The 53,173-nt window shown below is 42.1% G+C and overlaps 3 protein-coding genes across 3 annotated transcripts; 1 reads left to right on the top strand and 2 right to left on the bottom strand.

The window, feature by feature from the left end:
• Positions 1–8,004: 8,004 nt before the first annotated feature.
• tmem120a (transmembrane protein 120A) lies at positions 8,005–26,090 on the bottom strand. Its single transcript, XM_034221792.1, is given in 13 exon segments — positions 8,005–8,399; positions 9,264–9,332; positions 9,521–9,559; positions 9,561–9,586; positions 9,917–10,009; positions 11,061–11,122; positions 11,281–11,346; positions 13,419–13,508; positions 14,839–14,934; positions 15,014–15,073; positions 18,079–18,210; positions 25,026–25,144; positions 25,943–26,090. Coding segments are annotated over 13 exon segments (1,047 nt in total). The 5' UTR covers positions 26,021–26,090; the 3' UTR covers positions 8,005–8,282.
• Positions 26,091–31,689: 5,599 nt separating this feature from the next.
• On the bottom strand, positions 31,690–37,866 carry styxl1 (serine/threonine/tyrosine interacting-like 1). Its single transcript, XM_034221788.1, has 8 exons — positions 37,650–37,866; positions 35,432–35,493; positions 34,400–34,499; positions 33,590–33,723; positions 32,774–32,907; positions 32,599–32,696; positions 32,323–32,435; positions 31,690–31,873 (listed from the first exon to the last, which is right to left on the bottom strand). Exons 1-8 carry the CDS (start codon positions 37,744–37,746, stop codon positions 31,748–31,750), a joined length of 864 nt encoding a protein of 287 aa, XP_034077679.1. The 5' UTR covers positions 37,747–37,866; the 3' UTR covers positions 31,690–31,747.
• A 1,325-nt stretch (positions 37,867–39,191) lies between these two features.
• LOC117549699 (hepatocyte cell adhesion molecule-like) lies at positions 39,192–52,377 on the top strand. The gene is made up of 7 exons (XM_034221784.1): positions 39,192–39,288; positions 46,734–47,075; positions 48,200–48,481; positions 49,527–49,620; positions 50,736–50,815; positions 50,936–51,009; positions 51,817–52,377. The coding sequence occupies exons 1-7, from the start codon at positions 39,210–39,212 to the stop codon at positions 51,949–51,951; spliced, it is 1,086 nt and encodes a 361-aa protein (XP_034077675.1). The 5' UTR covers positions 39,192–39,209; the 3' UTR covers positions 51,952–52,377.
• Positions 52,378–53,173: the final 796 nt, after the last annotated feature.

Raw genomic sequence — 53,173 nt, 5'->3', positions numbered from 1 at the left:
CTCTATCACTCACTCACAAACACACAACACACACACACAAACACACCAAACATTATCACACACAACCACACACACACACACACTCTCTCTCTCTCACTCACTCTCACACACTCACACACACACATGCACACACCAACACACACACACAACAACACACACACACACACACACTCTCTCTCTCTCTCACTCACACACACTCTCTCTCTCACTCACACACACACACCACACACCACACACACACACACACACACACACACACACACACACACACACACACACACACATTTCCTCCCCCTTCATGCTCTCATTTCACTCGTGGATGTAATCATGTTCCTCTCTTATTAAAAATGCAGATTTCATTTGGCACTCAGCTCATACTTCAGAGGTGAAGGAGTGTGTGTCATGGGATGCCATTTCCTAACGAGGAGCTGCAGGAGAACAGAGAAGTTTCTTCTTCATTATGAGACGTATTTTGTTCAATCATTTCCTTTAATCATCTGCATTTATTTCACTTCCTCTCCGCTGGTTGACTCCCAGTCTCCCTGCAGACTTTACATTTCACTTCTACAAGCCAATGGAAATCAGTTAGCAGCTGAACAGAAGTGCATAGTATGAACGCGAAATCCTGATTTTCTAACGTCTAGAACAGGGGTGGCCAACCCGCGGCTCTCGAGCCGCATGCGGCTCTTTGCCTAGTTTCATGCGGCTCTTCAGTTCATATCGAATTTTATATGTGTGAGTTTGGGGGAGAGACACTGACTCCTGACTAGTGTTGCACGGTGTACCGATACTTGAAAGGTACCACGATACCCTGCCGTTAAAAACGTTACGATTCCTCCGTTTCATTAGTATCGGTACTTTAAGAATGACGGGGGAAAGTACTCCGGTGAGAAAGCGCCGTTTTAATAAGAGCCGTGTGTGTTCAGCGCTCTGCTTCCACTCCCTGCACTGCAGCCGTGCCTGCAGTCCCGCCCCTCTCAAGCACGCTCTAAGTCCCTCCCCTCTCAAGCACGCTCTAAGTGCCTCCCCTCTCTCGTGCACGCGCTAGCTGCCAGAGCATGTGAGAAAACGAGAAGCATGGCTGCAAGTGGGAGTGCAACTGCCGCTGCGCCTCGGCTTGTTGACAAAAAAGACGCCAGAAGCGAAATTTGGAAGTATTTTAGCTATATCTCTGACAGTGAGGGCAAGCCTACGGACACCACGAGGCCTGTCTGTAAGACATTTATTAATTTGATTTAATACGAATTCTTGTCATTTATTTTATTTATTGTTCTCATTGTTTAAAAGTTTGTGTTATGGTTATGGTTCTGGTGTGAAATAAAGCACAATAATTACATTTAAGACCGTTTCCCTTTTTTTAAGAAAAGTATCGAAAAAGAATCGGAATCGCAATTCTTGACTTGGTATCGAAACCAAAATGTTGGTATCGTGACAACACTACTCCTGACAGTTAAACCTGATATTTAGTAGGTCTGTTAAGTATTGAATGCTGATAATTCTGACGTAATTTGGCCGGTCAAAGTTGTTTGGGCTCGGATAAAATCGCTCCGTTACTTTCGTCCCGTGTTATGTATGTTGTGTATGTGTGGTGTCAGTATGAGAGGATGACAGCGCGTATAATTTTGATGTGGCCCAAGAGCCAATCACAATAATACCTGCGATGCAGTGAACCAATCACCTTTGAGGGGGGGAAAACCTATCGTTGATTAAACATTATCCAGTGTTTCCCCTACCATTGTCTTGGAGGGGCGCTGCGCCCCGCCAACGGAGCCCCGCGCCCCCCCCCTGAAATTCAAGGTGTTTAAAAAATATATATATATAATTTTATTTTTAAATATATATATATATAGCACCAAATTGGAAATAATCTATAACTACTGTCACTTTTCACATTGAACATGTGCTCTTTTATTAAATAAACTAAACGCTTTCATTTTAAGTTGTGAGTTTAGTGTTTTTGACCCTAAGAAACACTGATGCATTAATCAATAACAATAATCCACAGCTCCTCTCTCTGCTCAAGAGGATTTAAAAAATATATATCCCAATGCCACAAAAATGCATCAGTGACGTGGTTGAAATCTTGTCTCCAGAAAACAAAAAACGGAAACAAGCGGTATCAGTGACTGTGTGTTTGATGTGGCTCTTTGCAGTAACATAGAAAAAATGTGGCTCTTAACCTCTGACTGGTTGGCCACCCCTGGTCTAGAATATCATTTTTAACGTCTTGTGTAAATAGTATGTTTGGAATGAAAGGTCACTTCTCTAATTAGATAAGAAGTTCTTTATTGTTTGCGTTGCAGCGGCTTCAAAAACAAGGCATTGAGTAGAAATAAGTAGAAATCAAAAGAGTAGAAATAAACCATTTTTAAATTTAAACATCTGAAAATAGAATTAAAACAACATATACAAGTTAAACACAACAGGTTCAATAGTCAAATGTTTTGGCGCTGGACAGTTAGTCAAAGGAAATAACATAAACAAATCATTTCAACGAAAACACATTTGGGCTTTGGAGGAGTGTGTCATTGACTACGAAGCGGCTGCTGATTAACAAACTGCCATTTCAATAATACCACGGTTATTTCCATACTCGACACAAGCGTTAGTATGTTCCCTTCAGAAGCAAAAGCACCAGAGTGTGACAGAACGCTGAACTCCAACATGGCATACAGAGAATAATGTCCTCCGTGTTTCAGACTCAGCTTCGCTTTGATTTCCTCCAGATAACGAGCACATATTCCAGTTTCAGAGCAAGCCTCTCTCTCCTCTCTTTTAATCAGCCGCTCCCAGATGGACGCTGCTCTTCTCTCTCATTTTCACTCTCAGAAATAAAGCTTCTGTATTTAGACCCTCTCATCCAGAGACCCCCCCCCCCAGGCAGGAGGAGGTGAGGCCTGATAAGAGCTCTTTATCTGGGCCATGGAGGGTTAACTTGACCCTCCTGTCTTGGTCGTTCTCCCTCCTTTACTTCAGTGTTTCTGTTTTAAACTGCTCTCACATTAACACAAACACATCACCACATTATTTAGAACTTTTTATTTATTCTACAAATATATAACATGTACACAAAAACCCCACCGCCTCAGTTTACAGTCCACTCAAATCTACTCGTTCTTGCTCAAACATACATTAACCCTTTCCTTCTAAGTCTCGGCAAATTATACATAAATACAGACATTCATTTGAATTCTCTGACCTCATCACCACATTTGATTGAACCCGTATGTTCTCTTCCCATTCACTTTTATCCTCCCAGTTTGACTGTTTATAATATAATCACCTCACATCTTGTAAGGCAGCTGTATTCCTACTTATTACCACAAGATGCTCTTGTTTTTTTAAATGTATGGTCAAAAGACCTCATTGACACAAAATCAAACATTTCTGAGTTAAAAACGGATAAAGAAGTTGAAAGATTTTACAAAATGTAGGGTGAGTTGCCCTAATGTGGGACACGCCCTAATGTGGGACACCTAAACTCAAATGGGTGTAGGTCTTCCGCAAACAAATGAAAGTCAATGAAATTACGGGATAACACAAGCTGTGATGTCATGCGATCAAAATCACATGACTTCTCAAATGTCCAATCACAGGATTATTGTAATATATACAGTTCTGTTTCATAAGAGTGTTGAGAGCTGTATCCATAAATCTCTTAATTTTGCCCTCAAAGTGCACCAGACTGATGCATTTAACTTCAATTGAAAGAAAAACATCTTCTGTTGTAACAACAATAACATTATAAATAGTAACATAGCTGAACATGGTATTGCACATTTAGCTTTGAGTGTTACTGACCTGAGATGTTTTTATTACATGAATGAAGGTGACGGAGGCTTTTTAACAGACTTTTCAGTGTCCCACATTTTGCACAGAACTGTCCCACATTAGGAAAAGCAGATTGTCTGAGACAACTTGGCACTAAGAGTACTGATATGTCTACCATTTCTTTTATGAGTGTAATATCTGCATTTTCTCTTTTGGTTTGATTAGGACACATCCTGGGGATTTCAGAATGGTACTGGATTTTGATTTATTGTATCGGCTTCATATCGCAATATATTCCAGAAGTCTGAAATGCAAAAAATGTCCCACATTAGGGCAATTCACCCTACCCCAGAAGACCCTAACCCTAAGACCACCATATATTTGAATACAATCCAAAACCTAATGAAATCGATCATTATTCCTGTCTCTTAGATAAATGTAGAATATACGAGTAAACATGTTATTTTTCTGGCACTAAAATAAACCTTTTATCCAGACATTAAAACATTTTTGAAACGGGTCACATTGGACCCAGGCTGACTCCCTTTGAAGCTGCAAACGATGTCCCAAACTAGTGGTTCAGAACATGAATGACTGCAGTGAATACACAAAGCATACACACTCAATTCCAGAATCAACATCGTTGTGGATGTGTGTGTGTGTGTGTGTGTGTGTGTGTGTGTGTGTGTGTGTGTGTGTGTGTGTGTGTGTGTGTGTGTGTGCTCTCTGATGGATGAACATAATTACCCATTCACTCACTATAGTGGTCAGTTTTGATCGGAGGTGTTTCAAAGTTCACTCAGACAGAAATGAAAGTGGTGATCAGCAGCTTTACATGTTCAAATGTTGTTTGTTTACATTGTCGTGTTTTAATTGTTTGTCTGTTGTCGTCACTGTGACAGGGTTACAGCTCAAACACCCCGTTGTATTTTCTCGTAAAATGCCATCTGAGATCCCAGGATGAGTTTTTATTACATGTGCCAAGTGCTAGGACTGTTTTAGGTTCTAACGCTGTTATGTGCGCTGCTCCTCTAGCTTGGAACACTCTGCAAAACATATTGAAACTGAGCATTTGGGTTCCTGCATCATTTTAAAGCTCGGATAGATGACATGTTATTTGATACCTGTCATTGTGAATAGGTTGTAATTTGTACCCCTGTAATTATGTTGTATGATGTCCTTTTTGCTTTCTGTTTTGATGTGTAACCAACTTGCTGCAGGTCTCCCTTGAAAAAGAGATCGTTGATCTCAATGGGATTTGACCTGGTTAAATAAAGGCTACAAACAATAACGGCTTTATTGTTGTGTTTTTTTACATGACATCATAAGGCCTCGACCTGATCGATGTAAAGCTCAGTCCCTCTGATGGAGGAAGGTGGTGAGGAAGGTGGCGAGTCGGTCAGATTTGACCCGAACACAACAGGAAAGTGAAGGTTTGACATCCTCCTCTCTTTACTTCCTCACCCTAAACTCCCCATGGTGTCCTTGGGCTCGACTTCTCCCCCTTTCACTCCACGCTTTAATGAGACAGATGAAAGAGGTGCAGGCTGGGAGAAAACCCTCCTCCTCTTCATCCTGCTCTTCTTCTTCTCTCTCTCGTCCCTCGCCCTGCAGCACTAACACATCCAGGGATTTTGATCGTAATAAATTGGGCGTGAGGCCGGTTTCCATTTCTCAGGTATTATTCCCTCTGATCTTTTGTGCAGAAACTCCTCTTCCTCTCTCTTTGTGCTCCTCTTCCTCTCTCTTTGTGCTCCTCTTCCTCTCTCTTTGTGCTCCGCCACCGGCTCTGCTGTAGAAGTTGAAATGTTTAAATCATGACGCTGTGCTGAAGTCTCTCTCAAACCTCACAAGTTACAGAGACGCTTCATGAAGCTTTAAAATATATCCACAAGAAAGCATCGATCATTAATATATGAGCACGTCATGCACCTCGGATATTAAAATGAGATCAATGAAATATAAAAAACTAAGGGGACACTTTTCTTAGTTTCATTAAATCTTTAAATGCTTCTGACATTTATATTCTGGATTTAAAGTCATGCATCTCTTTGGTAGAACTAGGAGGGTAGTTCATTACTGTGTGCACAGAGGTACTGACCAATTCTTACTTTATCCTGCATGCATATGATCGGGTTTTTATATACAGTCTATGGTTTGAACCAAAAATGTGCAAAATGTTCAAATATACTGCGAGATGACATTACCGTAAGCAGGATGCATTGTGGGTCATTTTGGAGTCATTGACGTTTCTTCCAAGTATATATTTATATTTGTTGGGGTTATATAATATATCCTTAACTTGCAAAACTAGTGATGATTTTTGACAAACATGTAAACATTGAATGGATGAATTATTCTCCTTGCACGTAAAGCAGGTTCCAGATCAGCTATTAAAGCTCACTGCTGCCCCCGTGTGGTTATTCAAAGCGATGCAGTAATGTACCACAACCTTTATGTTTCCTAAGATAAACTTAAACACGATACTTTATTACTGATTATCATTTGTATCTGATTATTTGGACTAAAGCTATCAGATCAATAAAGTTAGTGACTTAGAATCAACAAATAGCAAGAGATGGAAATAATCATTCATCAAATTTGTACTTGAGTAAAAGTAGAAGTACTCAGATCTTGTAGTTGAGTAAAAGTAGAAGTACTCAGATCTTGTACTCGAGTAAAAATAGAAGTACTCAGATCTTGTACTTGAGTAAAAGTAGAAGTACTCAGATCTTGTAGTTGAGTAAAAGTAGAAGTACTCAGATCTTGTACTTGAGTAAAAGTAGAAGTACTCAGATCTTGTAGTTGAGTAAAAGTAGAAGTACTCAGATCTTGTACTTGAGTAAAAGTAGAAGTACTCAGATCTTGTAGTTGAGTAAAAGTAGAAGTACTCAGATCTTGTAGTTGAGTAACAGTAGAAGTACTCAGATCTTGTACTCGAGTAAAAGTAGAAGTACTCAGATCTTGTACTTGAGTAAAAGTAGAAGTACTCAGATCTTGATCTTGAGTAAAAGTAGAAGTACTCAGATCTTGTACTTGAGTAAAAGTAGAAGTACTCAGATCTTGTGCTTGAGTAAAAGTAGAAGTACTCAGATCTTGTACTTGAGTAAAAGTAGAAGTACTCAGATCTTGTAGTTGAGTAAAAGTAGAAGTACTCAGATCTTGTAGTTGAGTAACAGTAGAAGTACTCAGATCTTGTACTCGAGTAAAAGTAGAAGTACTCAGATCTTGTACTTGAGTAAAAGTAGAAGTACTCAGATCTTGATCTTGAGTAAAAGTAGAAGTACTCAGATCTTGAGTAAAAGTAGAAGTACTCAGATCTTGTACTTGAGTAAAAGTAGAAGTACTCAGATCTTGTACTTGAGTAAAAGTAGAAGTACTCAGATCTTGTACTTGAGTAAAAGTAGAAGTACTCTGATCTTGTACTTGAGTAAAAGTAGAAGTACTCAGGTCTTGTACTTGAGTAAAAGTAGAAGTACACAGATCTTGTACTTGAGTAAAAGTAGAAGTACTCAGATCTTGTACTTGAGTAAAAGTAGAAGTACTCAGATCTTGTACTTGAGTAAAAGTAGAAGTACTCAGATCTTGTACTTGAGTAAAAGTAGAAGTACTCAGATCTTGTTCTTGAGTAAAAGTAGAAGTACACAGATCTTGTACTTGAGTAAAAGTAGAAAGTACTCAGATCTTGTACTTGAGTAAAAGTAGAAGTACTCAGATCTTGTACTTGAGTAAAAGTAGAAGTACTCAGATCTTGTTCTTGAGTAAAAGTAGAAGTACACAGATCTTGTACTTGAGTAAAAGTAGAAGTACTCAGATCTTGTACTTGAGTAAAAGTAGAAGTACTCAGATCTTGTACTTGAGTAAAAGTAGAAGTACACAGATCTTGTACTTGAGTAAAAGTAGAAGTACTCAGATCTTGTACTTCAGTAAAAGTAGAAGTACTCAGGTCTTGTACTTGAGTAAAAGTAGAAGTACTCAGGTCTTGTACTTGAGTAAAAGTAGAAGTACTCAGGTCTTGTACTTGAGTAAAAGTAGAAGTACCAGAGTGTAGGAATACTCTGTTACAGTAAAAGTCCTGCATTCAAAATGTTCCTCAAGTGAAAGTAAAAAGTATTCTCATCAAAATATAGTGAAAGTAGCGACAGTAAAAGTAGTCGTTGTGCAGATTGATCCATTTCAGAATAATATATATGATATGTTTGATGTCTTAAAAAGAAAGGGAAACATTCAAACTGAAGTACCTCTGGGCTTTGGAGAAGTGTTTATGAAATACAGAGCGGCTGCAGAGTAACAAACTGTGATTTCCCGAAATAAATATGACTCAGTTATTTCAACATTCAGCAACATTTCCTCTTCAGAGAGGCACCGTTAGCAGAGGGCAGAAACTCTGGAGAAGCAGAACATGTGAAGGGTTCAAAGGGACAACAATCAGAACACAGGTAAACGCTCTAAAGAGCATTTTAGAGCGGGTTTCTTTGAACATTTTCACGAACACTTTGATGCTTCTGTGTCTAAAGGCTCTTGGGTTTGTTGTCCTGGTTGTTCCTGTATTTCTGGTAGACGACTCCCAGCGTGGTGAGGAAGTTCCCCATGAAGAGCACCAGGTAGGAGCAGCCGCACATCGCCACCTGGGAGAGACGGGACATACTCCGTTAACAGAAGGACAATCCCTGTGAGAAGCTGTTGTAGGAGCCAATTACTGGACATCAAATACACACTGTTTTCACACATACATGTACATATATCTAATATGCTGTCCTGCTTGTGAAGTCCTGCTGTCACCGCCAGCATCTGATTAATAACAGAAAAGCTAAAAGCATTTTTTATGATTTCTTAAACAGATTGATAGACGTCTATCCTCAGTGAACAGCTGTTGTTCTTCAGGGTAGAATCCTGAAGTCACATGTAAAACCTTTTAAGACCTTTTCTAAGACGCTTTCCATACATTTTAAGACCTGATCTCCACTTTGAGTTCTAACCGGTTACCTTGGCGACACACTTCACCTCACATTGACTATATACAGTATTGATTGTCCTTCCTCCTGATCTTCCAACCATTTGGACGCAGACTTGCATTTCCCCATAACGATGTTGCTTAGCAACCGGCGTAAACGGACCTTCGAACTATCAAGCAGTGAGCGTGCGATGTCCTGTTCAGATGACGTCAAACCCAACGGGATGCCATCAATAAACTACACAGAATCACACTACACACCTACGCCATGATGACATTCAGGCAGACTGTAGAATACAACCTCTTTGGACCATTTATATACTTATTGAACACAAGATACAAAATGTAACACCTTGGAAAATGCCGTTTAATACTTTTTAATAGCCTTCATTTTTGCTGAATTGATTTATCAACTTTTAATACTTTTAAAGACCCCGCGGACCCCCTGCACTTCATATATTATCAGGAAGGAGAGACTTGACTGACAGGAAGTGCTGCAACATGTTCTGTTACATTTCACAATAAAGTGAGGACAGACCTGCCACTCTTTGCACTCTGGGAGCTGGAACATCGTGTACAGAGTGATGCTGTTGTAGAGCTGCCAGAACTGAGAGGAGGAGGAGGAGGAGGAGGAGGAGGAGGAGGAGGAGGAGGAGGAGGAGGAGGAGGAGGAGGAGGAGGAGGAGGAGGAGGAGGAGGAGGAGGAGGAGGTAGTGTGTTTAATAAAATACACTGATAAATATCTATATTCTGAATTTAAATCGAATTCATGCGATGTGAGGAAGGTTTACTCACGTGACCGAAGAACAGGAAAGGAAGCAGGAAGGTCAGACCCTCTCCACATCCAGGACTGGAACCCCTCTGAGAGGAGAGAGGAGACAAGGAGAGGAGACAGGAGAGGAGGAGAGGAGACAAGGAGAGGAGAGAGGGAGAGAAGAAGAGGACAAAGAGAGAAGAACAGGACAAAGAGAGGAGACAAGGAGAGGAGAGAGGAGACAAGGAGAGGAGAGAAAACAAGGAGAGTTTTAGAAAGTCACAGAACTGAGATGAATCTGTCATTAGAGGATACTCGATATTTACATTATAACAATGTAAATGAAGAGCCACCATTTTGGCTCACTAGCTCGCTAGAAAGAAAGCCTCGTATTATGTGTTGTACTTCTTTAGGTGTAAAAGAGGAGAGAAACTGACCCACGGTGACGTCCATGTTGTGCTTCTCTCCCAGAGCTCTCAGTCTGTACAGGCAGCCGCTCTGATAGTAATACTGCAGGAACTGAACGAAGCCTACTTTGCAAACAGAAGACAGAACAGAGGAAAGTTCAGGACCAGGAAACAGAGGAACGCTCAGGACCAGGAAACAGAGGAACGCTCAGGACCAGAGAACAGAGGAACGTTCAGGACCAGAGAACAGAGGAATGCTTAGGGACCAGGAAACAGAGGAACGCTCAGGACCAGAGAACAGAGGAACGCTCAGGACCAGAGAACAGAGGAACGCTCAGGACCAGAGAACAGAGGAACGCTCAGGACCAGAGAACATAGGAACGTTCAGGACCAGAGAACAGAGGAACGCTCAGGACCAGAGAACAGAGGAACGCTCAGGACCACAGAACAGAGGAAAGTTCAGGACCAGGAAACAGAGGAACGCTCAGGACCAGAGAACAGAGGAACGCTCAGGACCAGAGAACAGAGGAACGCTCAGGACCAGAGAACAGAGGAACGCTCAGGACCAGAGAACAGAGGAACGCTTAGGACCAGAGAACAGAGGAACGCTCAGGACCAGAGAACAGAGAAACGCTCAGGACCAGAGAACAGAGGAACGCTCAGGACCAGAGAACAGAGGAACGTTCAGGACCAGAGAACAGAGAAACGCTCAGGACCAGAGAACAGAGGAACGTTCAGGACCAGAGAACAGAGGAACGCTCAGGACCAGAGAACAGAGAAACGCTCAGGACCAGAGAACAGAGGAACGCTCAGGACCAGAGAACAGAGGAACGCTCAGGACCAGAGAACAGAGGAACGCTCAGGACCAGAGAACAGAGGAACGCTCAGGACCAGAGAACAGAGGAACGCTTAGGGACCAGGAAACAGAGGAATGCTTAGGGACTAGGAAACAGAGGAATGCTTAGGGACCAGGAAACAGAGGAATGCTTTTCTCTTTTCAATGGAAAGTGGCTCTTGGAAATGTTCATAAGGTCTGGAGCACATTATAGTTTGAGCTCCATAGAAAACATAAAGCTTTGATTTCATTTTGAGGCGTTTAAAAAATATCCATGAGCCTGAACTAAATACTATGTGTTTATTTATGAATGTTTACATTGAGTTAGTGATCTCTTACTTTGGTAGAGACAGTATGTGAGGAACTGGTTCCTGAACATCTGGTAGAGAGCGCCTTCAGGCCTGAGCACAGAACACAACAAAGTACATTTATGATTTACAAAAACAATTGTAATGGTTATAAAAAACAGTCAGTACCAGTACCAGTACCATTGACTGCCAATTTCACATTAATGTCACTTTAATATTTTGCACATGTGAAGTTCCAGTGTGTGACCCACCATGTGAGCATGACTCCAGACAGGAAGGTGGACACGTAGTGATGGAACACCCACCATCCTTTGATCCTGAGACATGGAGCACACATTTAGGACACACACACCGAGGACACACACTGAGGATACACACACTGAGGACACACACACCGAGGACACACACTGAGGATACACACATTGAGGATACACGCACACCGAGTACACACAATGAGGATACACTGAGGATACACACACTGAGGACACACACTGAGGACACACACACTGAGGACACACACACACACACACCGAGGACACACACACCGAGGACACACACTGAGGATACACACATTGAGGATACACGCACACCGAGTACACACAATGAGGATACACTGAGGATACACACACTGAGGACACACACTGAGGACACACACACTGAGGACACACACACTGAGGACACACACACACACACACCGAGGACACACACACTGAGGATACACACACTGAGGACACACACACCGAGGATACACACACTGAGGACACATACACTGAGGACACATACACTGAGGACACACACACCGAGGACACACACTGAGGATACACACACACACCGAGGGGACACACTGAGGACACACACACACACCGAGGATACACACACTGAGGACACACACAATGAGGACACACAATGAGGACACACACACTGAGGATAAACACTTAGGACACACACTGAGGACACACACTGAGGATACACACTGAGGATACACACTCAGGACACACACACACACTAAGGAAACACACTCAGGACACACACACTCAGGACACACACACTCAGGACACACACACTCAGGACATACACACTCAGGACACACACTCAGGATACACACACTAAGGAAACACACTCAGGACACACACACACACACTCAGGACACACACACTCAGGATACACACATTCAGGACACACACACACTCAGGAGGACACACACTCAGGAGGACACACACTGCTATAAGGCTGAAACATGGGATAAAAGGTTGGAGATCTGCTCCTCAACATCGACGGTTCCATCATCTCCCTATCTCCTCAGGTCCGCTACCTTGGAGTTGTCTTGGATTCAACCCGCTCATTTCAAAGTCTGTTTCAAAATCAGCCTTCTTCCACCTCAGAAACATTTCAAGACTCCGGCCATCACTGTCCGACTCTGTTGCAGAGAAGCTGATTCACTGTTTCATTACCTCCCGCCTGGACTATTGTAACGGACTCCTGTCCGGGGTTCCCAGCAGAACCCTGGACCGGCTCCAGTACATCCAGAACTCAGCTGCCAGGGTCCTCACACGCACCGAGCCCTGGCAGCACATCACCCCCACTCCCTTCAACCTCCACTGGCTCCCGGTCAAGTCCCGCATCACCTACAAACTCCTCCTCCTCACCTCCAAGCCCCTCCACGCCCTCTCCCCTCAGTCCCTCACAGATCTCCTCCACCCCCCGTCCCGCACCCTTCCATCCTCAGACTCCGGCCTGCTCTCCATTCTACCTTCCCGCCTCTGCACCTTCGGGGACCGTGCCTTCAGTGTCGCTGCCCCCCCCCCCTGGAACGCCCCTTCTCTCAACATCTTCACATCAACCCTGAAAACTCATCTGTTCAACAAAGCCTTCCAACAATAACTCACTCCCCCCCACTTCGACTTCTGCCCCGTTTTATGTTTATGTCTTGTCCTTATGTTTCTTTGTAAAGCGACCTTGAGGTTATGAAAGGCGCTATATAAAATTCAAGTTATTATTATTATAAAACGTATAATAATATGAAACGTTTATGGCACCATTCAAATACACTTTCAAGTTAGAATGAAATAAACAAAGAACCTGCAAGTAAACACAAAATAAAACCGTTTGCAGCGTGTTTTTCCAGATGTTAATACAAGTTAAAACTATGAGACGTCAAATGTAAGAGTTGCAGGATGTTTTATATTCGTTCATGTGTCCTTAAAGAACTGTGTTGTTGTTATTATGATAAAGACAGTAGAATAAACGTACACAAATATAAAGAGATGCCAGATTTGATCCAAAAGCTGTTTTCCGTCTGCAGTCCCTGAGCAGGAACAAACAATACAACATTTCCAATCAAACCCACGACTGAAACAGGTGAGAGTCCAGAAGTGTGAATACTGAATACCTGGACCCGTTGTTGATGAGGACGCTCTCTCTGATGGTCAGCGTGCAGTAATACCACACCAACAGGAAGTTAAACAGCGCGTCCAACGCTCTGAAAACAACAACAAATAAACACAGGGTGTCTGCAGGAACCCTGAAGTCACATGGAAGACCTTTGAAGAACTTTTCTAAGACCCTTTCCAGACACTTTAGACCTCATCGCCACTTTGAGTTCTAACCGGTTACCTTGGCGACACACCTCACATTGACTATATACAGTATTGATTGTCCTTCCTCCTTATCTTCTGATATTGAAGCTTAAGCCGGTGACGAGTGATTATTATTATTTTAAGTGAAAAAGTCTGATTTATTTTACAAAAAGAATTGAAAAAGTCATTTTTTTTTTTTTAAAGTCAGATTTTTTGAGGAAAAAGTCTGAATTTTGAAGATTTTGAGAACAAACTCAGTATTGTGTACATGACAGGATGTATGATTACCTAGAAGAACACTAGAAGCCTGTACTACGAAGACGGATTTTCGCTTAGCGGCTAACTTCAGGGAAAACTCCGGCTTTCCGGTCCTACGACGCTGGTTCTCTTTTTAGCAGGCTAGATCTCCATGGTAACTTATGCTGTGCGGCTAACCTGCCCCGGAGCAGGTTAGGTTGCAGGCTAAGAGATCAACTCAGTGAAAGCACTGCCTGCTGACCAATCAGAGCTCAGTGTGCGGAGTTTAAAGCGATCAAGTCATATTACAGGAGAAAGGAAATACAGAAAAGCTGCCGTTGCAGGAAAGACGGCCGGCAAAAATCACCCTACCCCTTTCATGTGAACGCGCACCTAACTAGATAGGACACGGCTGGCTTGAGCGATCCACTTGATAACCCGAGTCGTAGGACCGCTTAGCGAGAGCGCGTATGTTTTGGATTAGGCCAACCGGCTAACTCAAACATATCCAGGTTATGGTTGAACCAGCTTCGTCGTACAGGCCTCAGGACTGTTTTAGGCATATGATAGCTATGTGATTAACATGATGATTCAGCCTCTATGGAGAGAGACATATGACAAGCATGCTCATTTCTGACGTAAATCTGAAGTAAACATTGAATACTGCTTTCTATTCCTCCATCTTGTGACTGTGGAACTCCCTCTCTTGGATATCAGCATGTGAAGGACACTGTTCAGGAACTAGTTGATGCTCTGTATGTGATGACTACTTCCATTCTGGAGAGGATCACAGATACATGGATCCTGAGATTGAAGCTCAAGCTGGTGACGAGTGATTCTTAACATTTTTAAGTATTCAGAAAAATACAGCATTTTAGAGATTTTTTGAAAAAGTCAGAATTTTGAGATTTTAATAAATACATGGATCCTGATGTTGAAGCTCAAGCCGGAGACCAGTGAGATTTCTCTAACATATACATCGATAATAAAAGTTACCTGTAGCTGAAGAGGAAGCGGCAGGTGAAGGAGAAGACGAAGAGGATCACCGTCAGAACTAGCTTGAACTTCTCATATTCGTCTTTGTAGGCAAACCTGAGACACGAGGACATCATGAGAGGGAGGTTTCTGACTTTAAAGACATTTTGAGAGTTAGAAATGAATCAGGACTTACTTTGACTGTTTGTTCAGGAGCGTCACGTTGACGTTTCCTAAAACCAGATTGAGGTACAACCTAAAAATATAAATAAAAACATGTCAAACTTTTACATTTTGAGGAGATTCAGATAAAACGACCCAGATCCGTTATTTACTACTCCAGTGTGTGAAGCTGACCATTGAGCGGCCCGACCAAGTAAGGTGGCAGAGGCAGAACGTCCAAATACAACCCGGTGTGGGCATTTATTACTCATTGTGGTACAGCCTCAATATTACTGTCTCACGTGAACACAGTCAGCAGCCACAAGGATCTCCCACACCCCCAGACTAACAGGAAAACAGAACCTAAATACACACAGGACTAATCAAACCAACAAGACACAGGTGAGGAGGGAGGAGACAACACAGGGCACCAGGTGAACACAATCACCAGCAACAGACAAGACGGGAGGGGGAACACTTTTCAAACTAAAACAGGAAACAGAGACAGACAAACTAAAACATAGACAGATCGTTACAAATATATGCATAAATTACATATATTCACATGCTTCCTGTGCAAGGTTTTAGCAGACCGAACCCAACTATCCATTCACCACCACCAGGGTCAAACTAAGCCCCTCTCCTTCAGACCGAACCCAACTATCCATTCACCACCACCAGGGTCAAGCTAAGCCCCTCTCCTTCAGACCGAACCCAACTATCCATTCACCACCACCAGGGTCAAGCTAAGCCCCTCTCCTTCAGACCGAACCCAACTATCCATTCACCACCACCAGGGTCAAGCTAAGCCCCTCCCCTTCAGACCGAACCCAACTATGCATTCACCACCACCACCAGGGTCCAGCTAAGCCCCTCCTCTTCAGACCGAACCCAACTATCCATTCACCATCACCACCAGGGTCAAGCTAAGCCCCTCCCCTTCAGACCGAACCCAACCATCCATTCACCACCACCAGGGTCAAGCTAAGCCCCTCCCCTTCAGACCGAACCCAACCATCCATTCACCACCACCAGGGTCAAGCTAAGCCCCTCCCCTTCAGACCGAACCCAACCATCCATTCACCACCACCAGGATCAAGCTAAGCCCCTCCCCTTCAGACCGACCCCAACTATCCATTCACCACCACCAGGGTCAAGCTAAGCCCCTCCCCTTCAGACCGAACCCAACTATCCATTCACCACCACCAGGGTCAAGCTAAGCCCCTCCCCTTCAGACCGACCCCAACTATCCATTCACCACCACCAGGGTCAAGCTAAGCCCCTCCCCTTCAGACCGACCCCAACCATCCATTCACCACCACCAGGGTCAAGCTAAGCCCCTCCCCTTCAGACCGAACCCAACTATGCATTCACCACCACCACCAGGGTCCAGCTAAGCCCCTCCTCTTCAGACCGAACCCAACTATCCATTCACCACCACCACCAGGGTCAAGCTAAGCCCCTCCCCTTCAGACCGAACCCAACCGTCCCATTCACCACCACCAGGGTCAAGCTAAGCCCCTCCCCTTCAGACCGACCCCAACCATCCATTCACCACCACCAGGGTCAAGCTAAGCCCCTCCCCTTCAGACCGAACCCAACCATCCATTCACCACCACCAGGGTCAAGCTAAGCCCCTCCCCTTCAGACCGAACCCAACCATCCATTCACCACCACCAGGGTCAAGCTAAGCCCCCTCCCCTTCAGACCGACCCCAACTATCCATTCACCACCACCAGGGTCAAGCTAAGCCCCTCCCCTTCAGACCGACCCCAACTACCCATTCACCACCACCAGGGTCAAGCTAAGCCCCTCCCCTTCAGACCGAACCCAACTATCCATTCACCACCACCAGGGTCAAGCTAAGCCCCTCCCCTTCAGACCGACCCCAACCATCCATTCACCACCACCAGGGTCAAGCTAAGCCCCTCCCCTTCAGACCGAACCCAACCGTCCATTCACCACCACCAGGGTCAAGCTAAGCCCCTCCCCTTCAGACCGACCCCAACCATCCATTCACCACCTCCAGGGTCAAGCTAAGCCCCTCCCCTTCAGACCGAACCCAACCATCCATTCACCACCACCAGGGTCAAGCTAAGCCCCTCCCCTTCAGACCGAACCCAACCATCCATTCACCACCACCAGGGTCAAGCTAAGCCCCTCCCCTTCAGACCGACCCCCAACTATCCATTCACCACCACCAGGGTCAAGCTAAGCCCCTCCCCTTCAGACCGACCCCAACTATCCATTCACCACCACCAGGGTCAAGCTAAGCCCCTCCCCTTCAGACCGAACCCAACTATCCATTCACCACCACCAGGGTCAAGCTAAGCCCCTCCCCTTCCGACCGACCCCAACTATCCATTCACCACCACCAGGGTCAAGCTAAGCCCCTCCCCTTCAGACCGACCCCAACTATCCATTCACCACCACCAGGGTCAAGCTAAGCCCCTCCCCTTCAGACCGACCCCAACTATCCATTCACCACCACCAGGGTCCAAGCTAAGCCCCTCCCCTTCAGACCGACCCAACTATCATACCACCACCAGGGTCAAGCTAAGCCCTCCCTTCAGACCGACCCCAACTATCCATTCACCACCACCAGGGTCAAGCTAAGCCCCTCCCCTTCAGACCGACCCCAACTATCCATTCACCACCACCAGGGTCAAGCTAAGCCCCTCCCCTTCAGACCGACCCCAACCATCCATTCACCACCACCAGGGTCAAGCCCCCGGGGGAATTCATCGGATCGGTTCTCCCCTCCCGAATGATACTCCTGAAAAATATAAAGTGGCACTAAAGGAAAATACTCAAATAAAGTACAAGTACCTTAAACTTGCCCTTTAGTAAAGTACTTGAGTAAATCTACTTAGTTGGTCTCTTCTGTTTTTGTTTGTCTCTTTATGTATTTTTCTTCGTTTTTTGTTTTATTCTCTGTTAAAGCATCTTAGAGTTTTTATAAAAGCGCTATATAAGTGTCATGTATTATTATTATTATTATTGTATTCCGCCAGCCTCAGAATGACTCAGCTCTATATTGACATTGTCCATGTTTGCTAGTCGTGTAAACACCCAGAGGGTTATTGAAGAGGTTCTGACCCGTTCTTCTGCGGCAGGAACGCCTCCATCTCAGAGAAAGCTTCGCCTCGCTCTCTGATCAAACTCTGGACCTCAGAGATGGAGTCCACGTCCTCTGGGTTCAGTTTGGGCGTCGGGTGGTTGTCTTTGCATCTAAAGAGATAAATAAACATTATAATAAGATGTACTTTATTGATCCCAGCAGCAAGTTAAACAAGTACTGCTCATAATTAGAAAATAAAAAACAGTGGAAAGCAAACAATAAAAAACACATAATTTTTATTTTAAAATTATCGATAATATCTGACAGAATATCTGTTGTTATGTCTTTGTTTGCTTTGATAATATAACATATAACATAAACACTGCAGTCTTAAAGCTCACCTATTTTTAGGCAATAGCACAGGTCTCAGATATATACAAATATATAAAAAACATGTCTATGAAGTGTTTTGCTCCAAACACCAAACAGATCATTCTAGCCATGCCTCATATCCCTCTATTTCACTTCCTGTTTCTAAAGAGCTGATTTGGGTATAAAGCTTTAAAGAGGAGGAGTCTGAGCTCATGCGGGACCCGGCAGCTACTGTCTAAACTAAATGCTGCCGTGATGAAAACGCCATATCATGGATTATCAAGGATTCTCTCTGAAACAGTCTGGAGCTCAAAGGCTTTCTCTCTTGCCGGTTATACCACAAGGTGAGTTCCTTTTTACTTCCTGCTTCTTCACACACATGCTCTCCAGTACAGGTTAGCTCTGAGTGTTGTTGGACGAACGCACTTATTGTAAGTCGCTTTGGATAAAAGCGTCAGCTAAATGCAATGTAATGTAATGTAATGTTAGCATGCTAATGTAACACCGACCATATTACGTCCAAAACAGTCGGGCATTGTTTCTGATAGCAACGTTTCTGATTGGGCCGTGGGTCCACATTTCAGATATTATGTCATATCGGACGCAAATGTGGATCAGCTCCGTTGTTCCCCGTTTTTAGAGATTTGGGTACGGAGGAAAAGAGAGAGGGTTTTATTTCCTGGCGCTGCGTGAGTTCCCCGACACACCGGGGACACATGTTGATGTATGAAAGACATCAACAAGTGCATTTTGCATGATAGGTCCCCTTTAAGGAAAGATTTTAAGACTGTGCACATATTCATATATATTTGTATTAGAAAAAGGGAAACTTGAGAGCATATATTGTAGGGCTGCTCGAAAAAAAATCATAATCTCGATTATTTGGGTCAATAATTGTAATTGCGATTCTTAAATGCGATTATTCATTGATTTTGAAAACATCCATTTATTGGAGAATTTTTTTTGAACAGTATGTTTTGAACAGTTGATTCCCCTCAACTTTAAGTTTAATTCAACTGAAAAACCGCTACAAAAAAGTAATAATAAAAAAATTATCGTTTTATTTCGATTACGTTGTTTTCGTAATCGTTGCCAGCCATAGTCGTAATTGCGATTAAAATACCATTAATTGAGCAGCCCTAATATATTGTAGTACGGTTGCTCCTCCCTCTTGTCTTTGTTTCATTTAATTTAAGTTTTTGTAAATACGTACTACAGCTTCAGTTTCTTTAATAAGTCATATGTGTTTGCAGAATAATCACGAGAGCTTATTGTTTGTTTGTAGCCTTTATTGAACCAGGTGAAGCCCCTTGAGATCAAAAGATCTCTTCTTCAAGGTGACCTGCAGGACATTAGTTACACATGTAACATAAAAACAACAGAACAACAATAAGGATGACATACAACATAATGTGCAGGGTACAGTTTACAAACTCTATTTACAGAGACAGGTACCATGAGTATCAAACAGCATGTCGCTCAGCTGAGTTTTAAATGATGCAGGGGAACCAAAGTGCTCAGTTTCAAACATGTTTGCAGACTGTTCCAATTTAGTGGAGCTGCACAACTAAAAGCTTTCTTCCCTAAGACAGTCCTAGCACTTGGCACATTTAATAAAACAACATCATGAGATCTCAGGCAATAAGTACTTTCAATTCGTGGAGAGATCAGAGAGCAGATATAAAAAGGTAGTTTACCCAACATGGCTTTGTAAATGAACGTGTACCAATGACTGAGCCTCCGTACAGTTAGTGAAGGCAGACCTGCCTTGGCATACAGGGTACAGTGATGAGTAAGTGCTTTACAGTTAGTAACACATCTCAGGGCACTGTGATAGGCGGCATCTAACTTTTCCAGGCAATGGGCAGGTGCATTCATATAGATCAAATCACCATAGTCCAGCACAGGTCAAAAGGTCACAGAGCCTTTTCCTGGCTTCAAAAGAGAAACAGGACTTGTTCCTGAAAAAGAAACCTAGCCTAACCCTCAGCTTTTTAAGCAGGTTATTGACATGAAGTTTAAAAGTAAGACAATCATCAAGCCAGATACCAAGGTATTTGTAACAGGTAACCACTTCAAATACATGTCCTTGCATAGTAACAATATCCAAAACAGGCTCTGGTATCTTTTTAGCTTTAGAAAAGAGCATTACCTTGGTTTTATCAACATTTAAAATAAGCTTAAGTTCAGAGAGCTGAGTCTGAATAATGTTAAAAACAGCCTGTAATTTAACACCAGCCTCCTGAATGGAGGGACCTGCACAGAACATCACGGTATCATCCGCATAAAAATGTAAAGTAGCTTCATCCACATTTTCACCTAAACTGTTGATATATATGGAGAATAAAAGTGGACCTAAAACAGAACCTTGAGGAACACCATTAGCAATGTTTAACCACTCAGAAGACAGCCCATCAAAGTGAACACATTGGGACCTTTCAGAGCGGTAGTTCACAAACCAACCCACTGCATGGCTGGATATGCCGATACTGAGTAGCCTCTGCTTTAAGATGTGATGATCGACGGTATCAAACGCTTTGGATAGGTCAACAAATAGAGCTGCACAGCTCTGCTTATTATCTAAAATACTCTCCACATCATTCACCACTTTCATTGTCGCAGTGATGGTGCTGTGTTGCTTTCTGAAGCCTGACTGATGTTTAGACAGGATGTCATTTTTACATAAAAACTCCTTTACCTGTTCACTCACTAGGCGTTCGAGCACCTGAGCCAGAACTGACAACTTAGAGATTGGCCTATAGTTATTTAAAATAGTTGCCTCCCCTCCTTTTAGCAAAGGCAGGACATACGCTGACTTCCATACTTTTGGAATTGCATTAGTGCTGAGGGAGAGGTTAAAAAGAGTAGTGAGAGGAGGAGCAATACAATCTGCAGCTATCTTTAAAAAGAAAGGTTCTACGTTGTCCGGGCCAGCCGGTTTCTTAGGATCTAGCTTAGATAAGGCTTCATGAACAACATTGACAGTAAAAGGAGTAAAACTGAAAGGGTTTTCCAGACCACATTGTTCAGAGTCACGGATTGTGGTGTTCACTGAAGCAGAATTAGTCACAGAATCAAACATAGAACCGCAGGACACAAAATGCTCATTAAAGCAATTTAGCATAGTAGCCCTGTCCGATATAGAGCCAGATGCTGTGGTAAGGCACGGAGGTAGCTCATTACGGATCTCACCGGTGGATATCGATTTTATTGCTTTCCAAAATTTCCTAGGATTATTTAGGTTTTCTGTGGTAACTGACAAATAGTGCTTCGACTTTGCACTTTTGAAGTGAAGCTATTTCTGAGCTGCCTAAAACGCAGCCACTCTACCTCTGAGCCTGATTTCCTAGCCTTTGCCCAGACCTTGTTTCTCTCATGAAGGAGACTAGACAGCTCAGCAGAAAACCAAGGATTGTCTCGTCCCTTTACTCTAAATTTACGCATTGATGTCTATCAATGATCTCCATAAAACCAAGATAAAAATAAGACCATGCGGTTTCCACATCAGCACACAGATCGATTTTACCCCAATCAAACCCAAACAGATCATGCACAAAACCCTGCTCAACAAAATGTTTTTTGTCTCTCTTAATGATAATGCAAGGTTTAACCTTTTGGACCTTAGTGTCCCTAATTGTGGCGACAACACAGTGATCACTCAGATCATTTGCAAATACTCCCACAGATGAATATTTATGAGGAACATTAGTTAAAATGAGATCAATTAGGGAGGATTTATTAGGGGACTTGTTAGGGCGAGTAGGACTGTCAACAATCTGAGTAACATTCAAAGAGATACAAAGGTTTTTAAAATCCTCTGACACTGCAGTTAACCAGTCCCAGTTAAAATCTCCAAGTAGCACTATTTCCTTGTAGTCTAGTTGGGATAAAAGATTTGCTAGTGAAGACAAGGAGTCTTTGACAGCTGAGGGGGGTCTGTAGCAGCCCACGACCATGACCTGTTGACCCTTTGCCACTTCTATATTTATGGCTACAAATTCATATTGCTTACTGATCGATTTGGAAACTAATGTGGTTACACTGAACTTATTGTTAACATAAATGGCAACGCCGCCACCTTTATTAGGCCGGTCGGTACGATACACATTAAAACCATTTAAGGCAATGTCAGAGGCCAAAATAGATTTGTTTAGCCATGTTTCTGATAAAACAATGACGTCAGCGTCAGTCGAGCCCAGATACGGACAAAATCTAGTTTACCTAACAGACTGCGCACATTCAAGTGGATGAAACCCAACCCAGACCTAGCTTTAAAATCAGCAGGAGTAGCGATCTGACTACTACTGGGCGGACCAGGGTTAGGTTGTACATTTCCTGACAGTAATAACAACAACAAAAACAGGCATCTTTTCCTCTTAAGCGACACACATACATTGTCATCTAATTTAGAAACACCGGAAAAGTCTGCGAGAGTGTGATTAGAGCTTAAGAAGCAGTCCTGAAGAACCATCATCGCAGGAAAATAAAAAAGACAAACATATTTTGTCGAGCAGATTGACTGTGACAAGGCAACCGGTAATTGTTTGAGCAACACATCCGAACCTTTGCAGGGGATGCCCACTGCGGGTGGCAGAACAGACCTGAATCCAGTAGACTCCTCAGAATGACTAGAGATCTTCTCATAGTCCAAAACAGTTAACAGGCACAGCAGAATCCCGATATGGGCCATTTCCCCAGACCAGCACACAGTATCCGCGATGTTCCTGGAGCAAGATCAGCACAGCAGCAAAGGACAGGCGAAAACAGCAGTGTGGAAGTGCTCCGGTCCCTCCGTGGTATCCCCGGGGTGAAAGCAGGCCTCTGCGACAGCAGAACCAGGACAGGTGGAAAGCAGGCCCCAGCGGTGGTAAAATCCTCCTCCGCACAGCAGCACACGCCCGGTGGAAGCAGGCCAAGCCCGAAGCGTGGATCCACTCCGTCTCTCCGCGACGACTCCGGGGCAAAAACCTCTCCAGTACAGCCGCACTCCACAGGTGGGAGCAGGCCTCCGCAGATCGCAGATCGCAGGCAGCAAACAGGTGGAGCCGCTCCGTCTCCTCGCGACGAGCAGGCCCCCGCAAATCGCAGATCGCACGCAGCAACAGGCGGAGCAGCTCCGTCTCTTCGCGACGTCTCCGGAGGAAAAACACCCCAGCACAGCCGCACTCAACAGGTGGGAGTAGGCCTCCACAGTTCGCAGACAACTAAAACCACTACTTGTATAAGCAGGGACGGCCAAAAGTTTGTAAGCAGGAGAGCCAGATGCTGCTAGATGCTAACAGATGCTAACAGATGCCAACAGATGCCAGATGCCAACAGGCAAGTGCGAGCCTGTAGAAATTGCGACTGCCTCCAATGACAGCGTAGGTGTGAGTGACGGTAAGCATTTCAGATTGTTGCCGCGCAGTAGATCGCCCTCAATAAAATGATGATGTTTTGTTATTAATTAAACAAGCCAAAATGTTATACAACACACTTGTTGAGCTACTGAGAGGAAATAAATTAGCATCATTAGCACCGGTTTTTATTTTTCCCTGCATTGGTTACTTTAGGTTTTCATACTTTAAAACACATTTAATGATTATCCTTTTATCTTGAATAATTTTGAGTTGGGTTTTAAAATAAATAAATAATATATATTAGAGCTCCTGCATTGGTTACTTTAGCTTCTCATACTTTGCGTTATATAATAATAGTGAGTATAATAAATTATACTCACTTACTTTAACTTTAGATGCATGTAACAGAGTATTTCAACAATGTATAAGTACTTTAACTGAAGTAAAGTCTTGAATACTTCCTTCATATATCTGTCCATGCTTTTATCTTCAGTAGACTTGACTACTGTAATGGTGTCTTCACAGGTCTCACAAAAACATCCATCAGAACGCTGCAGCTCGAGTCCTCACTGACACTAAGAGAGTGGATCCAGGTCTGAAGTCTTTACACTGGCTTCCTGTCTGCCAAATAATTGATTTTAAAATACTATTGCTGGTTTTAAAGCACTAAATGGTTTAGGACCAAATTATATTAACGATCTCCTGCATAAATATGAGCCATCCAGGAGTCTCAGGTCTTCAGGGACGGGTCTGCTCTCTGCTACTAGAGTCAGAACCAAACATGGAGAAGCAGCGTTTAGTTTTTATGCTCCGACCTTCTGGAACTAACTGCCTGAATCCTGCAGGTCAGCTGCAGCTGTTGATACTTTTAAATCCAGATTAAAAGCGTATCTTTTTGACGCTGCATTTGGATGAGTGGTTCAGGTTCAAACTGCAGTTTGGCTTTTTATCCATGTATTTTATAACTGTTGAGTCGATTTGATTATCTTTGCTTTTTATAATGTGCTTCCACGGTATTTGTTCTTAAATGTCTTTCACTTCATTTTGTAAAGCACTTTGGGTTGCCGTGTGCTGAAAGGTGCTGTGTAAATAAACTTGCCTTGCCTATCTACATGTATAGAGACTTTTTATTTTGTATCTTATTATATATGTTGCATTGTTGGAGGAGCTCAGGTCAGAAGAATTGCATTGCCATTTCTACCCTGCAGCTTTGAGCATATGATGATAAAACCTTTGAATCTTGAATCTCCAGAGTTCTTCCTCTAACCACTCACTCCTGCAGAGACACTCTCAGCTCTCTGAGTTTCTTCCTCTGGCGGCTGATGGCTCCGGAGCAGCTGCCCTGCAGCCGGGTCACCTCCTCCAGCTTCTGCTTGTACAGCCGGTGGGTGTCCTGGAGGGGAGGGAATACATACAGGTTTATTAAGTGTTATGCAGTGTGAAATATGATGCTTTAGATACTTTCAGGGGCTTTTATTTTGAAAAGGATGCATTGTCCTGGGCCTTGCTAGAAGTGTTAAGCATGTCAAACGTTTTATTTTGTTAACAAATCTGCAAGGCAGGGATGCAAGTGAATTATTCACATAAAAAAGGGACAATCATCCAACGGGCAAAACATACCAGAATGGCACTTAACAACTTATTCCTCTCTTTTACTTTCTGTGTTTGATTTATGTTTAAAATAGCTGTTTTTTCATTATTTAATGTTTTCTCCTGGGTGTATTGTTTTTTTTTTTATTGGAAAGCATTTTGTAACTGTGGTTGTAATGATTATTTATGTAAAAAGTTTAGTGTTTTTATTATTGTTATAGGTGTGAAGTAACTAAGTAGATGTACTCAAGTACACTTTTGAGACACTACAATGTATTTGTTATGCTACTGAGTACTTCTACTAAAGTACAAGATCTGAGTACTTCTACTTTTACTCAACTACAAGATCTGAGTACTTCTAATCCAGTGCCAGCGGTGCTCCCTCAAAACAATGTCGTGTTGTGACAACGTGACAAAGGTTCCGGTGGCAGTTGTCCATCACGGTGGTCCGAACTTTAATCTAACCTTAACTTTTTTAAAGTTAAACTACCTTTAACTCCTAAAGGGCGGATCCCACTTACCCAAGTCTGACTCTTAGCATTAGCATTACCCGCACTAAGGGGTGTGTATCTAATACCGGACATGCGTTGTTTTTATTTACCTGGATCTGTTGGTAGTTCTTCTCTAAATCGTCCCATTCTCGAAGACATTCAGTGAAACCTGACGGAGAAAACAACATGTTTTAATCCGACATTAAAGAACCTCCTGACGCTGAGAGCAACTGTTGCTGCTGTCAGATAAAAAACCAGCGAACAAGAACTACTTCCTGTTGCACTGCCTTCACAATAAAAGCATCGATTACTAATGTCGAGTAGTCAAGTCTTTTTATTCTAACTCAAGTAATGCAGATGCAGACTTTAAAGGTCCCATGCCATGGCCATTTCTACTGATCATAATTCCATTGTTGAGGTCTACTAGAATAGATTTCCATTGTTCAATGTTCCAAACTCACATTGGTTTCTCACAGAGCCGGCCCGACCCATTAAGCGACATCAACGGCCGCTTGGGCTCCGCAGCTACTAGGGGCCCGCTAGCAACAACAACAACAACAAAAATGATTTTTATTAAATAATCTCAGTACACCGTCACCGTGATAAGTATGTTTAATTAATTGTGTTAATATGCCGAGATTGCCTACTCTCAAAGTCATGTATTATATTATTGAGGCAATAATATAATACATTAACCGTGCTTTACCTCATCATGACACTAGAGAGGACGGCAGGATTGTAATTTCCCGTGTTCGGTGAATGCAACTGAGGCAAGACACCAGACCAACCAGAGAGTTGCATGGAAATAAACATCCGTCTCATTGGCTGACAGGTACCTATCCTGTGAGCTGTGACAATGTTTAAACTAAACTGTCAGTCGGAGTTTTTGAAGATGGACATAAGAAAACGTTTTCTCACACAACAACCCCAGAGCCACCACTTGAGCCAGGTGAACAAGGTATGTAAATGTCGGTAAACTTCCAAGTTATGCGAACATGTAAGCAAAGCATAAATTACAGCTACGTTGACGTTACTTTGAATCGCGGGGTAAGCTAAACCGTTAGCAAGTAGCTATAGCTAGCCAGATATATTAAATAAACAATTTGTCATACAATCTAAATGTAATGTTTTTTAGCGTTACCTGGTGATTTAAAAGAAAGCTCTCTGGGAAATGTTGACTTACTGTTCGACATGAAGCTAGAAGCTACCTTACAGTACACAGTTGATCCGGAGTCCTGTCAGTTAAAGTGTTTCATAGTTAGCTTAGCTAAGCATCAACCTTGCACTGACATATATGGATGTTATGTGACAGTATTTCTGAGAAAAAGTCAGCTGAAACGGTGGCATAGTTGCCACTGCTTTACGTGTCGACAGCATGTTTGAACTTATTTGCAGCAGTACATGTGGCTGTTTGGCCACTGACGTTGCCATAACAACACCTGCATTTAAATGTGCAACCTCTTTTTGTGACAGATTTTTGCATGAAATTATAATTATTGTGAACATTATGAGATGGACAGCCAGAGAGAATAAATGAAAAACAGTTATGAAATACTAAATGACAAAACAAGAATACAGTTTAAAAGGGGAGTGATTTGTAAAATATCCATAAAGAAAAATCTGTTTACAGTTCTGTTTCATCTGGGTGTTGAGAGATGTATCCATAGATCTCTTAATGTTGCTCTCAAAGTGCACCAGATTGATGCTTTTAACTTCAATATTTAAAAAAAAATCTTCCCGGAGGACCCCCTTAGAGGAGGTGAGGACCCCGAGAGGTTAGGTCCACTGTGTTTACATGCTTATTATACAATATGTGTGCTTACACTAACATCATAAGACAAAAGTTGGTTCTGTGTTGTGTGTAGTGAGAACGCGCTAGAGTGAGGGGGCCCCCCAAGCCAAAGCTCGCTTAGGGCCCCCAAAAGTCTAGGGCCGGCCCTGGTTTCTCATATTCACTCTGTCCTACACGCCTTGTTGGAGCTCCTGACCCCCCCCCCCCCCCCTCCCTGTGCTGATTGGTCAGCTCGCTCACTCTGTTCTGATGAGTCCACCACCGTTACAGCGGAACATCAGTGATTATTTGTTACAGTGGCGTTTGTTAACAGCCAGGAAATGACACCAGTAATGACAAACAGATGAGAATGCTGCGTGGGGTCTGGGTGCCGTGTTGGCGGGACGTTGCGGGGCTCGCTGCTCCGCCCTTTGAGGCTTGAGGAGGAGCGGACAGTGTGAGCTGGCTTACTGGGGTCGTTTCCTGGTTGCACCTTTAAATCCCTAATATAGAGCTATATACATTTATATATTATTTGTTTTGCTATTCAGACAATTAAGAATATAAGGAAGCCCCATATTTAGCTCGAATGCTGAGTTTTCCGTAACAGCAGCAAACAGTATAGTCTACGGTTAAAACAAAGCATAACAATATATACATGTTGACAGTCAAAGATAATTTTAACTAAGGCCTCCTGAGAATATCACTTTAACTAAATAAATCCATATTTATATGTATTTGATATCCTCTGTGTGTATTGTTGTAATTGAACTGGATGACGTTAAAGGGCATGAATTACATCAACAGTTTTACTTTACAGCCCATTCTCAAAACATTTGAAGGATTACAATGGCCCTTTCTCATTTCATCAAATCCCCCTCCTCGACTCCTCGACTCCTCGGTCCTCCGGTAGTGACCCGGAAATGAATTTCAGCGCGCCATGTTGAAGGACATCTCATTTCTCTAAATGCACTTCGAGGACCGAGGATCGATATTTCCAGTCTCTGATAGTGTTACGTTATTATGAGAGTGCTCTGTTTGATTCTGAAATTGTATATATTTATATAAATATATACATGTGTGTGTGTGTGTGTGTGTGTGTGTGTGTGTGTGTGTGTGTGTGTGTGTGTGTGTGTGTGTGGTGTGTGTGTGTGTGTGGTGTGTGTGTGTGGTGTGTGTGTGTGTGTGTGTGTGTGTGTGTGTGTGTGTGTGTGGTGTGTGTGTGTGTGTGTGTGTGTGTGTGTGTGTGTGTGTGTGTGTGTGTGTGTGTGTGTGTGTGTGTGTGTGTGTGTGTGTGTGTGTGTGTGTGTGTGTGTGTGTTGTGTGTGTGTCTGCACCTGTAGCCTGTTATTGTCTCATTACACCGCACTGTGAATGAATTCAAAGTAAATATATAAGTGGTCATGAACACATCTGTCCATCAGACAGAGGGCTGCTGTGCCTCCTGTCATCATTAATGGACGTCTCTTTAAAATGACCGCTCAGAGGAGAGGAGTTCTCTTTTCTCTAACCGCCTGCTGCTTCCCCTCCTCTCTCCTCGGCTCCCCTCCTCGACTCCTCCGCTCGCATCTCCTGTGGGTGGGACTAAGTATGGAGGATAGGAGTCGAGGAGGGGAGTTAGAGAAATGAGAAAGGGCCCAGGTTTGTGCTTTTATTTTCTTAAAAGCCACGTATAAACATCCGGTTTCCTCACAGCTAACGATGACGCACTTTACTCCACGTCTGCGTGCTTGACTGCAACTGGTTGGTCCAATCAGATGTCACCATTCAGCCAATCAGCAGCTAGGACCTTTAAACTTCCTCTTTAAAATACACTTCCCTGGCCCTTTCTCATTTCATCCCTACCCGTCCCCTTGTGTTCTGTAGCTTCTGCATGTAAACGGTCTGCAGAGTCACAGACCCTCAAAGTGCACCCTGTAGCGAGTAAAACTCTAACACAGAGAAGACCTGTCTGTGCTGCCCCAGAACGCCTCGTTGGACATTTCTCATTCTATTTTGTATATGGCTTCACCCTCTAAGGGTGCGCAGCACATTACCCAATAGCGATAGCCTTAGAGGGCTACACCTATACTCATAGAAGCTGGAGTTACAGTAGCTTCAGTTTTCCATGGCTTGCTTCCTGGGTTCTGTGACGTGTGAACACCCAGATCAACAGCAAATGACCGGATTGGCCCAAATGGACTAATCCTTGGAGCCCCTCACACACCAGGATCCCTTGGCTAACTAACAGGGAGTCCCATTGACTTGCATAGAGCTCCCTGAACGCTGTTGGGATGGCGGAGGAATGCTCTCCGCAGACCCATTCTCACAGCGTTATAAACCTTTTCTTACTCAATATCAAGCCACACTTATTGTTTTTACTTCGGCTGTGAGTGTTTGTGTGCTCAGGATGAGTTTCGCTTGTTCTCCTGTATCGCCGACCCGGAAACCTGTCCGCTCCTCGCAACGTCCCGACCGATCAGAGCACACTGGGCTCACAGGGAAGGGGGGGGGGGGGGGGGGGGCAGGAGCTCCAACAAGCCGTGTAGGACAGAGAGTGAATACACACACTTTACAGAGATGCTGTGAGAAACCACTGTGAGTTTGGAACATTGAACAATTTAAATCTATTCTAGTCGACCTCAACAATGGAACTATGATCAGTAGAGATGGCCGTGACACGGGACCTTTAAAGCTGAGATTCAGTTTCTGCAGTTTTTTACTTTAAAGAGTCCTCTCCTGCTGATGTTTAGGTGTAACTACAGGGGTCCCTCAGGGCTCTGTTCTTGGTCCCCTCCTCTTCTCCCTGTACACAAACTCGCTCAGATCAGTCATTAGCCCGCATGGTTTTTCTTACCACTGCTACGCTGATGACACCCAATTAATTCTGTCCTTTCCCCGCTCAGAGACCCAGGTCGTCGCACGCATCTCTGCTTGTCTAGCTGACATCTCTCAGTGGATGTCTGATCATCACCTCAAGCTCAACCTTGACAAGACTGAGCTGCTCTTCCTCCCGGGAAAAGATTGTCCGACTCTTGACCTAACAATCAACATCGGCACCTCAGTTGTTTCCCCGACTCAGACTGCAAGGAATCTGGGTGTGACCCTAGATAACAACCTGTCCTTCACTGCAAACATCGCTGCTACAACCCGTTGCTGCAGATACACGCTTTACAACATCAGGAAGATACGTCCCCAGCTGACCCAGAAAGCGACTCAGGTTCTGGTCCAGGCTCTCGTCATCTCACGCCTAGACTACTGCAACTCCCTCCTGGCTGGTCTACCTGCATTTGCCATCCGACCTCTGCAGCTCATCCAGAATGCAGCGGCTCGTCTGGTCTTCAACCTTCCTAAATTCTCCCACACCACTCCGCTCCTCCGCTCCCTTCACTGGCTTCCGGTAACTGCTAGAATCCACTTCAAGACACTGGTACTTGCTTACCGTGCTGCGAATGGATCTGGCCCTTCCTACATCCAGGACATGGTTAAACCGTACACCCCAGCACGTGCACTACGCTCTGCATCAGCCAAACGACTCGCTGCGCCCTCGCTGCGAGGGGGACCCAAGTTCCCATCAGCAAAAACACGTGGGTTTGCTGTCCTGGCTCCAAGATGGTGGAATGAGCTCCCCATTGACATCAGGACGGCAGATAGCTTACACATCTTCCGGCGCAGACTGAAAACTCATCTCTTTCGACTCCACTTCGAGCGATATAACTATTAACAAAGCACTTTTATACTAATAAAGCTTACCTAAAGCCAGTTGAGTAGCACTTGAAATGTTTGGCTCTATGAAACCTGATGTACTTTATGATTCTGTTTTCTTCAAGGTTGTGTCTTCCTGGTCGAATGTACTTATTGTAAGTCGCTTTGGATAAAAGCGTCAGCTAAATGTAATGTAATGTAGAAATGGCCGTGACACAGGACCTTTAAAGCTGAGATTCAGTTTCTGCAGTTTTTTTATTTCATTTTAAATCCTAACTTCCACTAAAAGGCTCTTTTTAATTCTCAGATAATTTACTTTAATAAATATTACACAAAACACAAGTATTATTATCTTACTGTAGTTTAAGAATCACCCCCACGCATCCTCTATAACTCTAATTTCTCGCTTGTACAATGTTGAAAATAGCATGAAATCATTGTTGTTGTATCCTTGGTTTATTTACAGCAGTGAGGTGTCGGTCTCTCTCCTCCCCATGAGGTGCAGCTCCCAGGCCTCCAGCTGCTGCAGGAACCCAGCGTTCGGCCTCATGTCGGGTTTACATCCGAGCACCAAGCTCCAGGCCTCCTGAACACATCACAACCACAGCACTATGGGGTCCTTTTGTATTTTTGACTTTTTATTTTAATTGTCCATAATATCTTATATTGTTTTGTTTGTATTTGTTATAATTGATATAATATTTAATATAGATTGATATTACATTTTTACATTTGTAATTGTTAATTCACTTTTCCACTTTTTAAAGTATTTAAAGTATTGTATTCTCAAGTACAAGATCTGAGTACTTCTACTTTTACTCAAGTACAATATCTGAGTACTTCTACTTTTACTCAAGTACAATATCTGAGTACTTCTACTTTTACTCAAGTACAAGATCTGAGTACTTCTACTTTTACTCAAGTACAATATCTGAGTACTTCTACTTTTACTCAAGTACAATATCTGAGTACTTCTACTTTTACTCAAGATCCACACACACACACACACACACACACACACACACACTCACTCACCTGCAGTGTGTGTTTTCGGTGCTTCATGAGGAAGGCGATGGTGACGGCGCTGCAGCGACTTCGACCTCGAGGAGAAGCGATCAGAACCCGAGAGCCCGAGTCGATGGTCGAGGCTGAAGACAGCAGAGAGAGATCAATACTTATAGATCAGTGAACGGGAAAATCAAAGCATGGTTTTTAATGAAGTCAGAGATTCAAGGTCCCACAATGTAGTCCTGAAGTTAAATACATTGGGATGGCGGGAGGGTTTCTGATGAATTCAAAGTAAAGACTTACCAATCAGATCACAGATTCTTTCAAAGATGGAGTATAAGTCAGATTTCACCGAGTCGTCCACCCGGAAGTTAACGATGGTCTGATTCCCCTTCATGGATCTAGATATAGAAACAAACTCGTATTAATGCAGAGCAGATGAAACCCTCAGAGAGTGTCCTGTAACGACGTGTCTCACTGCTGAGAGAGGAGGATGATGAGGCTGATCTTCATCTCTCTGAGGAGGCTGCAGTCGGCGCTCTGCTTCTCGTCTCCGAGGTACAGGAGTCCTGAGAGGATCTCCACCGGATACTGCTTCAGACTCTCCAGCTCCTGAGACCAGGCAGAAACACACAGGTTCACAGGAGCGGATGCACGTCCTGCTATAGGAAGAAGTACTTTCAGTCTCTTCTAAAGCCACATATTGTGCAAAAAGTAACGTTGAACTATATTTTGGAATTAAATGGGCTTGAAGATTAAAAATACCCAGAAACCAGAGCCCAGTCTGCTCTGATTGGTTAGCTGGCCGGCTCTGTTGTGATTTGTCAACCACTTAGAGATGTCCCGCCCCTTAGCCTATCACGTACAATGCATTGGAGCGCTAGCCAATAGGAGTGCGAGTCTTACATACCTCTGGAGGAAAAACAGGGATGTTAGCCTTTGCAGACCTTTACATGCACTAAACCCTATAGAACACACTACAGGGAAATGAGGACTCAACAAAAAAGAATAGGACGTCTTTAAGCCTTGGTTACTGAAACCACTAACGTGTGTGTGTGTGTGTGTGTGTGTGTGTGTGTGTGTGTGTTTACGTGTGAGTGTAGGTGTGTGTACGTGTGTGTATGTGTTTGTATGTGTTTGTGTGCGTGTATGAGTGTGTTTGTGTGTGAGTGTACATACGTTTGTGTTTGTGTGTGTGTGTGTGTGTGTGTGTGTGTGTGTGTGTGTGTGTGTGTGTGTGTGTGTGTGTGTGTGTGTGTGTGTGTGTGTGTGTGTGTGTGTGTGTGTGTCTCACTGTGATGGTGTACATGATTTTCTCCGTCCTCAGGTAGGTGTACAGAGCGGAGAACCTCTGAAAGCCTCCGATCACCACGAGCACCGGAGAGAGAGAGACTTCAGAGAGAACTCGAGCGCAGAGCAGCGCTCGACCTGCAGATAAACAACAACATGAGATAAACATAAACATCATTAAAGCTGCTTCATGCAACAATATCAACAATCTAATAATGTCCTATATAGTCTTTTTGACTTGTTCACGATTACAGAACTTTGTGTGGAGAATATGAACATTTGTTGAGATACAACATCTTTGACTTCTCTTCACACAATACGTCTCCTTGCAGTATCAATAGTAATTGGGCTGACTTTCATATTTGATCTAATCGGTAGATATGCTTTAAACCCCTCTTCACAACACCTCGTTGCCTTCCAAAAATAAACTACAAATATGGTGTCGTTTACACTACAAAGCTGATATAATAGGAGTTGTAGTTTTTAAAGATATCATTGATTTTCTTTTGATTAAAGAATGTTCTCTGATTCCTTACTCATTATAAGGTCAATCTAATAATTGAAAACCAGTATTATGTGACCAATCATCTGGGCGGGATAATGGACATCAAGACGGTGATTATTATTAAATGAAACACATGGTGATTCAACCCCGGGGTTCATTTTGCAATATTGACCGGCTCGATGCACATTGTATTGTCCTGAACATATTTCTGGCTGAGGAGCATAACGGGAGCACTGCCTAATGCTACCACAGAAGTGAGGGGGGGGGGGGCTTCTATTTAGCAGACCCTAGTCCTGTTTAGTTCCTTACTGTGTTCCTGTATGGAGCTGGTGTTGCTGTCGTAGACGACCACGTGCTGCATGCTGTCCACCTCCAGAGCCTCGGGCAGCAGGAACACGCCTTCTGAATCCTGCACACACAGGAAGTCAGATATTTAACACGAAACCAAACTGTCATGGATCCGAAACGTTAGACACTCAAGACATAACAACATAGAAACAGACACACTGCTGATTGAAGACATTATTATATTTTTGTACAACATTATAAGAGCCAGAATACTTGCGTCAAGTCCGCCAAGAGAATATGTGTCTAAAGAATAACAGAATCTCACTGGTTTCACTTCCCTTCAGTTTACACAGCACTATACCTTTGGACCTTTTTCAATGTTACACGATCCTATGCTCAATATTAGCTGCAAACAGACATGTGCACATTCATGGCACAAAGGTCTCCTTAAATAAACTAAAGGATGAAACTTGGCTTACAACTCAAGATCATATAATATAGATTATTTCAACAAAACAACCCTAGAAAGTCAAATAAGTAAGAGGCTGAATTGTTTGTTTTTGTATCAGGGGTTTCCAAGCTGCGGCCCGTGGTCCATGTTGTGTTGGCCCGCAGCTACTTAACTCATCAACATAACCAGCTTGAAATATCGCCTTCATATTCCATATAAGCAATCTGAGGCTTCTTTCCGTAAAGAATGTCTGAAATTGGGATCAACAAAGTACTTCTTCTCTTATTCTGTTTTAAGGAATGAGCTGCAACACGGTTTGTAAACCCTATAGATGTGATTTCTTAATATTCAAGTATCAAGAATCATTTACCTAACAACATGAGATCAGAGATGGGCTGAAGGATAAGACAAAAGCATCAACATGTGCAATCAATAAACAACACTTTCCCCTCTAATCAGGAATACAACACGTTTGTATCTCTTAACATTAGAATCTCATTTAAAGTGCTGCACAATCTTAACGCGTCTTACTTCCTGCTGTCTAAAAAGCCTGGTCATTACGTCCATCGTGCCAGCATAAGTTTACCACATGACCTCCGTACCGTTTTGACAGTCTTGGCTGTTATGATGTGACTTGTTCTGTAGTCTTGGGTTTCACGAGCATCTAGAAAGAGACATAAAGAAGTGAGCGACAGCCAAAGAACGAAACCCAACTCACATTGTGGTCACCAATACTTCCCTTAGGACACCAATAGAACAACACTATGTACAGAGGCCTGTCTTCTGTATTTTATTAAGCTCATATTACATATTAAAAGAGCTAACGAACATTTGAAGCATTATTATGAGATAACTTGGGCATACACACACACACACACACACACACACACACACACACACAGGAAGCAGACAGGAGATGAACAGAGAAAATACACAGACAGACCGTGACATACCTTAAGAGTTAGTCCACTAGTTACATCTTTAGAGATGCACTTAGTTAATTTAGCTAAAGCTGTTTAACAAATGTAGTGGAGTCAAAAGTACGTAATTTACCTGAAATGTAGTAGAAAGTACGAAGTAGCATAAAATAGAAATACTCAAGTGAAGTACAAGTACCTTAAAAGTACAGTACTTGGGTAAATGTACTTTCTACTTCTCACATGTTGAACACAAATACCTGTACTTTCTACTTCTTACATGTTGAACTCAAATACCTGTACTTTCTACTTCTTACATGTTGAACACAAATACCTGTACTTTCTACTTCTCACATGTTGAACACAAATACCTGTACTTTCTACTTCTTACATGTTGAACTCAAATACCTGTACTTTCTACTTCTTACATGTTGAACTCAAATACCTGTACTTTCTACTTCTTACATGTTGAACACAAATACCTGTACTTTCTACTTCTTACATGTTGAACACAAATACCTGTACTTTCTACTTCTTACATGTTGAACACAAATACCTGTACTTTCTACTTCTTACATGTTGAACACAAATACCTGTACTTTCTACTTCTTACATGTTGAACACAAATACCTGTACTTTCTACTTCTTACAGTTTCAACACAAATACCTGTACTTTCTACTTCTTACATGTTGAACACAAATACCTGTACTTTCTACTTCTTACAGTTTCAACTCAAATACCTGTACTTTCTACTTCTTACAGTTTCAACACAAATACCTGTACTTTCTACTTCTTACATGTTGAACTCAAATACCTGTACTTTCTACTTCTTACATGTTGAACACAAATACCTGTACTTTCTACTTCTTACATGTTGAACACAAATACCTGTACTTTCTACTTCTTACATGTTGAACACAAATACCTGTACTTTCTACTTCTTACATGTTGAACTCAAATACCTGTACTTTCTACTTCTTACATGTTGAACTCAAATACCTGTACTTTCTACTTCTTACATGTTGAACCAAATACCTGTACTTTCTACTTCTTACATGTTGAACTCAAATACCTGTACTTTCTACTTCTTACATGTTGAACTCAAATACCTGTACTTTCTACTTCTTACATGTTGAACTCAAATACCTGTACTTTCTACTTCTTACATGTTGAACTCAAATACCTGTACTTTCACTTCTTACATTTGACTCAAATACCTGTACTTTCTACTTCTTACATGTTGAACCCAATACCTGTACTTTCTACTTCTTACATGTTGAACTCAAATACCTGTACTTTCTACTTCTTACATGTTGAACTCAAATACCTGTACTTTCTACTTCTTACATGTTGAACCCAAATACCTGTACTTTCTACTTCTTACATGTTGAACCCAAATACCTGTACTTTCTACTTCTTACATGTTGAACTCAAATACCTGTACTTTCTACTTCTTACATGTTGAACTCAAATACCTGTACTTTCTACTTCTCTCATTTTCCAAACAGCTGGTTCCTTTAGTCTGAATGTGTGTTTGATGCGTGATCATTATTCTTTAGAGTCATTGCGTGCCTATTGATTTGAACACGATCCGTGTATCCATCATTTCCTGGTCTTCTCTAAAGAAGAGGGACCAATGGAAACGTTGTCATGTTGCCGTTGTTCAGCATGGAAACATTCATTAGCTAACAATGACATTATTGTTCTATTAATATAAAGGGAGGTCAGGTACTCTTTAAAGCAGCTGCTAGTTATGGGTACTTTTTACTGAAGGACACTTCAAAGCCTCTTTACTTTCACTTGAGTAAAGAAGTTTAGTCAGTACTTCTACTTCTACGAGAGTATTTTTAAACACGGGTATATGTAAGGATGTGTGTGTACTTCTCCATCTCTGTCTCTTACCGATCAGACAGAGGTAGTTGATCTCCGCCAGCCTCGCGCCGCTCCTGTTCAGCAGGTTGTAGAGCACCGAGGGCTCACAGGGCTTTATCTCCGCCATGAGAGGAGAGTCAACCAGGAGCAGATAACAACACAACAACAACAACAGCAACAACAGCAACAACCACTACTACAACTCACTGAAGCTGCGAGTCAAACACAACATCTGCACCCGAGCTGCATAGCAACAAGGAAAGAACACTGTCTGTTTACGTCTGTTACTAAGCAACTCTGCGTCTTCCCTGATTGGTTGTCTGTGATGAAGTCTTCTTAAAGTCACAGGCACACATTTTATGACTTTAAATCACTAGGTTCAAATGTTTTAATGTCATATAATCAGAGGAGGGAAGTAATTAAGTAGGTTTACTCAAGTACTGTACTATAGGGATTTGTTCTTTACTTGAGTATTTCCATTTGATGCTACTGTGTACTTCTACTCCATACAGTTCAGAGGTACATGGCGTACTTTGACTCCACTACATGTATTTAATACCTTTAGTTACTTTACAGATGTGGATGAATGATATGAAATATAATCAAGTGTTGAATCAGACTTTAGTTCCACCTGGAGTAAATTCACAAGCTACCCTGCAGTATACAAAGTCAGCTTTGAGAACACTTTAATACATCAATAATTATATTATATACAGCAGCATGTTCACAAGGCATTGCAAAATGAGTTTAAAATATAATACAATTGAAAAATAAAACAGTAAATGTATTCATATCAACAGTAGAAAGATAACTATATATACAATACAATGTACAATATGAAAAATACATTTGAATACACTGCATTAGACCAACATACTTCTAAAACAACATATACATATCCCTTTATACAATAAAATAAAACGTTATTTATATTTGATATATCCTAATTCATGGTTTCAGCATTTGGCCTATTTAGTATGTTGACTTTTTTATTCTAAATGGTTGTTATTTTGGGAGATACACATTGGATTTATCTATTTCAGACGATCAAGGAATAAATTGACTTCAGATACGCTGTGAAATGTATTGTGTACATTTACAGTAATGTTTTACAACATTACTGTAAAAGTGTGCAAAAATAATTACAATCCCTTTCATTTCAATTAAAAAAATCACATGTGTCGTGTTTTTTCAACCCAATTGTTGTTGACGCCAACAGTGTTTTCGTTGTGTGTATTAACATCAGAATCAGGTTTATCACCAGGTTGACACGTACAGTACGAGGAGTTTGACTTGATGTCGTGGTGCAGACATAAAAGGAAAACAAGAATTGAAAACACAGATAGAAAACTATTTAAAGAAAACTATAATAACATAAAAAATATAGCAGTATTTACATTGCAATAGAATTGGAAACATATGAGTTGTTGTAACATTAGAAACATGGAGCTGTCTAAACAAACGTCCACACACAGACGTTTGTTCCCGCTGAGAACAGCATGTTCTGATGGAGGCTGAAAGAAGGCCTGTGTTCTCCGTCAGTCTCAGATCCTGCTGCTGCGCTGACAGCAACACAAGACCGAGAGCAAGATGAAGACGGAGGCTGCTGCAACAACTCTAACCATCCCCTGGATTGTATTGCTCCTGGGTCTCAGTTCCTACAACTCAGGTATGCAACAGCTACTTCCACTTTACAGTCGCTTGTCTATGCATTGCATCTGAAAGACAGTGTTTATGATGCAGCAAAGAAGTTACAGCTGATAAGTGATGGTGTCAGTTTAAGGGAATAAAGAAAATACAAAGTGCAGGTTTGATTTTGAGGGTTTATGAAACAACCAGAGGGTCCTCCCAGTAGAGTATAGAAGTAAACAACAGCATTTCACATTGTAAGACATGCAGGTACTGTTTTTATAGTTGTATATTCAAATGAAATATAAATGAAACATGTACACGCTTTCAAAAAATGTATTACCAGATGTTTTGGGGGATTTCTGCAATGTTTTGCAGGGGTGAGATGAAAATAAGGGTTAAATATAGGGCTGTCTGCTATAGTATTTCTGACAGCTTGAGTGACTTCAATGACAGATATTTATGCATAGAAAAACTAAAAAGTGTTTATAAAACCTGGTGTTTACTAGACAAGCGTTTATACAAGAATAATATAGCCGAACATTTGAATATTTTTCTAACTTATTCTGAACATTTTTCGTTTATTGGGTGTTTTTTCTGCATTCTTCTGTTTAATACTTTGTCTACTTTTTGCTTCTAAGCGAAGCAGAGGATCTGAATATTTCCTCTTGTGTTATAAGTAACATTATGTAATGTCCGTGGAAGTGAAGACTCTGCAGAACGATCACAAAGGTGTTATTTGTTGCTGGTGACTTGGGTGGCATTAGACTGTGTGGGAGCTTGTACAGCCTCGTGCGGTAATACAATATTGTTTCTCCAGAAAGTGGTTTGGTTTATTCCCAGCTGTGGATGTGTGTCATCACTGAGCTGCTCTGTTTCTGCAGCGCTAGCATTGCATCTGGATTGCACCCAGTGTTGTTTTCATGAACTGGCAAGAAGGAGATCTGCAGACAATCCCCCCCGTTGTTGGCCCATCCCGAGGAATGACAGCTGGTGACACGCGAAGCTGCTCAGTATCCAGAGGAGACGGGGCGTGGTGCCTGCGGAGGAAGCTCTGAAGAGAAACTGATCAATGATTCAGGGACAAAGTTTGTCTTTAGTTATATTTAATAAAGTAATAAAGAAAGTGAAGTCGATCCCAAATGTAGGAAAAACTCGCCTACTCTCGCCTCAGTGTATATATTTGTATTTATACATTTTACATCTATATACCTTTACTTGTATATTTGCATAGTGCATTTATTGTGTACAGACTGCTGATAGATGTGTATATAACTGACTGTTTTCACTCTGGTTAGACCCTCTTCATTTCGGTACACTGTCTGCATTATGTAATGACAATCAAGTAATCTAATCTACTTCATCCTCAGAGAGAGAAGTTGTGCACCCAGAACACAGCTCACAGTCAAACTATATAGTAGAGAGAAAAGCCAAATGGCCCCATCAAGTCTCTTAGGCATCGTCTAAACATCCCCATCATGAAACCATTAAACCTCCCAGTCCTTTAACCATTTTTAAATCCACCTTCTACTTCCTTTGCCCTCCTGAAATGTAAACCCTTAACAAACGTCTCTGTTCAACACATACAAGACTAAAAATACATATTAGCAGACTAAAACGCAATCAGAGTATGTTTTGAATTATTATATAATAATTTGACACGACAGTGCCCACATCGAATAATGATCAGCTTTCACAGTTTGCCTGTGTGCAAAAACGATTATTCGTAGAGATCTGTGAATACACAGTGGGATGTCCAAGTGTTACGTTCCCAATTGGCTAGGGCAGGGGTGGCCAACCCGCGGCTCTCGAGCCGCATGCGGCTCTTTGCCTAGTTTCATGCGGCTCTTCAGTTCATATCGAATTGTATATGTGTGAGTTTGGAGGAGAGACACTGACTCCTGACTAGTGTTGCACGGTGTACCGATACTTGAAAGGTATACCGCGATACCCTGCCGTTAAAAACGTTACGATTCCTCCGTTTCATTAGTAGGCCTATCGGTACTTTAAGAATGACGGGGAAAAGTACTCCGGTGAGAAAGCGCCGTTTTAATAAGAGCCGTGTGTTCAACGCTCTGCTTCCAATCCCTGCACTGCAGCCGTGCCTGCAGTCCCGCCCCTCTCAAGCACGCTCTAAGTCCCTCCCCTCTCTCATGCACGCGCTAGCTGCCAGAGCATGTGAGAAAACGAGAAGCATGGCTGCAAGTGGGAGTGCAACTGCCGCTGCGCCTCGGCTTGTTGACAAAAAAGACGCCAGAAGCGACATTTTGATGTATTTTAGCTATATCTCTGACAGTGAGGGCAAGCCTACGGACACCATGAGGCCTGTCTGTAAGACATTTATTAATTGTATTTAATACGAATTCTTGTCATTTATTTTATTTATTGTTCTCATTGTTTAAAAGGTTGTGTTATGGTTATGGTTCTGGTGTGAAATAAAGCACAATAATTACTAGGGCCGGGACTTTAACGCGTTAATTAAGATTAATTAATTACACAAAAATTAACGCGTTAAAAAAAATTAACGCATTTTAATCGCACTTATTTTTGCACCGCGGAACGTTTCTCACTGGATGAGTTTCAGGCGTACCGATTATACTGGAGCACCAACTAACGTTCATGACTTCAGACAACAACAAACCACAGTGAACAACAGTGGGAAATGTTGTTTTAAAAAACGGACGGATGGAAGCGTCGATAAGAGCACGGTTGTGTGCAAATTATGCAAAAAGGAATTCGCATATCACCGCAGCACATCAAGCCTCAAGTATCACCTCAATGCAAAACATATAGCAGCTAGCGTGGAAGCTAGCGTGGACGTTAGCCTCTTTTATCGCGTTCACACCAAAAAGAGCCGGTACTAAAATTAGTTCATGAGAACCTTTCTACCCCCACGAAAGTCCCTGCTAGAGAGCAGAGAGCTGCTAGAGAGCAGGGACTTTCGTACGGCTCTCTAGTGAGAAAAGAGCTATATTTCTGATTGGCTGGGCGGATTGCAAACCACGCCCCGTAAAACTCCCAAAAAGTTTTGTGAATTGTATTATCCTCGCATTAGCATTATTAGCATTAGCACAGCGCAGAAACGCAGAGAGACTAATTTATGGCAACACAAAATAAAACATGGGAGATGAGGAGGTGTCGGCGTTCTGGCGATTTACTCGGAAGGCTGCTGGGACTCCCAGCAGCTTCTACTGAAGCCAGTCCCCAACTCCGGGGACTTCCGGCCGGGGACTTTGGGCGGCAGTATACGCCGTGAAGTGGTTTGCGGCCTGCCAGTAAACCCAAAGCAGAAGAAGAAAGAAGTGACGTCAGCGGCTTCATTTGCCTAATCCTCCCCCCAGGTTCAAAGAGTTCTCATGAACTAAATTCTCATGAACCTTTGTGGGAAAAGTACTGCGGTGTGAATGCGCCTAATGGTATACTAAAATCCATGTGAAAAAAATTGCTTCTCACTGTTCTCAGGTCAAATATGTATATGTGATTAAAAATGCGATTAATTTCGATTAATTTTTTTAATCGAGCCCCGGCCCTAATAATTACATTTAAGACTGTTTCCCTTTTTTTAAGAAAAGTATCGAAAAAGAATCGGAATCGCAATTCTTGACTTGGTATCGAAACCAAAATGTTGGTATCGTGACAACACTACTCCTGACAGTTAAACCTGATATTTAGTAGGTCTGTTAAGTATTGAATGTTGATAATTCTGACGTAATTTGGCCGGTCAAAGTTGTTTGGGCTCGGATAAAATCGCTCCGTTATTTTCGTCCCGTGTTACTTTCGTCCCGGCTCTCCCCCATCTCCCCACGTATGTGTGGTGTCAGGTAATTTTCATGTGGCCCAAGAGCCAATCACAATAATACCTGCGATGCAGTGAATCATCACCTTTGAGGGGGGGGGGGGGAAACCTATCGTTGATTAAACACTATCCAGTGTTTCGCCTACCATTGTCTTGGAGGGGCGCTGCGCCCCACCAACGGAGCCCCTCGCCCAAAAAATATATGTCATTTTTAAAAAAAAATATATATATAGCACCAAATTGCAAATAATCTATAACTACTGTCACTTTTCACATTGAACATGTGCTCTTTTATTAAATAAACTAAACGCTTTCATTTCAAGTTGTGAGTTTAGTGTTTTTGACCCTAAGAAACACTGATGCATTAATCAATAACAATAAGCTCCTCTCTCTGCTCCAGAGGATTTAAAAAAAATATATCCCAATGCCACAAAAATGCATCAGTGACGTGGTTGAAATCTTGTCTCCAGAAAACAAAAAACTGAAACAAGCGGTATCAGTGACTGTGTGTTTGATGTGGCTCTTTGCAGTAACATAGAAACAAATGTGGCTCTTAACCTCTGACTGGTTGGCCACCCCTGGGCTAGGGGAACAAAAGGGAAACGACACGACCAGAGTAGAATTGGTATAATTATAAGTGATTTATTTGTAATAGCAGCGGTAAACAAAATGGCAGGCAGGCAGCCTGAAACAAACAAAAGGGCCAAAAGGGCACAGGTTGACAGATAACCAAACTAAGGGAGGACTCTTAAAAAGGAGTCTGTGTACATACCGAAGAAATAACACTCACTCTAAATACGGAACTAAACAAAACCTCACTTCAAGAGTGGTACAACTAACAAAGGGAGTCTACACAAAACACACAGCTAAACTAAAGGCAACAGTCACAAATCCTAACGATACTCTAAACACTAACTAACCTACTCTACACTCTACTAACACACAATATCCCACGGAGATAAACACACAAGATTAACCACAGAATGAAGAGCAACATGCGAGAGGCGTCTGTTCACTCAGCAGAGCCTCCAGAGTGATGATTGTCCCCAGCTTTGTAGTCCTCTCCAGCAGGTGTGCGCTGGGCTTGCACAGGGATTGGAGAACGTCGGGCCCGGCGTGCTCCAATCAGTGTCCTCGGAAGTGGACCAGGAGATGACAGCCAATGATGTTGGGGCAACCACACAGCTCATTTGCATAATCACACACACAGCTGAAAACACTCAGGCAGATTAATGAGCAGACAAACAGCAACCGTAACCCCAAGAAATAACGTTCATGTTGGATTATTCCACTGAACGCAATGTACTTTACTGAGGTCCAATGAGTGTAGCAATGCATAATGTAATACTGTGTCTGAATTTACGCATTGAATTGCTATTATGAGTTCATTAACACTGATATATTTGATATTTAAATTATATAAGCCTTCCGTGCAATATGAGGGGAATCGTGCAATTTAATTTATTATTTATTTATGTACATATTCCCTATCATGTCTATTTTAAGTCCCATTTATTGTTTTTATAGTGTATTGTTGTTGCGTGTTGGCACCTTGAGTTTATTGTAATTTCGTTGTACCTGTACAATGACAAAATTAAAGATCTATCTATAAGTATGGCAAAATCTAAAAAAGTACTTCCTGTCACGGTTGAGTGAAGAAAGCAGGACCCAAATGCAGAGAACTCTGATAAACCTTTATTTCAAGGATAATGAAACTAACACAGACAAACCAGACCACTCACCGGTGAACTCAGTCACCAACAAAAGACGAACCGACAAAGACAGACAGAAAAACCAGAACTTAAATACACACAAGACTAATCATACAAACAAGACACAGGTGAGGAGGGAGGAGAAAACACAGGGGCACCAGGTGAACACAATCGGGTAAATTAGACACACCAGGGAAACTAACGACCGGGAACCACAGACAGATCTAAAGACAAAACACAACGCAGACAGAAAACCACAGACAGATCTAGACAAGACACAACGCAGACAGAAAACCAAAGACAGATCTAGACAAGACAAAACACAACGCAGACAGATCGTGACATTACATGAGAATCGTGACACTTCCCTGATGTTGAAATCATACTCTTACCGCCCGACTGCCATTGGTTACGTAACGTGAAAGGCGGGACTTGTTGCCCATATGGAAATCATGAGGGCTTAGAAGTTGCTTTAAATAGAGATCTTGAAATAGACGGCGGTATGTCCAGGAAATAACGTTCAAGTTGGATTATTCCTCTGTACACAGTGTTCTTCACTTAGGTCCAATGCCAGCAATAAGTGGTGTGTCTTCTTTGTGGCAATGCATAATGTAATACTGGGTCTGAAGTTACGTATTTCTGTACTAACAATTGCTTTTATGGGTTCATTAACACTGATAAGTATGGCAAAATGAAAACAAATGAGTACCCTGATGTTGAAATCATACTCTTACTGTCTTACTGTGTATTGGTTACGTGAATGGAAATCATTAGGGCCTAAAAGTTGCTGAATTGCTAAGTTATTTTACCTCCTCCATTCGTTACAGTTTACAAACAGGTTGGTGGCATCTGCACCGAGTCATTCTAGGGCTAATCCCAAGAAGAATATGGAAAAGGTACAGAACATATTGAAACTTCATAATGCACTTGATTTTAAGGCAGACACATCTTAGTAATAGTTGTTGGAGGACATTAGGACTTGCCTTTTCAGGGATGTTGTCGGTTCTGTTTATAATGTGGTTTTATTGACTGCCTTGAGTCTCAAAGCGCTGCCTTTCCTTCTCCTAATTCTTCACCTTGTTGTACTTGTTATCTTTAAGACAGAACTTTATCAATCCTGCGGGAAGTTGCTCTGAGATATAGATGGTGTCATTTAACAAAAGTTGCAATAGGGTGGACATTAAAAACACATCTAATACACAGGAACCTATTTTCTCTGCCTTGAGTCTTAAAACGCTGCTTTTATTTTCCTAATCCATAACCTTTTGTACTTGGTATCTTTAAGATAAGATAAGACAGAACTCCATGTATCCTGAAGGAAGTTGCTCTGCAGTTGAAATGTAGATGGCATTTGGGCAGAGATGGCAAAAGTACACACATCCTTTCCTCAAGTAGAAGTACAGATACTCGTGTTTCAAAGTACTCTGGTAAAAGTAGAAGTACTGACTAAACTTCTTTACTCAAGTAAATAACTTTGAAATGTACTTCAGTAAAAAGTACCCATAACTAGCAGCTATTTTAAAGAGTACCTGACCTCCCTTTATATTAATAGAACAATAATGTCATTGTTAGCTAATGAATGTTTCCATGCTGAACAATGGCAACATGACAACGTTTCCATTGGTCCCTCTTCTTTAGAGAAGACCAGGAAATGATGGATACACGGATCGTGTTCAAATCAATAGGCACGCAATGACTCTAAAGAATAATGATCACGCCACCAAACACACATTCAGACTAAAGGAACCAGCTGTTTGGAAAATGAGAGAAGTAGAAAGTACAGGTATTTGAGTTCAACATGTAAGAAGTAGAAAGTACAGGTATTTGAGTTCAACATGTAAGAAGTAGAAAGTACAGGTATTTGTGTTCAACATGTAAGAAGTAGAGATTTTACTCCGCTGCTTCCCACCTCTGCATATGGGGTAGACATGAAAGATACATCTAATACACAGACCTATTTTCTCTGTCTTTCTGCAGGTGGGGTGTTGGCGGTGAATATGAGCATCCCTAACACCCTCCTCAGAGGCACCGTTGGGGGGGAAGCCGTTCTCTCCGTCTGCTACAACAGCTTCAGTCTGGATCTGCCCGTCATCAAGTGGCAGCTGAAGAGGGAGAAGTCCATCACTGTGGTCCAGTCGATAGGAACCGACATCATTGGGACGCTGAGGCCGGAGTATCGAGACCGAATCCTGGTGTTTGAGAACGGGACTCTGCTCCTCCACAACCTCCGACTCTCCGACAACGGGACGTACGACGTGGAGATCTCCATCACAGACGATACGTTCACTGGAGAGGGAAGCATCACACTGACCGTGGATGGTAATAAAACGAGACTAAAGACATTCAAATAGAGTCTCGATTAACAGGCTGGTAAAATAGCAATAATGTCAGTGGTGGCAAAGTAGGGTCATCTATTAAAGTACTTCTCAAATAGAGAGTCAGTTATCTATGCTATGGGGGGGAAGAGCAACTAATGACATTATCTATAATAAATATTTCACCAAGTTTCTAAGAGACATTTGAAGACAGATGCAAGGAACTTGGCTTCACTATGATTGTGTCTAAAGTCCTTCAATAGTGTTTTATAGTCAAGAGTATATCGATTTTTTTATCTTCACGGTCTATTGTTTATTTTCTACTTTTAAATGCTGTTTTAATTCTGTTTTGAGATGTTTAATTTCTACTCATGTGCAATGTTTTGTTTTGTTGTTTTTGATGCTGCTGCAACGCAATAATGTCCCAATTTAGGATCAATAAAGTACCTCTTATCTTATAAGCATTTTTGGGACTGATCCACATGGGCTCTGTCTTACTATAGACTCTCACTCACTATCTCAAGGTTACTAAACTTAGTGCATCAAATCCAATAAAGGGACCAGAGGCCTGTTGTCTGAAGCCAGTTCAACCTGGCTTAACTAACCCTAACAAACTTGATCCTACGACGTTGGTCATCAACTCGGTAAGTCAACCCAGGGCTTTTCAGTCCGGCTTCGAGTGCATTTCTCCGGTAACTAACGTTAGAATAGAATAGAATCCTTTATTGTTAATGTTGTGGATCATTATAGGATTTTTAAGTAAGCTTGCCACAAATCTCATAATAGTCAGATTGTACGAGATTTGCAGTGATTTTCTTTAAACGTTTCATAGTCGGTAATTCATTGCAGGCCGTCTTTGTATTTCCTTGATATGTAACTTCACAGTCTTAAACTTTGGGCATCGAGCTCTGATTGGTCAGTAGACGGAGCTTTAACTCGAGTTGATCTCTTATCTTGAACATAACCTGCTCTGGAGAAGAAGTTACGATGGCTCTTCACCCCGGCCAGAAGTGAACCAGCATCATAGGAAACCGTGAAGTGACCCCGCTAACCACAAATCCTGCTTCGTAGTACTGTTCTTTCTTTGTCTGTTTACATGTTGGAAATGATTGTATCTCCTATATCCAGAGTCTATATCCAGGCCCTTCATCCACATGGAGACGACATCGGTTCTGGAGCTCAGTGAAAACGTGGTCCTGAACTGCTCCCATGATAATGGCACCAAGACTGCATACAGGTGGTTCAAAGGGGGGAAGCAGCTGAGCAACATGACGCGGTTCGTGTTTTCTCCGGATCAGAAGTTCCTGACCATCATGCGAGTCTTGATGGCAGACGACGATATCTACATCTGCATGGTGGAGAATCCTGTAGGCAACATGACGAGCCTGCCCATCAAACTGACCGTCTACAGTAAGTTATATTTAATACCAATCATGTTTAAGTGAATACAACGTTACCTTACTGGTATGTTTGTGTTGTGTCACATGACCAGTTGGACGATACAACCGGACATAAATAAGATTTGTTTGTTTACAATAATCGGTAATACCTAAAAGTATTGGAAATGCTCAATAAGACAGATAACGACCAGCTCTGATCACAGTTAATTATAAATTCAAATGTTATGGCAATCCCCCCAATCGATGTTGAAATATTTCATTCAAGATCAGGAATATGAATCTCAACACATTGGATCACCAAAGTAATCTACTCCCAGGCCACTGGATTTATTTCATGGTAATCCATCCCAAAGTCTTTAGAAATTAAAGTGGCCAACATTACCTGTGGTTTTGTAACATCCCGTCATGTCTGCTAAATTGTTCATGTCATGTTAATCAGGTTCTTGTTATTGTTTCACGTTTAGTTCATAGCCCAGGTTAGATTTATGTTTAGTCAAGTCTTTTTGTTCACCTGTCCAGTCCTGTCATTGCACTTCCTGTTTTATTTTGTACTTACCTCTTGTCTCTCATTTCTGGTCCCCTTACTTCCTCCCTTTGTGTGTTTTCCCGCCATCGTCAGCGTCTGCCCCGCCCCTGATTGTTTCCACCTGTTCCCACTTACCTCATGTATAAATAGTCCTGTCTCCCTTCGTCTTGTGCCAGTTCGTCTTGTGCCATTTAGAGAGCCAGCTTGTCACGCCAAGAGATTTTGTTCTTTGTGATCATAGTCAAGTTTGTTTAGTTTGTAGTTTGCCTTGCTACATTTTGCCTCTCAGGAGGGATTTTTGTTTGAACTTTATACTTATCCAAAGTAAAGACCTTTTGAACAACAAACTTTCTTTTTAGTCGTGCGTTTGAGTCCAAGTGTCTGTCAAGGTTCTTACAGGTTTAAATGTAGACTTACTCCAATATTTGATCAATACTCAACAAGTAATGTTCTGTGAAATCCTGCCTTGCACGATCCCTTGTTTTTCTGTGTATAATGTTGTTACCTGTAATGTTGCCTATGCTAACAGGAAGGAGTTCGCTCTACATCATCCTCTCCACTGGAGGCATCTTCCTCCTCATCACGCTGGTCACAATATGTGCCTGCTGGACGCCTAACAAAAAGTAAGAGTTGCTAAGAAGCTTAAAGGATCATACACATGCAGCTTTTTTTGCATCTAATCTTGTGCTAACTTTTCCAAGGCGATGAGGCAGCTAGCTCTGCTAATGAAACCAGCTAACCGTGCCACGAGATCTCCTCTGTTTTCAGGGTGCTCTTAAAATAACTATAGTGGAAACACTGGTGGGATTTTTATCTAACATAACGTTAACCCTGAACTTAAAGGATACACTTCCCTCCATAAAATCACCAAAGATGTATTTGTATGGAAGTTTTAGATATTTGCCAGCGTGCTGCCTTTCCAGAAATGTAATTACTACTGTACTGTTCTCGTTTTCAACGTGTGGATATTGAAACTTAACAGCCAGCTAAACTCTCCTCAGCATCATTCCTCCAAGGAACAGGCAGGTGTTGTATTTGGCAGGGATTTTAATGGTAAGAAGTGTGAAACTGAAACAAAATACATTTCTCCATAAGTACACATAAAACAATGATATGTTCTTAACATTTACAGAATAAATGTACTTTTTACAAGAGCAGGTTATTGCAGGTAAATATGCGATGCAACATTACACAGCATTATGTAACACACTATAACACAGCAACAAGTTCTTACAAAAATAATAATTATACTTACTACAAAAATATATTACCACAAATAATATCAAACACTTGTAGCTAAGATAATAATTAGTAACTTGACTTACTGATAATGCCACGTTTTGGGTTTAGAACGAAGGATGGATGGGGATTCTGCAGCGAGTGCTCCCATTACATGCTTATTGCATTAGTGCCCATGTGTAAAAGGACTTCCTGGAACTTAAGGAAGTGGTCATAGCCACAAAGGAAGTGCCATCTCTTTCAAAGTACATTTCAAAATAAAAGCTGCATTCTAACTGCTAATACATTGTTATTTGTGTTCCATGACAACTACCAACTCCGAATCCATCACTCCTTGAAAAGTCGCTCTCGTGTTTGAGTTTGCGCCATTCCTGCGTTTACATTCAAATCAATGGATTTTAATTTGCAAACTACTCGGCTTGTGTACGGCCATGATAAGCTAAAGACTGTGTTTTAAATCATCATACTATGACATAATGCTTTGGTATCATGTTGATAGGCAAAGGCACCACCACCCAGCTGGAAACCCTGTCTACAGATACAATGACTACTCTGATTGCTTACGAATCACTCACACAGGTATAGTGACGTAATACTAAACATCTTTTACATAAAGTGATCATATAATCTACAAAAAGAGGCTTAATCCCAACACCTAGAATGTAATGTTAATGAATGACCCTCCACTTTGTGCCACAGATGATTTGCTTCCCAAAAGGACGGAGCGTAATGGAATCAATGCTGTGACGTCGCTTTACGTCCTGCAGCAGAAGGTAACCCTCTCTATGATCTAAAGTACAAATGCATTTAATTAACCTGGTAGATAATTCTTAGCAGAGGTGGGAAGTAACTAAGTACATTTACTACATGTATTTAATCCCTTTAGTTACTTCACAGATCTTCATGAATGATGTGAAATCTAATCAAGTGTTAAATCAGACTTTAGTTCCACCTGGAGTAAATCCACCAGCTACCCTGCAGTATACAAAGTCATTCAAACTAGCTGCACCTTTACCAGCTTTGAGAACACTTTCATGATCAATCATTATAAAACATATCATATATATTATTCTGAAATGGATCAATCTGCACAACGACTACTTTTACTGTCTTTCACTATATTTTGATGAGAATACTTTTCTACTTTCACTTGAGGAACATTTTGAATGCAGGACTTTTACTGTAACAGAGTATTCCTACACTCTGGTACTTCTACTTTTACTCAAGTACAAGATCTGTGTACTTCTACTTTACTCAAGTACAAGATCTGAGTACTTCTACTTTTACTCAAGTACAAGATCTGAGTACTTCTACTTTTACTCAAGTACAAGATCTGAGTACTTCTACTTTTACTCAAGTGCAAGATCTGAGTACTTCTACTTTTACTCAAGTACACGATCTGAGTACTTCTACTTTTACTCACGTACAAGATCTGAGTACTTCTACTTTTACTCGAGTACAAGACCTGAGTACTTCTACTTTTACTCAAGTACAAGACCTGAGTACTTCTACTTTTACTCAAGTACAAGATCTGAGTACTCCTCCCACCTCTGTTGGTCTGAAGTCGTCCTGTTTTGCAGGAACCTTCCCTCGATGACTCCTCCTCCAACAACAGTATTGGATCTCCTGAATCGGACAACCCTCCATGCTACACCAGTTCCCCAAAACTCAACGGTTCTCTCACACCTGCCCGCTCGTCCATCAGGTTGACCTGAAAGCCTGTCAGTTTCAACTCTCCAAACAGCAGCAGGTGTCCTTCTGATACTCTCCTGAATCCAGAAAGCATTTTACTGCAAATCTGCCTGGATCTCAGGAAGGACCTCAAAACCATTTCCTGAGGTTTCTCTATATAATGTGATCGACTGGTGCAAGGTAAAAGGTACTAAAACAAAGATGTAGGTTGGCATTTTAGCATTTCCTGCTCCCTTGTCTTGAAGTCAATGGTTTTCTGAATGTGTTTTTGGTTGTTAGCCTGAGATAAGGTCTGTGGTTAACACAAGCTGAAGAGATTTCAACGTTTTGTTCTATAAAATGCACAAGTAAATACCCCACTGGGGAATTTAAAAACAGAGGTTGCTAACAAGTGTCTTAATGAGACGACTAAACGTCATCACGCCCAACATTAGCCACCTTTAGCTTAGCGGTGGTGACGTGAAGTCATGTGACCGTGCTGTAGTTCCTTTATAGCCCAACATTAGCCACCTTTAGCTTAGCGGTGGTGACGTGAAGTCATGTGACCGTGCTGTAGTTCCTTTATAGCCCAACATTAGCCACCTTTAGCTTAGCGGTGGTGACGTGAAGTCATGTGACCGTGCTGTAGTTCCTTTATAGCCCAACATTAGCCTCCTTTAGCTTAGCGGTGGTGACGTGAAGTGATGTGACCGTGCTGTAGTTCCTTTATAGCCGAATATTAGCCTCCTTTAGCTTAGCGGTGGTGACGTGAAGTCATGTGACCGTGCTGTAGTTCCTTTATAGCCCAACATTAGCCTCCTTTAGCTTAGCGGTGGTGACGTGAAGTCATGTGACCGTGCTGTAGTTCCTTTATAGTCCAACATTAGCTTTTTATTTGAAAAATCATAAAGCGGTGTTAATATGTAGAGATTATCCTGCTGAAAAAGACTTGTAAGTATCATCATGTATCAACACCACAGAGATTATTTTCTATGATACAAAATCCAATGGAAAAATCCCATTGGCTTTCTGTCGAGGGAACAAGGAAGATGCTGACCAACACAAATATGTCACCTCTGCACCACAATATTGCATGGTCATAAGTAGTTTTTTATCAAAAGTACACTGTAACTTAAAATGAAGTTATTTTAAAGATGGAAGCACATCCTGAAGAGAAGTCATAAGGCAGTGTGACATCAGACACAAGTTTAAAACGACTTTAAATCTCGTTTTTGGTTTTACCACTAACCGCTGTTGTCGTTGGTT

The sequence above is a fragment of the Gymnodraco acuticeps genome, unplaced genomic scaffold, assembly GCF_902827175.1.
Source record: "Gymnodraco acuticeps unplaced genomic scaffold, fGymAcu1.1, whole genome shotgun sequence".
NCBI classification, from domain to species: Eukaryota; Metazoa; Chordata; class Actinopteri; order Perciformes; family Bathydraconidae; genus Gymnodraco; species Gymnodraco acuticeps.
This window is presented reverse-complemented; position numbering and strand designations above follow the sequence as displayed.

Coding starts and splice junctions, on each gene's coding strand:
- styxl1 (XM_034221788.1), bottom strand. CDS start 37,746: ATGGCGGAGATAAAGCCCTGTGAGCCCTCGGTGCTCTACAACCTGCTG. Junction 34,500..35,431: donor CAGCCAAGACTGTCAAAACG/GTACGGAGGTCA, acceptor CTGTGTGTGCAG/GATTCAGAAGGCGTGTTCCT. Junction 32,436..32,598: donor AAGAATCTGTGATCTGATTG/GTAAGTCTTTAC, acceptor TGCTGTCTTCAG/CCTCGACCATCGACTCGGGC.
- LOC117549699 (XM_034221784.1), top strand. CDS start 39,210: ATGAAGACGGAGGCTGCTGCAACAACTCTAACCATCCCCTGGATTGTA. Junction 50,816..50,935: donor CTTACGAATCACTCACACAG/GTATAGTGACGT, acceptor TTTGTGCCACAG/ATGATTTGCTTCCCAAAAGG. Junction 51,010..51,816: donor TTTACGTCCTGCAGCAGAAG/GTAACCCTCTCT, acceptor CCTGTTTTGCAG/GAACCTTCCCTCGATGACTC.